Source organism: Neovison vison, chromosome 7, assembly GCF_020171115.1.
Source record: "Neovison vison isolate M4711 chromosome 7, ASM_NN_V1, whole genome shotgun sequence".
NCBI lineage: Eukaryota > Metazoa > Chordata > Mammalia > Carnivora > Mustelidae > Neogale > Neogale vison.
The window spans coordinates 188538433-188610521 of NC_058097.1; positions in this window are offsets into that span (position 1 = coordinate 188538433).

The following is a 72089-nucleotide window of genomic DNA, read 5'->3' on the forward strand; positions in this document are numbered from 1 at the left end:
CCCATGAATGTGCTCTGAGTGAGTCACACTCCCACACCTGTGGATGGGGATTGGGGGGGGTGTAGAATCCAGGCTCAGCCGCTCCCAGTTGTAAGCACTTGGACCCGTCCCTTCACTACTTTGTACTCTAGCTTCCCTGGTGACAAAGGACATGCCTTCTGATTTCCCTTTGAATGCCAAAATCCTTTGGTTCCATGAGGAGAGGGCTAGAAAGGGCCAGAAGCAAGTTGCCTTCCAGAAGGCAGACTCCCACATGTAAACAAAAACTGAAGGAGGGTTTCTAAGTTGCTAGCTGGGAGTTATGTTAAAAAGATATGCCATATAAAGACCATGTGATTGGTATCTACCTATTGATCTATCTATCCATCCATCCAGCTATAGAATGGAATATTACTCAGCCATGAAAAAGAATGCATTCTTGCCATCTGCAACATCATGGATGGACCTAGAGGGTCTAATGCTATTAGATCATATGGTATTTGTCAGAGAAAGACAAATACCATATGATTTCACTCATATGTAGAATTGAAGAAACAAAACTAACATACAAACAAACAAATCAACAGACCCTGAAATACAGAGAACAAACTGGTGGTTGTCAGAGGGGAGGTGGGTGGGGATGTGGGTGAAATAGATAAAGGGGATTAAGAGTACACTTGTCTTGATGAGGACTGAGAAAGGTATAGAATTGTTGAATCATACTGTACACCTGAAACTAATATAACACTATGTGACATATACTTCCAAAAGAGAGAGAGAGAGTGAGAGAGATGACTGAATGACTTCAGATGCCTTCACACCTTCTGTGAGGTTAGAGCTCTCCACTAGGAATGGATATTCCTGGCCAAAACCCAGATGGAAGTTCAGCATTCCCCAATAGCTGAACAGACATTCTCCAGGAAAGATGCCAGGGAGACAGTGTAACAGCAATTGCGTCCACACTTGACCTGGTCTTCAGCCGAAGCATCTTCTCTTCTTTTGTACTTGGGGCTCTACCCTCCAACCTCCAAGTCCCCCACCCTATTAAGAGTTTTGAATTGTTTACTAAGAATGAATAGGGACATAGCTGATCTCTAGATACTGAACTTGTATTGGGCAATTATAGTGAACTCTCTTACTTATTCTAGAAGATTGTAGCTTCTTTGGGAACTTCTAGAAACAGAAATGAAGGCAGTTTTGTTTCTTTCCAATTCTTACACAGTTTGCTTCTTTCTTCATTCCTGATTGTGTTGATTAGTGTCTTTGGGCCAGTGCTGAACAGAGTCAGTGAGAGAGGACATCCCTGTGTTGTTCCTGACTTAACAGAACTATGCCTAAAGCTTCATCATTGAGTAAAATATTTGCTGAATTTTTTATAGACACACGTTTTCAGAGTAGGAATGCTCCCCTTCCACCTACTTCATCATGAATTTCTGTTTTAATCATGAGTATGTGTTGAATTATATTGTGCTTTCTGTGTCTTTTGAGCTGATACCCTGATTTTTCTCCTGTAGACTGTTAGGGTGCTATATTATATAATACATGTTGTGATATTCAGCTAATCCTACATTCCTGGGTTAAACTTTCCTTGATCATGACGTACTTTAAAATATGAATTGCTGAATTCCATTAGCTAATATTTTATTTAGAATTTCCTCTCCAGGGGCGCCTGTGTGGCTGGTTAAGCCTCTGCCTTCAGATCAGCTCATGATCTCAGGGTCCTGGGATCAAGCCCCACATCGGGTTCTCTGCTCAGCAGGGAGTCTGCTTCCCCCTCTTTCTCTGCCTACTTGTGAGCTCTCTCTCTCTCTCTGTCTGTCAAATAAATAAATAAAATCTTAAAAAAATAAGAAAAAGAATTTCCTCTCCAATTTTGTAAGTGAGATTGGCCTGTAATTCCTTTTTTCTTGTACTGAGGCTACTTCAAGGCAGCACTCCAAAATTTTAGATATTTAGCCATCGCCTCAAAAAGCATCTAGTCTGGCTCAGGGAAGAGAATCTGCCCGCTTGGGAGGTGTGTCAGACTGCCTACATGGGACAATATGAGAGACCCCTGGGTGACACTCAGAATCCCACAGTTTGGGATTCTTGAAGGAATCCTGAACTTCTGGAAGAATTCTTGAAGAATCCATGATTCTTGAAGGCTTCTGGTTTTCAAGAGTCCCATTTAAGACCCAAGGAGCCCTGAGAGTGGATCATGAGCCGATTTCAGGATTAGCTGCCAACCCGAGGCAGGGGCTGTTTCTCCTACTTCACCAGTACCAGGACCATTCCCACTGGGGAGCTATCTCATCAGGTAGTGGTACGCTTGGTGGCCAACGGACTGTCTGTATGTTTACGTTCTTCACCATCACACGGAATAAGGTTGGGGGTGGTAGGCAATTGTCCAACTCTTTGAACAGATAAATGGATCTTCTTCTAGCCAAGTTGTTCTCCCATAAAATCAATAAGAAATATAATTTTATCCCTAGAAGGCTTACCTTGGCGTTCAGAATGCTGGCATAGTCCCAGCTTTGTCCCCAAGCAGCGGTTTGCCTACCCCCCATCCTCTTCTGAGGACCCCAAGAATGTTGAGGTGGTTAAAAGAGCCTTGGTGTTTGGAGTAGGAGACTGGGTTCCAATCCTAACTCCACTTGCTCTCTGTGACGCTGAGCCCCTGCCTTCGGTATAAAGCAGAAATAATTGCACGCTACCTTCTAGGTTTGTAATGCTGATTAAATATGATAATAAGTGACAAGGGTCTGGTACATAGTAAATGCTCAGTCAATTCTCTTGCTTTCCTGGAAGGCTGAGGATAATTCCATTACATAAAAGTAGACATAGAGGCAAAGCTGAGTCCTGCTGCCTCAGGCTGCCTCTCCAAGTGCAGACTTGGAGCCCCAGGGGACTCGGACCAGGCCCATGGGTGTCATGATCTGGGAGAAGATTCTGCCTGGGCTGTGGGCACAGCTCTGCAATAGGAGGACAGACACTGACTTACCAGTTAGCCAGTTCCACAAGGACCCTTGGAAAACTTGGCTTGACTTGTGGACTGTCAAGAGCCATGGTAGGAGCAGGCCTAGGTATCTGGGAGTGGGGAATCTGGTTGGATTTCCCATTAGGAACCACAAAACTTGTATGTACGGAGGGTGTGGCAGGGAGCATCTCTGACACCTTGGCGCAAGTTCAGAGGAGGGTTCCCTGCGATAGTTCCATCTGCTACCTTTGGTTTAGAGCATCCATTCTTGTGTCCAACCTTCCTTCCACTCCCTTCCTCTTCACCACCCATCCATCCCCTCTTCTGTGTATGCATTAACTTGTCCATCCATTCATTCCCTTGCCAAGTCTCCATCCAACCCCTTGCCCACACACCCAACCATCTACATATCAATCTATCCTTCCGTGTCCTCCAAACATTGCCCAACACCATCCATCCAACCTCCTACCTGTCTTTTTAGGCATCCTCCCATCCATTATCCACGGACCCCCTCAACCCCCATGGATCTCCCCATTTATCCTCTGCCCTCTCAACATTTTCATTCTCCGCCAGTTTCTCCATCTCCCCACCGCTTCCATCATGCTTCATAAATCCTCCCAGCCACTCCCCTACTCTTTTGTGCACTACCTACCTATATATTCGCCCAACAACCGTTTACTAAGAGCCTTCTGTGCTGGCGCAGAGTTTTGAGATGTTTGGTCTCTGACATCAAAGGGCTCACTCTTTTGTGAGGGAAACTGAGATCAATCAGTGGGATAACCCAATGATGTGCTAGGGAAGAAGCAAGCCCAGGATGCTATGGTGTCTGGGAAAAGGGCCTTTGACTTAGCCTGGGGGAGATCCAAGAAGAATCCCTGAGGATCTGGAGGTTGGCTTAGATGGATCACAATGATCCAGGTGCAACAGATGAGAAATGGCCATCCTGGCAGAAGGCTCCTTCTTTGCAAAGGAAGGTAGTGACCTTCTCTCTGGTCGATCATGGGGGATTGCACTTGCCAAGCTATGGGCAGCCCCCTCTGAGTTTTTCAGTGGGGATGGAGACAGATCTAGTCAGGGGCTGGCCAGAACAGGGCTGTTGGCCAGCATCTGAGATGAGGGCAGCTCTCTGGAAGAAAAATCCCAAGTCCAGGATTCCTTTAAGATCTACTTGCTGTTTGGTTTCCCCCAGAGCCATCCCACATTTGTTATTCTGTGCACTTTCTGTATATTTGCAAGTTCTGATTGAGCAAACACCGGCTGGGGCACAGTGAACCCAAATAATTGTGTGCCTGTCAACGGTACATGTTAATTGGAGAGTTGTAAGTCCACGGGACGGGTCACAAGGGAGAAGCCAATTACTCCGTGTACCTGTTTGAAAGGCTCCCGCTCCTGGATTCCTGACTGGCATTAGAACCCTCTGTATTGGTCCATGTTATTGATTTTCCTCCTGCCTCAGCTGATGGGCTCACTAATTGACAATTACCTTTTTCCCTGTGTTGGGAGAATTGACAACAAGAACCTGAAGTGTTCAAGTTTCATTTGAGCTGAGCTAAGCCTATACCTGTTTAACCTGTAACAAGTCCCAAAAGGCAACTCTAGGGGTCAGGGCCTCCAAGGAGGAACCAGGGATGTTGGGGGGGGGTTGCTGGTGAACCTGGTCCTAATGCAAGGAGACTCTGGCGTGGAGCCTGCTGGGGCCCTCGACAACAGGCGCTAATGGAGTGAGGGTGGACCGGGTTGGATTGGGTGGGTGGCACCCCTCCTCCCAGAATCAATTGCTGCTCCCTGAGTGGGGATGGGGGAATTGTCCCCACTGAGTATGTACAGTGTAGAGAAACTAAGGCAGGAGTCCTTGTTGGGAGTGGGGTCCTACTACCCCAGGTACGCTGGGTCTGGACAGAGTTTGGTCAAGAGTAAAGACTCGGGCATCAGAACTGTTGTGCCTCTTACTGTCTGACTCAACCTCTCTGAGCCTCAGTCTCCTCATCTGTTCAATGGAGCTAGAAACAGGACTTAACTTACACGGGGTGGTAGGTGGTAATAATTCAGTGAGGTAATGCATGTAGAGCGCTTAGCATGCAGTAAGTTCTTGATACATTGTAGTGTCTATTGCAGTCGTTATTTCCAGAACCCACTGGCTAGCAGACAGAGGTTCCTGACGTGTACCCTGCTCTTCAGGAACATGGACCATGTCTTATGGGTCACAGTGACCCCAGCCCTGGCCCTTCCTAATGTGGGAACTGTCGCCTCTCAAGCAGGTTCCCTCTGGTTCTGAGCAGGGCCAAGCGGCAGGAAGAGGGTCAGGGACTACTGCGGCTGCCCTTGAGCACCTGGGGACCACGTGTTCCTCTGGGAACACCCTGTCCCGCCACCAAGAGGAAATTGCTGTTTTAGCCTCTGCAGATGTCTGAGCAACTTCAGAGACTTTCTTAAACTTCTGCCTCTCTTAAGCTGCCCTGCCGGATCGCCTGCCCCAGGGTGACCCGAGGTGCCCACGTCTCACATTCTGCTCGGATGAGAGAAAACCTCTCAGTCCTGCCCAGAGGTCAGAGATCAGGATCAGGATCATGGGATCAGGAGCGGACCTGACTGCAAAGCCCCACCCCTCAGACCAGTGCGGAATCTTATAGAACCTTCCCTGGAGTTTTGCCCTGGGTCGCCACGTGGATCTTGCCAACATTAAGGCCACTCTTGCTCAACTCTTCATAGTGGAAGATTTTAAATTCTGATTCACAGAAGAGGCCCTGCCCTCCCCTCTCACACTGGTTCCTCTGCGGCTGCGCGGCCTCTTCCAGATCTGTGAGTTTCCTCGCATCACCGCGGCACGCACAGAAAACCCCCTGATCACAAGTCAGCCCGGTAGCCACGAGGAGCCACAGATTGGACTTGGTTTGGTGCACTGGTTTCCAATTATTTTTAAGCCGTTTATCCCTTTCTTCAAAAGACGTCAATGTGGAAGCCCAACTGATATACCAAGAGTTAAGTACCCCTAACGTGTAACAGGAGCCAAAAATTAATCCATATGTGCCTCTCCCCAGGCTCCTCCCGTGCCATGCCTCTTGCTTTCGAGACAGTCTTTCGAGGGCTGTGCTCTCTGCCTGCAGTCGCTGTAGCTGGTGAGAGACATAAGCATGGAAAAAGCCGGGAACCCGCTTGCTCTCCCCCCCACCCCTGTCCCAGAACCCTAGAAACCCCAGGATGCAAAGAGAAAGTTACCAGTTAGTGGTGAAAGGGTGGAAGCCCCAGCCCAGCGCTCACCAGCTGGGGGACCTGGGGCAGGTGTCTTGACCTCTCTGAGCCCCCGCTTATTCATCTGTAAATCAAGAAAAATGACCCTGTTCTACCACCTCTCCGTATTGCTGGGAGAACTGGACGGATCTGTGAATACAAAAACAGAGACCAAAGGGCTGTCCTGGGAATCTGAAAAACACCTTGAGGAGTTTTTGTCTTTTTGTCTTTTTTTTTTTTTTTAAGGTTACAAGTAGCAGAAGCAGACCCTCCATTAAGTGTTAAGGAAGACAAGCAGTAGGAAATCCAAACTGCTTATGTTTTACTTGGGGGAACTAAAAAAGACTAGTGCTTTCCCTCCCCGCTCCATGGAGCCGACCTTGCTCTGTGCTCTGTTCTGAACGTTTCTCGTTCTCTGGGCCTCATGATCTGAGTTTTCAAACTGCTCCCGTTCTGGTTTTGTCCATGAAACCCGGTTCAACAGAGGAGAGTTTTCAGCCACTGTTGCCAGGCTTTGGGCTAAGCTCCTTCTAAACGGCAGCTCGTTGTTTTTCCTCCAGTACCTCTGGAAGGCAGGCACAGTTGTCCCTTCTGTGGACCGCCCCCCCCCCCCAGCCCTGCCTCAGCTGGCCATAAGGAAAGAGACTTCATAAATTCATGCTCCCCCCAGGTCAAGGTGATGGGCACCAGTTGGCCCAGCTGTCTAGCAGACACCATCCATGCCGCCAACCCTGGCTCGTCGAGGTCTTGCTGGGTGCATGCTGGGGGATGGCACGGGGAAGGCAGAGAGGAGGAAGAGCGGACCCTTAATTCAAGCAGAGCACGGGCTGCAGGACGGAGCACAAGCCTAAGCATGAAGCCGAGTGGACACTGTCATTATAGAGAGGCGTGTGAAGGGCTGTGGGTGCCAGCGGTGTCGGAGGGGTGTCAGAGAAGGCCCACTAGAGCCCAGTCATGAGAAACGAGGGCTGCTTTGCTGTAGCTGAGCCCTGGCCCACGGACTCATGGGCCCCATGGTATGTTGCTGCTTGTGCTTCATGCTAGCCCAGCTAGACGGGAGGTTTCCAGTTGCTCTTTCTTCTTTCATCTGACCTTGGCCGGGGGTGTGGTCTTCCCCTTCTTCATGCCACCACTATTGCTCTAGATGCCCAGGGCTCTGCCTTCTGGTTGGGGGAAAATTCTAGTGGACTAGACTGTCCGACTCAGTTTCCCACCCATTCAGGTAGGTTGGAGGAGGGCTGGGCAGCATCCGGGCACCAGCATCTCACCAGATACATAATCAATGACCTCTGAGCCTGTCCCTGATGGTCCACACAGACGGGGACAGGAAAGGACACTTGATGCTCACTTGGCCTCCCTGAAGGTCCCTGATGCTGACGACAGCCTCCCTGTTCCTGGTCGTGCTCAGGGCGTCTCTATAACCCAGTCTCCTTGGTCCTGCCTCTCTCCCTCCTATTTATTCTCATTGCACCCTGCAAGGATGTATCCCAAGGCAGCAAAGAGCCAGGACTCAGGAGCCACAGGGCTCGGTTCGAGCCCCAGGTCTGAAAAGCTATTTGACATGGGGCAAGTGACTTAACCTCTGCCTCAGTCTCCTTGTCTATAAAGTGGGGCTAATAATAGAACTCACTGGGATCCTGGGAGGATCAGTGGCAAAGCCCCTCCCTTCTCTGAGACTCCCCCCTGGCCCAGGACAGGAGATGCAGTGTCACAGGTCCATTGCTCAGGGGAATGCTCAGTGTAGTTGGGAGTCATGGTGTGATTCGGGCAGACAGTGGTCACTGCAGAGTAGGGGCCCGGGACACAGATGAGGTAAATGGTCAGAGGAGAGAGCTGTCCTGTTAGAGAGTTTAAAACCTAAATTCTAGAATGGAGAAGAAACCAAGAGAAAAAAGTGGTAAAGTCCAGCATCTAAACCAGGATCAAGGTGAAAAACTGTAGAATTGGACAGGAAGTGATGGACCAAGAGGAAAAAGGCGCTCCGGGGGTATCAGAGCTGGCTGGGCAAAAGCATGAAGGCAGGGAAGCGTGGGAGGGCAGGTGCACGGAAGGGGTTGAGAGCAGGTCTATGAAGGGACATCCATGAAGTCACATATGTGGCTGAGTGTGGCAGACACCACGCTGGGGGCCCGCAGAGATGATCTCAGGCACTCCTTACACGAACCCCGTGGTCCTATCTTGATCTGGGTTTTCTAGACTTGAGGAAACCGGGCAAGCTCAGAGAGGAGAACTCCTGGCCCAAGATCACTTATTAAGTGGTGGTTCACCCATCTGTCTGCAGAGCTGGGAACCTTCCAGGACTCCGCGCTGCTACCCGGGCCATGGGAGAGGATTCACAGAGAATGATAGGGGGGTACAGTTTCACTGTTCCCAGGGAAGGCCAGCCACCCAGCATCTGGGGTGTCCGTAAAAACCTAGATTCTCAATCATGGGTTTTATACTCCTGGTTTTAGGCTCCGAGACTTCATCAGGGGCTACATTCTCTGTGGTGGTCCCATTCAGCTCCCCTTTGCCACCTGCCAGGAGGCAATTTTCCATGGGCCCATCTCCTCCCCTGCACAGCTCAATGTCAGCATGACCACATCGTCCTAGTGCTTCCAGCATAGTCTCTGACCATGTCTCAGACGTCCACCCGCTTGCTCTTACTCCACGGGCCCACAGTCTTTCAGAGCGGCAATTCTCAAGGCTGGGTGCCAGTGGAAACTACCTGGGAGCTTTCAAAGATCCTGAGCCCCTGGCCCTGGGGTGTGTAGCGCCCAGGGGTGAGGCATTTTCAAAGTTCCAGGAGGTGAAGAAGCACTGTTGGGGGCGGGCAGAGGTGGGGTGTGCTCCTTTCCACTCGTTTCACCATAATCCACCCTATGAAAGCCCACGAAACACAAATCAAAAGCTTCCTGCTGGCCAGAGAATGGGTCTGTGGAAAATGGGGCTGAACTTGCAGACTCTGTGTCCCTGGGCAGGTTCTGACTGTGTCCGGGGGGCCAGTCCAGCCATGGTGACTTTCAAGCCAGCCTCCGCCCATGGACTTCACTGCCATTTTGCCCACGAGAGCCAAACACATCCCCCCCGCAATTTTTATTGTCCATTTTATATTGTCGAACACGAGCCTTAGATGCTTGTGGTCATAATTTTGAAATATTAAATTACACTGAGCATTAAGGGCTATGTTTCCTGTTGGAAGACAGGTTAATTGCTGCTCTTCATCTTTAATTTTGAGATTTAAGCCGGTTTTCCATTTAGCTCTAATTGGTAGTGTTCCGACAGCCCTCCCTGACCCCAGAAGCCTTTGATATGGTTTAGAAATCCTTTTATGGAAGCCCCTTTTTCTTTTGCCCTGTACATTTAATAGATTTGTATTTCCTCCATCATCTTGCCTTCTGTGGAGATATTTCAAAATCACACCAGTGTCTGCAGGGAATAAATGCCTCCTCTCCGGCAAATGTTTTTTTTTACAGTGATCGGCAAAAGAGGATTAATTGCCCCCATTCACGCACACCTCTTACTCGCTGTGTTCCATTTTCATACGGAGGTGTTTAATCCTTTCTTCCGCAGCCCGGCTGGCTTTGTCGGTAAATGCTCATGCTCTTCAAGTGATGTTTCTGGAATAGACCTTAAGAGAGCATCTACTCCAATCACTCTATTTTACAGATAATAATATCACCATAATAATGCTTTATGCGTCAGGGGAGAGCACTCATTGTGAGGAGAGGGACGAGGGTGGTAATGAGCCCTTCGTCCCTGGAGGTGTTCAAACACAGTTTGGAAGCAGCTTGTCAGGCATATTTTAGAGGCAAATACAGCAGGTGAACTAAGAGGTTTCAGAGTCTTCTGACTTGGATTTAAATCCCTGCCACTTGCTGGTCCTGTGGCCTTGGGTGGCTTACAAGCCATTTTGAGCCTCTGTTTCCTACTCTATAAAATGGAGTTAATAATAACACTTGGCACCTAAAGTTACAGTAGAATGGCGTGAAATAATACCAGGTCCTTACTAAGTGCTTCCTAAGTGTGGGTGACTATTACTAAATATTATAGACGGCAGACAGGCATCAGAAGTTAGAGGAGCAGAGGGAATAGGGAGGAAATCATCACGGATACTTTTCCGTGATCCTCAGTCCCCAGAACTCTGTAGCCCACTAGAGTTTCCAAAGTGCTGTCACATCTATAACCTCAGTTTACCCTCAGAGTGGTCCTACATCCAAACTAAATAATAGTGTGGAGAAATAGAGGCTCAGAGAGGTAAAGTGACTTGCCTTAAGTCACACAGCATAAGGATAGAGGCACTAGAACCGAAATTCATACATACTCTTCTCTTTCTGCAGCTCCCAGGAGCTCAAGGCTGTTGTCTATTTGCTCCATTATCCTTCTGCATTATCAGGAGATATTATCTTAATATCTCAGGACTATTAATATCTTAATATCCCAAGACTTTCCTTAGCTAGGTGGGCATGCTTCCAGTCTGCCCGGATTCTCATTCTGAGGGTGATGCTTGCCAATTCAAATGCAAGGCTTGGAGCTGTTTCTTTTACTCCCAAGTATGTAGGGCAATCAAGCAGTCCAATAATAATAATACATAATGGTGGATACTCATAATGCACTTGTTTCATGTGGCAGTCTTAGAATTTTAATTTGATACAAGGAACATTATTACTTCATATTCATTAAATTGCATGTTAACCTCTTTTAAAAACCCGTTTTCCAGCAATAATAGAAGACAATTTTACATGAGGAAAGTCATTTGGGGAAGAAGATCTGTTCAATAGGTTTTCCGGAGCCCCGTCATGGCCTGGGCTGACCCCACTACCTTCTCCCATGTGGTTCCGGTCTCCGGTCTCCCATCCAAGTCATGGTTTGACAATATGAAGTACTGGAGGCCAATTATATGGGCGGGGGGCTCCTTAACCCATCTGTAGGAGGAGGCTTTCCACCAGCTCGGCTCATTGGCTGCTCCCAAGAGCGTCCCCCAGCAGAGACCCTGGGTCGTCAGCTTTTTGCATGAATGATACACTCTCAGGAGCCTTCAAGGATCATCACCACGAGAGTTATAATCAGAGGAAAGAAGGGTACAGCTCAGGGTTGGGGTAGGGGGGTAGAGGACATGTGGGGGAGATCCCGACTCTCCTTAAAGTCTTACACACTCGAACCATTGGGCTGGAGAAATTTGAACATGGATGAAACGGGGTTACCTTCAGGAGGTTCCCCTAAAGACACTGAAACCTGCTAGCTGCCTGCTACCCTGCACACGCACCTTCCATTCTAACTCCTCCCTCCAAACAAGACAGCTCTGCAGGTCTAATCCGGCTCTTACTCTCTCGTGCTGAGCTCCAGTTAAAGCCAGCTGTACCAGCTGACTTCAAGCAGTGCCCCAAGAGCTCCTCAGGGTGAGGGGTCCCACCCTGTCTACACACTGGGCTGCCCTCAGTTTTGTTTTTCAAATTGATTCCGCACAGACTTTCCTATGAAGGAGGAACTCTGAGTCCGTGTCTCCTGAGCCTGCCCTCCCCAGCCCCCTACCGGCCCATTTTGCAGATCTGGAAACCAAGATGCAGGGAAGGTAGGACAGAGTTTTATTCTGGGCGTGTGGCTGAGTTGGGATGAGAACGCCACCGCAGCTCTGTTAGAACAGCCGATCCCCACTGCATTTGCCCTTGGTGATAACACCAACACTGTACGAGCCTTCCGCTGATCTTGGGGGACCGATACTGTGGACTGTGTCTTTACAGCATCCCGGGAACTTGTTCTAGACAACATGCATCCTCTTGTGTCACCCTGGCAGCAATTTCATTTGGTAGCTATGGCTGTCCCCATTCTGTGGGTGAGGTCACTGGGCTCAGAGAAGCTTTAGCGAGGTCCGCCAGGGAGTACCTGAGCTGGGCTTGAACCCAGGCTACCGCTGAGCTCCCTGCCTCTGCCCTTCACCCATGTGCTTTACTGCCTGGAACCAGTCGCCTCGAGCCTCCATTTACTTCTGTGAAACTAAGGTACCGCATTCCTGTCCAGACTAATTTACACGCGAGGTTCAAGTCAAAGGGATATAAAAATTCTTGGCAGCGTCAAAAGTGCTATAAAAATACATGACTCTGTACTAATGCCATTATAAAATGTGGACGGATTATTTGGTTTGGGGCCTTTTTGTTAATGCAATAAAGAATCTGGCAGGAGAAGGGGGTCTTTGCTCAACAATGTATGACACATTATGGGTCGGAAACACGTTCATTCAAAAACTTTTATTTAGAAACTTTTCTGGGCTCAACATTGGATCAGGCACTAGGATTCAGAGAGGAATAAAACCATCCCAACCCTCAAGAGGATCAGGGTCCTTTGGAATTTGCCAAGGGATAAAGGAGCGATTGCATTCGGGTGAAGAATGAGCTGGAGCCCTCCATGGGCACCGAGGGGGCCTGACCACATGCTCTGGCCAAGAGGGCAGGCTCTGGTCTAGGTTGCCTTGAACTCTTTTCCTCGCTCTCCACTTATTAAATGTGTCCTTGGGCTGTGTTCTGGTCCTCTCTGTGCCTGAGTTATATATTCTGTAAAATGGGAATTATGAGAGACTATAATAGAGTCTTACCTCAAAGAATTGCTATAAATATTTCATGAGCCGGGGAACTCTTTGGAAGTCTGAGGCAGACTATAGACTCCTGGGAATATTGTTTCTCAAGGCAGCCAATAAAGTATATAGGATTAGAAAGTGTACTAATTACATTAAAAATAGCATCAAAATATTAAAAACACAACATTATAATTTAGCAATATACGTGCTTCCTTATTAAAGCATTCAATTATAAGATCCCATGGCAGGTCTAATAAGCACCATAATTTCGAAGCAGTGATAGGCATAAGTGGTATTTCAAGGCATCTGCTTCTATATGATGTGAGAGGAATTTATCTGTGATTTCTATAGGTGACATACAACTAAAAGAAATGCTCCATTTCAGCTGAGAGCAGTGAACTCAGAGATGTGATTTTTCCCTTCCAAGTTCTCTGACCACCTGAATTCTCTCCAAACGAGCCTCTGGACTCAGGTGGCTAAGTCCTGCCTGAGGGAGACCCTCTGATGAAGGGAAGGAGAGCCTGATGCAGAGAGATCCAGCAGGAGCAGCTGTGAGGGGCCAGGGGAAGGGGTTCAGGAAGGAGAGGTGCCCTCCTGGAGCATCTGGCTGGGTGGATTGCCTCAGCTGCCCTGCACACCGTCTTGGAACAGTCACGCCAGTTGACTAATAACATGCCAGGACAAAACTTGGACCATTTCGGATACTTGTGCACCTGCCATCTTTCACGTATTAATAACCATATGATGGTGGAAGGTGGGCTCTGCCAAAATTCGGCTCAGCCCCACCCTCCATCCTGTGTCACCTTGGAAGAGATCCTGGTTCACTGTATCTCCATTTCTTCATTTCTGCGATGGAAATAAGAGTCCTGGCCTCCTACGGCCATCGTAACAATTCAAAGACGCCCCGGCAAGGCATGTTTACATGGTAAAGCGCTCTGCAAACACCTGGTGCTCTCCTTGTTGTTGTTTGCTTCTCCTGCATAGTTAGCCCTGTAAATGCCATCAGGTCAGAATAAACCTGAATGAGCCAGCTGAGGCAGGACAGCCTCCAGGGAGCAAGACCCTTTGAGTCTGAATCCCAGTGCTGCTGCTTCCGGGCTGTGTAACTGTGGGTGGAACTCGACCCTTTCTGGGCCTCAGTTTCTTCCTCTGTAGAACTAGAAAAAGCATAGCATCGAACTCACAGCGTGGTTAGCAAGCCTGAAGGAATGTATGTAAAATACATTTTTTTTTGTATTTTACAAAATACAAAAAATAATAAAAAATACATTTTTTTTGTATTTTACATTTTTTTGTATTGTATGTAAGGAATGTATGTAAAATACATACATACTTAACGTGCGTCCACGTTAAGTACTCTGGCTCATGTTAAGTACTCATCTGTTAGCTCCCAGTACTTAGCGCCCAGTGAGTGAACCTAGCTGCCTCCCAGCACCCACACTTTGTTATTTCCCCAAATCCAATAAATGCTGTTAAGGGTCCAGGAAGACACTTAACAAGTTCAGTCATTTATTTTATGGAATAATTTATCCGCCAAAGCAATGATCGCAGATCAGAGAATCTGAGAAGGTTTTTTGGAGCCACGGGAAAACCAGGTATTCTGTGCCCATCTGTGCCACCTCTGTTACCCTATTTAATCCTCCCGGGGCCCTTCCAGAGAGTCACCATGATCTCCAATTTACAGATGAACAAATGGAGGTTGATGAACAAACCAGAGGAGAGGAGATTAGCCTGGGTTTGAACTGAGTGATGGAGCTAGAATTTGAACCCAGTTCTGTCCCGCCCCCGGAAGTCTCAGCAGCAAGGAGTATTTCCTGCTGAGCCAGAGGGGCGGGGCCTGCCCTTCTGAAGCCCTTCTCTTTGGTCCCCAGGCTGTGGTCCAATAGGGCTGACAGCATCTGGGATGTCTGCTCCGTGCAAAGGAGTAATACATGTTTATCTCTTGGGTACTGAGCTAGCCTTCCTGCTTGACACCTTAATTTATAATACATCATGGCCCTGCAGGAGGACTGTGCCCTTTCTCTGGAATTAGGGATGGCAGACAGGGCTGCAGGAGCCACGGCAGCCAGCATCCCCTTGGATCACTTGTCCAAAGGTCACATCCCTGGCACGAAAGCCTAATGCTTGTTTTTCTTCTACTCTTCTTCTGTGACAATCAGGTGTGAGAGAAATGGGTCCTAGACAAACGAGCGTGTTCCTGAGGTGTAGGATCCCAGGCAACTGCTCATTCATTCTTTGAAAGCACATACAGAGCACGTACCATGTTTGGGGCCCTAAAGATAAAAGGTTGTTGAGATGTGACTCCTAGACGCAAGAACTCCTTCTCTGGGAGAGACATGTGTGTACATGTCACCGTGGGCTGGGACAGAACTGGGGTGTGGCAGGGGGCCCTGGGAGCTGAAAGAAGGGATTGACCAGTCCTCCTTGGGGTGAGGGTTGGAAGGGCCCAGGGGAAATTTTCAAAGGATGTGCCATAGAAAAACATGTAGGTGTTCAGCAGGCAGAAAAGTGGTCCTCATTAACAGTGGAAGAAATGAAGCTCAGAGATGCCGAGAGATTTGACCAAGGTCACACAGCTTGGAGTGAGGGGTAGAGGCAGGCGGCCTGACTCTAGGCTGTGTTCTTGTTCCCACTGAACCTGACCAAAGGAGACCCACTGACAAAGGCCTGGAGGAGGGAAGCCATCTGACACACTCAGAGAAGGAGCTGGAGCACAGATGCTCACCAGGAAGTTGAAAGGGGATTGGAACCAGAGGACCAGGGCCTCAAATGTCAAATCCTAGAAAATGTCCTGTGTTGCTGTGGTAAATTATTGTAAAAATGGCCTCTAATGAACCACTTCCCCCTGCATCCATATCCTTTGCAGTGTGGATTTTTTTAAAGAGATGAAGTCTATTTCCCCATTCCTTGAATCTGGGTTCACCTGTGACTGCTTTGACTGATGAAACACGGCGGGAGTGATCTTGTGGGAGCCCCTGAGCCCTCAAGGGTGTGCAGCTTCCAATCACAGTCTTTGGCTGCCCCAAGACTCCCCTTGAGGAAGCTGGGGTTGGGCTCCATGAGAACGAGAGGCCACGTGGAGAGAGACATCCCTTTCCCAGCCAACTCAGTCGGAGCTCCTTGAGGTGCCAGACATGTCCAAGAGTCCGTCTTGGATCTTTGTCCCATTTGCCAGAGGAATGCACCGCCCAAGAAGGACTCCAGGTGACCTTTTGCAGAGCCCCTGCGTCCGGTCTAGACTGCAGAATCACGAGCAAATAGATGGCTGATATGCCCGAATTTAGCACCAGTACCTGAACTACCTGAACTCCTCCCAGCCCAGCTCCTTTGGAAACATCCCTCTATGCTGAGGTGAGCATAGGAAGACCAGACCAGCAACTAGGGACCCAGTACATCTCAACCACAGGGACAGCTGGGTTCTCCTTTGGAAGCTGGAACCAAACAGCCTCCCCTCGTTGGTCGATCCATTTGTTTTCGCTGCCATTTCTCCATCCATATTGATGGTGGAGGCAGCTGCCAAAATAAACTAGGGCAGGTCTCACAGCCAGAAAACACCAACTGCCTGGATGTCTTTGCTTGTCTGTTTGCTCCTTTCTGGGTAGCATCCCTTTCTTTTCATTCGTGTAGCTTCTTCCCTTGGGTACTGGAGGTTGCTGGGGAGAGGAGTCTTTCTCAAAGACAGGAGCTGAGCCCTTAATACACACCAGACACTTTCTGTATATTATTTTGATTATGTGGCTACTATTATTTATGGATTCCTCCTGTGTGCCTCAGATGTTTGCACACTGTCCCTTAATCCTCAGGACAATGTTGCAGGGCTGGTATTGTAACCCAATTTCACTCAAGGAGATTCTGAGAGCCAGAGGGGCTAAGTGACTAGCGAGAAGGTGGCAACACTGAAGTTGGGACCCACACTGTCCAGCTCCAGAACAGCAGGGGGGTTCCTTTCCAAGAGAGGAAAATTCTGGCAACCAAGAAACCAAAAAGATGGGAGTATCAGGTTGGACTGAGCACAGCTGAGCAGATAATGGATATGCAATAAACGGTCTGCATGTTGCAAATGATGACTCTCTTTTTACTGCATTGGTAACTAAAGGGTCCCAAAGTTTGCCCTGGGGTGTCCCGTGGGGACAGAAACTTCACAAAGTCCGGGTCCCTCCACTTTTCTCACCACCAGCCCCCACTCCCACAGAGCAGGAACTCCTGACTCTGCACTGCCCTTAGGTATTACCCATGATGGAAGGACCTGGAAGGAGTGTGTCCATAGCGCTTCCCAAACCCGAGCAGAAATCCCGCTTCCCAGGTTAGAGAGAGGAACTCAGAACTCTCTAAACAGCTGTGGTTTCGAGTACCATCTGTCATGGCAAGGGGCTGGGGTCCAGGCCCTCCACTGGGTGCCTTAGGCATGGCACTGCCTAAGGATGAAACAGGAGACAGACCATGTTTGGGCCATGAGAACCAGCAAAGGAAGAGGACACCTACAACATGATTTTTACATGAAAAAAAAAAAAAAACAGATGAAATAGATCCTAAGGGGGGACACCAGCACATTAACTTTTTTATACCTGCTTTGCAGCCCATTTTATTTTGTCACTAGGAATCATTATGAGGAAGGAGGGCCTTGAAAGCTATCAACTTCACCTAAGTGTCCCTTTCCAGACTTCTGTTTCCCCATCCACGTAACAAAATCATTGTTCCCATTTGTGTTCCCACACCTGACTGGATATCAGAGCCATCTGGGATATTAGCAGGAGGTCCCCAATTTGGAGCTGCTACCCTGGTGATTCTGAATGAGGAGGTGGGCCCGGAGATCCAGATCTTAACAAACATCCCATAGTGATTCTTCTAACAAGGGAATGTCTCTAAAACTTGGGTGAGGACATGGAGTACCACTCATCCTATTTGGCTCAAGACTGAGGTTTCCCAGGATGTGGGACTTTAAGTGCTAAAACCAGGAATGTTCCAGATAAACCGGGACAACTCGGTAATCTCAACCATACCATCGACTACTTGGAGCTTTCTGGCTTGAACTTGCTAGGAATCCGCAATGACCATCATCTGCCATTTCCCCTAAGAGTGGCTGAGGTTCAATGTCTCGGTTCTAAGGCATCTAGAAAGGAGAAATCATCTTAATTCTAGGCGGACTGAGGCCTCCTGACTCGTGCACTCCTGATAGTCACAGTGTGAAATCCTCAGGGTGAGATATCTTCAATTCCCACACATCACCTTCCACTGGGCTCTGTCTCCTGCGGGGATCTGCCTTAGAGTTTTCACTGATCGCTCCACACGCATGGGGTCCAGAGACAGGAAGTAGAATTTGCGGGCCCCCTTCATCTCTGTTTGGTTTTTAATTTTATCTTTTCAGAAAACGGGAGAGTATGCTTTCCTATTTAATTCTCACAACAACCCTGCTGGTAAGGTTTATTTTTTATCTTATAAGTAACAAATCTAAGACCCAGATACCTGCAGTAGGGAGTCACAAAGTAGGATGGGATCCACAGCTTCTTGGAACACAACAAACTTCCTACTTGCCAAGGCCCAGGAAGGGGCGATGGTTTTAAGGATGTGTTTGAAATAAGAGGAAGGTTTTAGAATCCAAGGATGAGAACTAGAAGCTGATGGGTTCCCACAGAACCACTTGATGTTCCTTGGTCCATCTATGGCAGCGTTATCCAGAAGAAATGCAATGCATGCCCCCTAGGTCATTTTACAGTTTCTATTGGCCAAATAAAAAAAAGTAAAAACGAACATGTGAAATTGATTTGATGATATTTTATTTAAACTGGTACATCTAAAATATGAGCATTTCGGCAAACAACCCATATGAAAATTGTTAATGAGATGTTTCACATTCTCTCTCTCTTTTTTTAATGGTTTCTGGAATCTGGCATTTATATCTCCCTCTTACAGCGCATCTCAACTTGCTACATTTCAAATGCTCAAAAGCCACATATGGTGAGTGGCTACCAAAACAAGACAGTTTTTGGTTTTTTTTTTTTTTATCTACTTGATCTACAATTCTGAAAAGGGTGTACTAAAAATCTTCCACTGAAACTGTCTATTTTAGGGGCAATTCTCCTTTTATCTCTAATACTTTTGCCGTTGTATTTAGCTGCAGCATTGTTGGCTACATACATGTTTATGACCATAGTATCTTCTCTGTAAAACAGGCCTTGCATCATATGCTGTCTCTTTGTATTCACGTGTGCTTTTAACCTCCAATTCTACTTTGCCGACTATTAACACTGTCCCACCCTCTTGCTTGCATATTGCTTTTCCTTGATCTTGCGCATGCCTAGTATCGTGTACCTTCCTTCCGACGCTTTTCTCTACTCAACTGAGTCAGCTAGGTTCAGTCTCAGCTTCTTTTTATGGGTCTGTTTCTCCCTTCACAAACTGGCGTTTCACCTTCAGCTCTTTTTCCTGCCTCAAGGTATTTGCTTATTTACGGGATCTGCCGTCTTACAGCTTTGGCTCCTCCGGACTTCCCAGGACCCAGGCAACCTCCCTGCTCTGCCTGTGCCTCATTTACATCATACACTGAACTCCCCACACCTGCCTGGAGCAAATGTTAAAGATACTGATGCTCTGGCGTGCTTCCTTGAAAATTCTCTTCTCAAGGGCAGAGCTTAAGAATCCAAATGTTAGCAATCACCCCACTGGATTCTTGTACCCAGTGATTGGGGGGACGTTGTGCCTGTCCCTGAGTCACTTCCCTTCCATCATATGGAACAGTCTCCCTGGCATCAAATCAGAGTGACAGAAGACCTGAGTAACACCGAGGAAAAAAGAAGGGTGATCCCACTGTGTTAGGCTGTTTTAATTAGTTCCACTGCTCACTGACTTAGAGCGAAGGTCACAGATGTGTTTTTCCTGATAAAATCCCTATATGTACAAATGTCATTTTACCCACAGCCTGCCCATCTCTGCTTAAGAGTTGTTTGTTTGTTTGTTTTTAATTGTAATATTGGCTTCTTTGCTTTTTGGGGTGGGAAGCAATAAGGCTGTGTTTGCTAAAGAAACGGAGGGAAGTGTTTCCAGTTCTCTTTAATTGAAATGATCTCATATGCAAACAACAAAAAAATTAAGGCTCGGATGCGCCTCTGCAGAATTGAGGGGTAATGACCCCAGCTTAAGATAGAAGGTGATGATCCGTTTCATTGTCTAGAGCCGTAAGCATCTGTCACGTGGGGAAGGTTCACTACAGAAGCTGCCAGAGCAGGGAGAGGGGCTCTCTTCCTCCCTCCTGCTTTCTGCCTATACTCCATTGCCTCTCACTTGTTAGGGACGGAAGAGGCCAAAGGTGGATGGCGAGGAGATGTTCAGATTGATCCTGAGGATGTCCCAGCACCAGTATGTTTGCCACTGCCTCGTTTGTTTGGATTTTATGAAATCCTTGAGACCCCAGGCCCTCCCCTCCTACTCCTGTGGGCATGGCCCCCTCAGCAGCTACTCATGTCTGGGGTTGCTGCTCGGAATGTAGAGAGCAGGGAGAGAGCAAAGGGAGACATGTGGGATGAAGGCGGCCACCTTCTCAAGGATTCGCTCCTATACGGACCCACTTGCCCACACGCATCCGCAATCCTTCTCTCAACTTTTGTAAATAAAGTTTTATTAGAACAACTAGTGCTCATTCATTCACACACTGCCTGTAGCTGCTCTCGTGCTAGTCAGGGTCATCTACATGTCAGGCTGTATTTTTTTGAGGGCCTGTATTTTAAGTTCTTATATACTTTGGAAAGCAGACAAAGAGTTCTGTAGGGGAAGATTTTTCTTCAGGCAGGATTTCTACCTCCAGCATGTGGACATGAGCTTAGCGGAGTGGTGGTGTCAGAGAGCATATGATTGACTCTTAAGGCCCCAAATCTTTACTACCTGGGCCTTCAAAGTTGGTCAACCTCTGGCTTAGACTAACCATCATGAAAGCCCGAGTTGTGGGGTGAAGAAAGAGGGCCATCTGATTAAGAACAGACTTCCACTAGCCACTAAACGGCGGAAAATGGCTGTCAGCACCAAGAACATCTGAAGCATAGGCTCTACGTGACCAAGCACCTGTGTTACTCACTCACCTCATCTTGGACTCCTCACATTTCTCACCAGGCTCCTCCATTCTGGCCCTCATTCTGCTGATCAAATATATCCCCTCGTTTCTTACCTCAAGGCCCTTGCACTTGCTTTTCCTCCTACCGGGAATACCCGTTCTTCAGATATCCATATGCTTGGATCTTTCCTGTTGTTCAGAGCTTTGCTTAAAAGATTCCACCCCAAAGAGTCCCTTCCCAACAGCTAAGCTTGTCCTCAGACTTCCTTCATTTATTTTTTTTCTCACACTTCTACTATCTAAAGGCTTTTGTTTGCTTTTTCTTGGCTTTGTCCCCCACTAAGAGACCAAGAAGTTTAAACTGGGAGAGTTCAAGGCTGAGTTTATATCTCTGCCCCTTTTATATCTCTGAATGGTAGGGAAAACAGAAGAAGAAAGTATGTCACCTCAGTAGAAGAGGGCCCAGCGTATAGCACACTTCATAAATTATTGAATGAATGAGTGAAAAAACACATCCTATGACAGGCTTTGGCATCAAGCTTCCTGCTTTAAAATCCCAGCCATTTACTTGGTAGCTTGGTAGTGACCTTGGACAAGTCACTTGACCTCTGAGTGCCTCAGTTTCCTCATCTGTAAAATGAGAGTCATACCCACATCTATCTCTTGGCTTTGTAGGGAGGGTCAAATGAAAACTCATTGAAAGATGCTGAATCCTTGTCGACTATTACATTTATGTTGTGGAAAGGATTAGCTAAGCTGATTTGTGGGCCTCAAATATAGTAATCGCTCAACTAATGTGAAACTGTGCCTTCTTAACCCTAACATCAGTTCTTCAGTGAGTTCCATTCTGGGCAAGATGCTGATTAGTGGTGTGACCCAGCATGAGTCAGTTAACCTCTCCTCACCTCCGCTCCTGCTCTGAAAGATGGAACCTGTTTTTAACAGAGCTGCTGCGACTGCCAGGTAAAGCTACTGTGCACCATGTTGTGGAAGACTCAGTTCCCAAGTGCTTGGTCAGGACACCCTGAGGAAGAGAGTGGGCCATATGCAGACAAGGGAGCAGACTCTAGAATCCAGCAGACAACCCATTAGCTGTGAGGTTTTAGCCAGCCTCCTCAGTACTCTGGGCCTCCATCTCCTCATCAATAAGAGGGAGGCAATGATAGTCATTTCAAAGTGTCATTGAGATGATTGGATGTTCACAAATATGGTTGCTGGCACAAAACTATATTCATTCCACGGTGGCCTCTGTTTTCCTGCCTTGCAGGGCCTTATATAAGCAAAATGTACTATATGAATGCAAATATGGATGGGAAATGTTTAGCCTTATCCATTGGGGCCATGTGGGAGAGCCACAGAGATTTAAAGCTCTGGTCTGGAGGGCATGTGAATTAAATCCATTTTTCTCATTGTCAGCCCAACCCCTTTTGGGTAACTCCTCTGTAACTGTGACTCCTCATCACAGTTAATTTGCTTTGCGACCTTGGATAAATCACTCACCCTCTCTGTGTCTTTTTTTTTCTTCTTTCTAGAAGGGATATCAAAATACTTTCCCATCGTGATGGGTAATTTTATGTGCCTACTTGGCTGGGCCAAAGTGTCCAGATGTTCGGTAAAACGATATTCTGGATGTTTCTGTGAGGGTTGTTTTCGGATGAAATTAACATTTCAGTCAGTGGACTTTGATGAAAGCAGATTGCTCCCCATAATGTGGAGGGCCTCATCTAATCAGTTGAAGGTCTGAACAAAACAAGGACTGACCTTCCCTGAACAAGAAGGAATTCTAGCAGATGATCTTCAGACTTGAATCATATTGTCAGCTCTTCCCTCTGTCTGTCCATCCTGCAGATTTTGGACTTGTCAACCTCCTTAATCAAATGAGCCAATTCCTTAAAATAAATCAATCTGCTCCTTATATCTGTATCGATACAACATGTATGTGTTATATAAATATATATGTTATATATAGATATATATGTTATATATGTGTTAAATAGATACAGATAGAAAGAGATAGATAACATATGTCATATATGTTATGCTCTAGATGTGTGTGATATATCACACACATGTACATGTATACATGGACATTCTATTAGTTCTGTTTCCTTAGAAAACCCTAACACACCCAGCCTACCCCCAGGGTCCCAGAAAATCCAGTTAGAAACTAGGTACTTCAGTACACTGACTGATCCAAGTGTCTAAGCAGAGCCATTTTGCCAGTGCCTGCATCTCAGGGTCTAGGGGCATCTGAAGGACATTAAGTTCTCTCCAGCCTCTGGCCAAGGGGTACCGCAGAGAAAGCTCAGTTGAGCTTTCTCCCAGGCATCCTGGAGCCTGGCAGGGTCTGCAGTGCCACCAAAAGACAGAAGCTGCAAGGGGCTGAGTGCTGATGCCCCTCCTAGTTCTTCTGGATTCCTCTTGCATTGATCTCCTAGGGCTGCCTCCACAAATAACACAGGCCGGATGCCCTCTAAACAACAGGACCCTATGCTTTGAAGGTTCTGGAAGTCCGAAGTCCAAAATGCAGGTGCAGTTAGGGTGGGTTCCTGCTGGAGCCTGAGGCAGAGTCCATCCCATGGTTCTCTCTCAGCTTCTGGTGTGTGCTGGTGACCCTTGACATTCCTTGGCTTGTAGACACTGCACTCCATCTGCCTGCAACCTCACGTGGCTTGTCCCCAGGTGTGTCTTTACTTCATTTCTTATGAGGACACCAGTGCTACTGGACGTAGAGCCCACCCTAAACCAGTACGACCTCATCTTAACTAACTACATCGGTGAAGACCCTGTGCCCCCAAAACAAGTCACATTCTGAGGTTCTGGGTTGACATCAGTTCAGAAGTGAGAGGACACATTCAATCCGATACACCTGTGTGGGGGAGTTTGGGGCAATGGAGCCCCAGGGCAAAAGGAGAGCAATCCCTCACCTTGTTAAAGAAGAAAACCACAGACCCAAAATGGCCTCACTTAGATTAAGACCCCAAGTCAGTAAACTGGGATTTCATACTTAAACTGACTGCAGCTTCAACCCCCTGCATTGTCACCTTTAAGCAGTTCCACATGGGAATTTCCTGATCGGCCCTAGGAAGTTTATTTTAGAACCCTTCTGTTCCCTCTAGGAGGACAACCTGGCCTCACACAGTGGATTCTTCGGAGCAATTTCCTTTTCTCTGCTTCTTCTCTACCTTTGAAAACCTTCCCTTTTCTGGAGCCTTTGATGCTCCCCTCTCCTCGCTAAATATGCCATTGCCTGATTCATGAATCAATTAATAAAGCCAATTAGATCTCTACAATTTACTCTGCTGAATTTTTGTTCTATAACAACCTTCAATGGCTCCATTTATCCTGCTCTACTCCAGCCTGGCCTGGGAACCCGTGTTAAAATGCAGCCCTTGCTGCCATGGGCCCAACGAGACTGAAAATCAGAGCATACGGCGTGTCTATGATACTCGCTTTTCTGATGTGTGTGAGATTTGGGGGGGAGGGAAAAATTACATCAGTAATCCAGCTCATTTGTGATATGATCATTCAAAAAAAGAGAAAAAAGCAACAATGGTGAGAGACCTGAGGTGGCCTTAGGTCTTAGATGTTTGAGATAGAATAACCCAGCATCAAGGCCCTCAGGGCAAACCCTCCCCATCTGCCCCCTGATCTTGGGCCTTCCACAAAGAGGCAGCGGGACAAATAGTATGTTTCCTGTGGCATGGAGAAAGTAGAAAATGGGGGCTGGAATATTAGATAACCTTTCATTCCTCCTCCAGAGAGAGACATTTAAGATTTCACACACACACACACACACCCGCCCCTCTGTCCCATTTAGCAGATAGTTTAGGCACCCAGCCCAGATTCTGTTACCTTTCACCCCGTTTTTTGAGGTAGGTGCTGGGCTTCCATGTGCGTTCTCTGCCGAGAGCCAGTGCTTTCATCTCTTTGTCCCTTCTTAGAGGACCGTCCTGTCCTCCAGCTCTGCCCATTTGCTGCAAAGGCAGGGATCCGAAGTGCCAGGGGCTGCACTTCACCAGTGACTAATGGGTTCAGCATATGAAAGCTCCAGCATCCTAACTAACGTCAGGGCACAATTTATACCCCAGGAGTCTCTGCGCTGCCAGCTGAAGCTGCCCCCCGCCCCCCACCACAAGACCAGGGCTGAGGTCACATCCTTGTCCACCTTCCTCAGCTTCCCTTCCTGTTGTCCCAGCTGTCTCGAGGCTTCCTCGGGAGAGCGCTCTCTTGACAAATCACTTGCATTCGAGTGCTTCTGGGGGCTCTCCAACACGCCCCATGTCTGGAATGTCACTTGGACCCCACACGCACGGCAGACCTTTTGTATGTATGACGCTGGCAGCCCCCTCGGTGGGGTGATCTGAAGGACCAGGGGCCCCGTAGCTCCTCCACATTGCCTCTACCTTGTCTGAAATCCCACCCTTTGAGATTCATTCCCTTGGAATGTGTCCCTCACTCCCCTTAAAATGGAGCTGCTTCAGGGATCAGCTTTATCGCTGGCATTAATACTGCTCCTTGGAGTGGGGCTCCCCAGTAAATCAGAGCCTTTGCCGCTGCAGCTGTGACCCGGGACCCAGTGGGCTCGTTCCTTCTGCTGGAGTCTGGCTTGGACAAAATGGTGAAGGCAGAGAGAAAACTGGGTCTTCGCCATGGCCGGCCTCACACTGCGGCACCCTGCTCCCCACCCCGGGCTGCTTCCCCCACCCTATCCTGAGTCCCAGTCCTGCCCCCCCCACCCCATCCCCATGTCATGAAGACTGATCCACTTAAGATCTGGAACAGTGGTGAGGATGATAATGACAACGAGGATAAGGCGTCAGTATTTTTAGGATGTTACTGTTCCAGAGGGTGTTTCACTTTAAATAGGATTTTTGGACCATCCAAAATGACCATGGGACCCGAGGGGAAGCATACATAAATGGTGGAGTTCAGGCTCTGCGGTCTCCAGATGAGAGTAGTTTGGAATCCTGCCCTGTACCTTTCCAATTCCAGCCGGGGCATACAGGGTTGTACTGCACAGCCCCTTTGCACAGATTAAGAAACGATGTCCCTGCTGGGTCAATGAATCAGAAAATGGAACTTCCTGGGAACAGACACAGCTCCAAAGGTACACAGCTTCGGGATGATTACAGGCTGCATTTTAGCCCTACATACTCCTACTAAGTACCTTTGTGCAGTGCACAAACTGCCCAGCCTTACAAGCCAGCCCTAAGAATCCTAACTAGTGTTAAAAAGAAAACCACAAGCACAAGATGGAGTCACATAGGCTAGACCAAGTCACCAAACCCAGGCTTAAGACCTAGCCTGACTTCCGTTTCAACCTCCCCCAGAAATGTAGTCTTTACCAGGCAGTCAGGAAATTTCTGGTCAGTGCCAGTGAGGTCATCTGTCATAAGGGCCCTCTCTATCCCCACCCCTCCCCCCAACCTCCTCCAAGGAAGATGAGGTCATCTGCATGATAAGATCCCTCTGCTCTTCCCCCTAATAGAAAGTGACCTTGCCTGAAACAATCCTTTCTTTTCTTGCTAGTAACTTTCTTGCCCTGCTGACATTCCTATAAAGACCATTCCTTTTGTACCTCCTTAGACCTCCCCTCTCCTTGCTAGGTGGGCTGCTGCCTGATTCATGAGTTTTCGTTCTTTGACCCAGTCATAGTAATGACCATCATTTAGTTCCTCTGTGCTGCCACGTTGCTCAGTATGTTTCTTGTACGAGTGTATTTACCACACCTACCTTGTGAGGGAGATAGCCATGTGCAGCATCTCCATTTTACGGATGGGGAAACCGAGGCTCAAAGAAGCTGTAAATCACCCAAAGTCACATAGAAAACAAATGAAAGGTCCAGGGCTTGAACTTCCATCATCAGGTGCCACAGGAAATGTTTCCCACTCTGGGTATTTCAGAAGCGAGAAGGGTGGCGGAGGACGATTTCACATTGGCAGCAAATCAAATGAGCAGAGAGGAGGAAGCATCTTGGCTGGGGGGCTGTGGAATGAGGCAGGGTGGGACAGTGAGTAAAGTTTTGGCCTGGAGGTCAAGAGGTCCAAATCAGACTTTCAAGTCTGCCTTATATCAGCTGTGTGTTCCTGGACAAGTCGCTCAACCCTTCTGGGCCTCACATCCTCATTTGGGAAAATAGGAGTGGTGGGAACAGGTATCCAAGGAAACTTTTAGGCTCTCTCAGCTTGGCACGCCTTCTGCCACCCCAAGAGCAGCAGAGGGGCGATGAGTGGGCAGTCCCGACCGCAGTGCACTGGATCCGAGGGAGCAGGGACCCTGCATCCTTCGCCCAGGCTGAAATCTGTGCTTCCGACCTTCCTTGTAGCCATTTCCATCCCGACTCTGATCTACAGCTGCCGCCCTGGAGAGATCTAGCAGAACCATTTATCAAACACACACAATTAAGGCCAGTGTCGGCCAAGATCTATTCTAGGAGCAGAGCCTGGAGAGCAAGGCGGGGAGAGAAGGGGAGGCCATTGGGGAGGGAATGAGCTTTCTGAGCTGTGTGGGTCAGGAGGGACTGGAGGAGCACCTCCCACACCGGGTGGTTCCGTGCGTCTTAGCGAACCAGAGCCTGTGTAAAACCCATTTTACAGGTTGGGTAAGTGCGGCGCAGAGAGATGGAGCAGTCTGACCAAGCTTCCACGGTGAGGGCAGAGCTGGCCTTTATACCTAGGTGGTCAAGGGCAAGGGACATCCTCCAAACCGTGCTGGTGTAAGAAGATGTTACAATAGAGAGCTGGACCGAGCCTTGGCCAGGCAGACCCCAAGACTGTAGCTTCTTGACAGCAGCTGCAATGAGGTCAGTTGCCGAGGAAATATTTAACAAAAGAAGATTTGGAGAGCTGCTTCCGTGATTCCTGGGCCCACAGCCAGATCAAAGGCACCAAAGAATGGAGCAGAGAGGGAGCAGTTCATGGAGATTTCTTCGGAGAGCTGATGGAACTGGTGAGGAAGGCACCAGGCTCTCATCCTGGCCCTTCCCCATGTCTCCTTCCTTCCCCCCACAGTGGCCCACCACCCCCTCCATCACTGGTGGGGAAGGCAGCCTTTCCAGCAGGGCCCCTCTGCCTCCTCCCCTCCTCGAAGGTCTAGTCCCCAGAGCAGATGTGCCCAGGGCTGGAGAGGAGACGCCCAGCAAGGGTTGTACATGCAAGCGTGTATCCAGTGTATCGTGGATGTTGTGATGCTGCCCAGATCTGGGCCCACCCTTCACCCAGCTACCAGTCAGTCCATCTCTGGGGACCACCTTCCTCCATCTCTGAAGACCGCCCCTGTTGGGAGAGAGCCGCCTCCTCCAAGCAGTCCCCCCTCCCTGTACTCAGTGACAGGTCCATACAGGGACAGGAAGGCCCAGCCCCTTCACTTCAATTCTGGACTTCTCTGGAGGGCCCTGAAGCTTCGGAACTCCCTAGAGATGTCCAGAGGCAGGGGGCAGGGGTCGGGGTTGCCTGTTGTGATGCACTGGGGCTCAACTCCTCTGTCTGCTTTGTCCTGCTTCCCTCACTCCTTTGCAGGGGCCGCTCCTGTGCACATGGTAAGGGAGAGGTGGGGGGGGTTGAGCCAGCATGCACACAGATGAGTATTAGCTGGGGAGAACACATGTGATTGTGTTTGAAGGTGTGTGAGTGAGCATTTGCATGAAGGCAACGTTTGAACACACTTGAGCGGGATTGCGCATATGTGCAGGTGAGTGTGCTCACGTACCTAAGAGTGTGCTCCCTGCAGCCCCGCAGAGCCCTGCAGGAGCTGACAGCTGGGGCTGTCCAGCCCCCCGGCTTCTCCCTCCCTCTTGCTGACCGGCCTATGTGATGGATGCCTGTGGGAAGTGACCTTGGAGCCCTGCAGGGGGCAGGGCTCCCCCCCCACCCCGGAACAGATTCTGCCTGTCTCTCTGCCCCTTTCTCTTTGGCTCATCCTTCCCTAGGCCTGACCAAGGAACGTCTCTCACCAGCGGAAAGGCCCCCATGGCAACCAAGGCTGAGTCTGGACAGAGCAAAGGAGGGACTCTGGACTCCTGTGGCCCAGTCTCCTGCTGGGACCAGACTGTGGGCCACCTGGCCTCTTGTCGCCCACCCCAAGGATGGAAGCACCAACTGCAGTTGCAGCCCAGCCACCCACAGAGGAACCCACCTGTCAGAACATCCCTCCTCCAAGCAACCCCAAACCCACCACCCTGTCCCCTCTACCCACCAGTCTTGGCTCCTCCCTCCTCTCCAGCTCCATCTCCAAAGGCTCCAAGGCAGTCCCTGCTCAGCTTCCTCTCCTGTCCTACATCCCACGCTGCTTCCCCTGAAGCTCCTGCCATCATTCCTCACACGAAGACATTAGATCCTACTGCCCCCTCCTGGGTCTCCCCTCTGGACATTGCACCTACAAAGTGCAGGGTTCAGATTTGAACCCGCAGTGCCGCAGAAGGGATCTCACCCTCCCCATTCAGCTAGGAAGTGTCCACTGTTTTCAGCCACATCATGTTGTTCCTGCTTACACTGACTTGAGGGGGTCAAATAAAAAAGACCAGATCATTTCCAGTGGAATTCTGCCAAGCAGGCCCCATCCACCCGTCCTGGGCTTGTTCCTGGGACCATTGATTTTTTGGATCTGAAAGTGCCTGATTTTACATTGATTACTGTTAGATTTCTTCTTGTTGATTTTGGCCCAGCATCCCGGCTGGGAAGAGCTTTGGATCATAAATCAGCTCTATCAGAGGAACTTGCACTTTCGAGGTTTGGATGAACACATCTTTTGTCTCTTCATCCAAGTCTCTGGCAAAATCACTAGACAGGTTAGAGCTGAGGCAGCGGGCACATTGCCAGTCCCCCCCTCCCGATCCATCCCCTTCTGCACAGACTCTCTGGGTGAGGACTCTTCAAACTGCCATGAACCTGCTCTGTATCCTCTGATCTGTCATCCCGTCATCCTAGGAAAGGGGAGCAATGTTTAATCAGGGGAAACCTGACTGATGAAGCCGGTCTGGCCCTTGGACCATGTCGCGTTCTTTTCCAGATGTTCTGTGCTTTCTGTCTAGTCAAGCAATCTAAACCTTTTTTTTTTTTTTTTTTTTTTTTGCTGTGATCAGAATCCACTCTTCCAGCTTCCCTGCTTTTTGGCAAACCAAGACAACTTTGCCTCCATGCGATGCTTCTGTTCTCCCTGACTCCTGGACGCCCTGCAGGTTCTTGGAAGTCTTTCCTATATAAAGTAACCATATCATTTTCAGTCAAAGGAGATAATTTTGAGAGTGTATTAGTTATCAAATGCTGTGTAACAAAGTACCCTAAAACTTAAAACAATAAATATTTAATAGCTCAAAGTTTCTGTATGTAAGGCATTTTGGTGTAGTTTAGCTGGGAGGTTCTGGACTAGGGTCTCCTCTGAAGTTTTATCCCAGATGTTGATCAGGCTGCTGTGATCTGAAAGCTTGCCTGGGCTGGAGGATGCATTTCCAAGATGGCTGACAAACATGGCAGGAGGCCTCCATTTCTTACCCCATGTGTCTCTGTACAACACTCAACTTCCCTTATGATGCGACAGCAGGCTTTCAACAGTGTGCCTGGTCCAAGGAAGGGCAAGGAGGAGGCCACGGTATCTTATGACATAGTCCTAAAGCGACATATTGCCACTTCCACCATATTTCATTCATTAGAAGCTAATCACTAAGTCCAGCCCACACTCAAAGAGAAGAGAATTAGACCCCATGTTTTGAAGGAAGAAGTATCCCCAAAAGCATTGACATATTTATAAATCACCATGTGAGTGAAGGGAGTTGTTATATAATTGCACCAGACTGATGAATTTGAACCAGGACTGGCCTGTGCAAAGCATATTTTGTCATCCAGTCTCTTCACAGTCTCTCAAATGTTTGGACCATGAGCTACAGTTAAAAGTTATGACTTTCAGGGTGCTTGGGTGGCTCAGTGGGTTAAGCCTCTGCCTTCAGTTCAGGTTGTCATCTCAGGGTCCTGGGATTAAGTCCTGCATTGGGCTCTCTGCTCAACAGGGAGCCTGTTTCCCCTTTTCTCTCTGCCTGCCTCTCTGCCTACTTGTGCTCTCTCTCTCTCTCTCTGTGTCAAATAAATAAACAGAATCTTTTAAAAAAAAGTTATGACTTTCCTCATATATACATATATAATTGAAACAAAAACTCACAGAATAGCATTTAACCTTACCATCTACATTTGCAGGGGAGGAAGAATTTTCCTCAACCCTCTTAGAGTCTCTGCCTGGGTTTGTATATTAAATTGACAAAGGTAGATTAACAGAAGAATAACTTGCAAAGTTATTTAATATAAATTTTGTGTGACATGGGAGCCTCCACAAGGAAATGAAGACCCAGAGGAATGGACCTGTGTATGTTTATGCAAGGTTTGATGAAGAGCAGACAGCAGTGGAGTGACATGACAGTGTGAGGTAAGGGTTGTAAACTGCAGGCATCTACCAACGCTTGCTTGTTGGTGTTCTTCTGGGTGATTCCCTGGTCTTCAGTCATAAGAAGGCTCCACTTACGAGGGCACCACTCACATGCAGGTCACGAGAGTTTCATGATCTGTTTCAGGAAAGAAGAGTGAGGAGGGAAGGGGCTCACACTTACCCTTCTGCACCTGCCACTCTCTCAAACTCCTTCAGCTTTAAATACTCAATATGCCAAGGGGCCATATTTTGGGGTAGTGTGTCTTGAACCCCATCACAGTGAAATCTAAAATATTCCATTCAATTTTATTCGAATTTACTCTGTTCCATTCTGTTCTTCAGATATTTGTTGTAGTCAAATAAATTTTTTCCAAAACCCGCTAATGTTAACAAGTCAGTCTGAAAAAATAGACAACTGTCTTAGAGTTTGCTTTCTGTGGGCACTGAAGCTATGACCTCTCTCCATCTACTTTGGAGATCCCCATGGGTCTGAACCAAGTTTCTTAACCTATTTTTCTTGTTTTTCTACCCCTCCTCCCTCGACGCACGCACACTCTTAATCTTTTGCTCTTTGGAGTCAGAGAATTGTGAAATGTCAGAGTATGAAAGATACTCTGTATGAAAGTATGAAAGATAGTATGATAGATATGAGAGAGAAAGAGAGTATGAGAGCTAACCCCCCGGGGCTTACGGAACACAAGTTATTGCCGATCTTAGTGCACAGGGCCCCCGACACACCTAGACCATCTGAGTGATGATCCCACAGCAGCTACCCTTGGTCAGACCAGGGTGGGCTTGGCTCACTGTGACAGAGGCCAGGCTGTCGTGGGTGTGGGTCGGGTTCCACCCAGATCCCTTTCTTGGGCCCATGCCCTGATCCATTAGAGGATCAGCCTCTAATGGTTCATAGTTATCCCCTTGCCTGAAGAATCACCTTTGACCCAGCAGAAACAACATCCATCTTCTTGACAATGCCCAAGAGAGACATTACTAATCAATCATGGGAATGTCCCATTAAGCTCAGTGTATATACTTCAGCATCCTTCCCAACACAGGTATCCAATTTTTTGTGAGACAAGGTCTATTTTGCAAACATTTTATTTGAAACTTTAAAAGTAAACTTTGAATCCCAGAGAGATGAAGTGGATTTTCCAAGGTCCCATGGCCAGCTGGTGACTAGAGGGAAGTTGGCAACAGACTCCTTGCCTAGGCCATTGCTTTCTCTACTGAGCCCGGGCTTTCTTAGATTTGTCCATTTATTCCCTGTCTTCTTAGACCTCATTCTCCTAACCAAGATCCAGCCATTTCTCACAATTTCACTTTTCATCCACCACCCCTGGACTCCCAGGGGTTAACAAGACCCCAGACTCTTTCCAGGGAAAATCCTACGGAATAGCTGATCCACACAGCACCAGAGCCCAGAGAAAGACCTTCGCTCAGGTGGTGATCCACATCAAGAAAAAGCCCTCTCATCCTGTGGTCCAGATGGAATCAAGGGCCTGGGGTCCCCTTGGCCACCCAAATGTTAGTGACATTTGGTTGGGCTGTGGGTCCTGGGTCTGGAAAGTTTATGGCAGATTTTTTTTCTCCTTCCTATTCTTGCTTACTTCTTTTAAAATATTGGGACTGGGATGGGGTGGGGTGTGGTAGGTGGGGTCAGATGATGGTTTCTGCGGGCTGGGAGAGCTGGCCCCCTGGCATCCAGCCAAGCCAAATATCACTGACAGCTTTCGTCACCCACAACTATACTGAGTGGCAAGACGGAGAAGAGGTTAAGACTTGGGCTCTGATATCAGGCAGACACGGGTCTAACTCCATCCCTCATATTAGCTGCTTGATCTTGAGCAAGGAAGTCTCAGTGTTTCCACCTGGGAAAGGGAGTTAATAAAGCATCTTTCTCAAGGATGACTGGGCAGTGCAAGCAAAGCCTTTAGCCCAGTGCGGGGCCCATGTCCCTGGGGCTTATGGAACACGAGTTATTGCCGATCTTGGTGCACAGAACCTCCGACTCACCCAGACCATCTGAGTGATGATCCCACAGCAGCTACCCTTGGCCAGACCAGGGTGGGCTTGGCTCACTGTGACAGAGGCCAGGCTGTCGTGGGTGTGGGTGGGGTTCCACCCAGATCCCTTTCTTGGGCCCATGCCCTATTCCTCATTTACTGTGAGGATCGGCCGCTAATGGTTCACAGTTATCCCCTTGCCTGGAGAATCACACTTGACCCAGCAGGAACCAGTGGCTGAGGAACACATGAATCCAAGAGGCCAGGCCCCTTGCCTCAAGGAGGGACCGTCGTGTCCCTTCTATGCCCTGTCACATCTAACGGCACCCTCCCACCCCTTCCCTTTTGTTTGCCCAGTGTTTCTTGAATCCTTTCAAACCTGCTCGTTTTGCTCCCTAATATGCATCCCTGACAGACGTTAGATTTACTTCCTTGTTCACTTATTGGCTATCCCCCAGGACAGGATTTGGGCTCCCAGATGACAGAGATTCAGGGTGTTGTGTGCACAGCTAGGCGTCTGGCACCTAGTGCACGACTGACTCACGGAAGGCCCTGGAAAAACATGGGCTGAATGACTGAAAGAATAAATTGGGCAGCTGCCCAGTGGATGTCTGTAGCCACAAGCCGCCTCTCCAGGAGCCTGTGTTATTTTCTTCCAGGGCAAGGCTGCCGAAAGTCAAGGGTTTGGTCCATGTCTTTACCCATCCTGACCTTGGCTTGAAGGCATTCGGCCATGGGGCTTTGTCCTTTGGCCCGGGCCTCCTTCCACACATCCATGCTCTGTCCAAGCCAGTGCGGAGGTGGCCCTATCGTGGTTCCTAGATCTCAGGCCAGGCCCGTAAGGAGGTAATAGGAGAGGAAGATGGATAAGCCTATCAGGCCTCTGGGGACCCAGACAGGGCTACGTCCTCACTTGTCACCTGTCCATGTGGCCCCGCTCCCCACTCCAGCCCCACTTCGGTCTCTTTCAGGAAATTGGTACTGGAGTCAGAATCTCAGGGGATTTGAGCTCCCGGGTGCCATGTGACCCGACCATTCCACCAGCCCGTGGTGCCCCACCCGTGGAGGCGGGAGCGGAGAGAGTGGGAGATGGGTGAATGTGGGCAGGTGTGACTCAGTCTAGGGCCCCCAGCAGAAACAGCAACTGTTTCTGTGACTCAGCAAAGAGCAGGGTGGGGGTGCTGAGGGCTGGTGTGGGCTGAGACTGGAGCTGAGTGACAGGAGTCTGGGGCGGGGTGGGGGGGACTCATGTCCCCCTCCATGCAAGCCAGCAGCCACATGGGCACTGCTTGGAGGAAAAACATCAAGGGACTACACATCCGATGAGCTCCACCCACAGCACCCTCCATTCTCCCTCCGTCCCTGCCCCCCACTCCCTTCCTGTTGCTGCTCCAAAATAGAACCCAGCCTCGTTCAAAGTCCTCCAGGACGACCCCATCCTCCTCCAGTCCTCCACCTGGGAGATGCCTCCCAATCCTTCTCCATCCATGTGGCGCCATTTGAATGACCAGAAAGCTCTGTCCCTTCCCTAGCCTGCCAGGCCTTTGCCTGGGCTGTGCCCATCACTTAGAAGGCCCTCTACCTCCCCCATCCTGTTGTAAAATGCAGGTTTTAGTATTATCCACAGACGGTAATGCTAGCAGGTCAGGACATAGTTCACTACTCACCGATCCCAAGAGGAGGGGCACCTGCATCGTGGGGAGTCTTACAGGGAAGCACCAGGCTGGGTCAGGAGACAGCAAGAGGAAAACATAGGCCAGAGCCTCTCTTGTGGTTTCTGCTGGAAGGAATGGGTGGGCAGATAAGCAGACTAGTCTGAATAATTTCAGTAAGCTCTGGGGCCTTAGGGCCAGTCCCTAGCTGTCTGGTACCCAGCCCTGGGGTGATCATGACAGGTGGATGGTGGCTCAGAGCGGGGGAACCCACAGAGGAATAAACAAGGTGGTTGTAGTAGGTCTCTGGTTGGTCCGTGCCTAAAGGGAGCACTCACAGGTAAGCTGTTTGTTCTCTCAAGAAACTGACCAACCCCCGGGGAGGGCAGTTTTTGCAGGTCACTGAGGCCCGGATGTCAGAGCACCAGAAACACACAGTTAATGCACATGCCCCTAACCCATTGGCCAGACTCTCCCGAGGGCCACACTACGGCCATGGTTGAGCCCCAGCATGAACAACTAGAGGGCTCTTGGCAGATGGAGGGTGGATGAGGGGCCACAATGGATGAGGCATGGAGCTGGGCACTGGTGGACGGAACAGTGAACCGGAAGGCAAGACCCCTCCTCTCAAGGAGTTTTGTCCAGGAGGCCTGGCGGACAGCCCACCCACCGTCGGACAAACAAGAGAGCCTCAGTTACTGGGAATGAAACACAGAGAGTACTAGATAACATCAGGGAGGGGCGGGAAGAGGGGACTCCATCGGAAAGGGTGGTCAGGGCAGCCTCTCTGAGGAGGTGGCCTGTGGGCGGAGACCTGAATCTGGAGAAGGAGCCAGCCATGCAGAGACTTCAGGACAGAAGATTCCAGCAGGTGAAGAAATGAACGAACGGATCCCTGACAGCCCAAAAACAACCTTCGGTCTGGATTCCCCACCCCTTCCCTGGCGGTGGTGGATTCTGAGGCTTGCAGGACACTAATACCAGCACCTCACATATCAAAAGTCTTCCTGTCATGTCTCCGTCATTAACAGAAATATTCCACAGGGTGACTTGGGCCCTGCGGGCAGGCACTTCCCAGCCTCGGGGCGAGACACCATTTTTAACCGTCTTCGCTCTTTGACTTTTCATCCCATTCATACCCAGTCGGCGGCCTTCTTGCCAGACTTGTCCCTGATGAGAATTGAAGTCATTGATTTATGACCCAGGTCGCCGGCACCCCTCGCAGAGGAGGGTAAAGGGCAGTCTTGCTCAGTTGCTGATGTGCTGTCTGGCCAGTGGACTCTGCGACCAGGCCCAGGCCCCAGCTGCCCCAGGCAGAGCCCCAGTCGCTGCCCAGCCCCTCCTGGCAAAATTCTTCAGCAAAGCCAGCCTTTAGGGAGGTACACTGGGGGGTCCCTTTGGGGTTCTTTGTAAAGCCCCCGTCTTTCCAGGGAGAACCAGGCTGTTCAGCCAAGCCACCGGGATCTACTCTTCGAGGCTGATGGTTGATGAGTAAGAATGAAAGGGGGGAGGCACCGTGATGACAGTCTGTGGGCAGGCGGGCAGGAAGTGAGTGGGTGTACGAGGTGCCTCTCCCATGCTGGGTGTCGGAGTAGACCTCTTGAGATGCTTGTTGCCTGGGCTCCCAGGGCTATTGCAGCAGCTGCCTGTCCTCCCTTAAGGCTGGGGGCCTGTCACACAGCATTAGTCTCAGTCATGGGGGATTTTGTCCCCACGATCCCCTGGGAAGGCCCCTGCTGCCACTCTGGGTCCTAGAGTGGGATTCACCAACAGGCTCTGGAGAATGGGTTGTGCAGAAAGATGGGGCATGCGGGGAGGTTGGGAAGGGTAGGAAAGAAACCTTCCCTGAGCGCCTCTTTCTACTTGGAGAAGTTAGTTACTTCTCCAAGGTAGTTCCAAGGTCCTAAGTGTTAGACTTGAACCCAAGTCTTTCCTGCTTCTGACCTCCATGGCATGGTGCTGTTGCCAACTTTTCATTCATTTGTCTGCTGGTCCAGTTTTCAAATATTTCTTAAATCCCCTAGAGAGTGGGAAAAACACAGATTTCAGAGCCCAGAGACTAGAGCCCAGACAACCCGGGGCCAGAGGCTGTTCCTGCACTGCCTAGGAAAGGGGCCTAAGGCAGATGGCTTTGCCTTGGTTTCCTTATTAGTAAAAAAGGATAATGGCACCCACACCTAATGCAGCTGCCCTCAGGATCAGCACGATCAGGTAACCCTGGCATACAAGGGCCTCACCCACGTCCGACCCTGGCTTAGGAATTGTAGACAGCCAGATTTGAAGGCCAAGACCTTGCCCTCAAAACACTCAAAGACCCTTGAGGGACAGACAGGTCACAGACATGTCACAGTTGCTCCTTCTAGTAGGCAAGATGGAGGGAGCGCGGAAGCATGGGGTCATGCCATGGATCATTATACTTGGGCGCAGTGAGGGGGGTTTCAGGGAAGATGGGCACCTGGGTGTCACCAGAGGGAGATGAGAAGACACATCATCCAGGTGGAGAGGACAGTATTGGCAAGGCTTGGAGACCAGAAGGCTGTTTGGGGAGAGCGGGGACAGAGTAGATCCATGTTGCTTGATCAAGGGGACCAAGAGAGGGACTGGCGGGGTCTGGGTGGGGAATTAAGCTGAGTGACTTGGGCTGTTACATGAATTTGAACTTCATTCTCTGGGTGCAAGGAAAGGCCATCACATAATCTAGCAGGGTCTTAGGGAGGTCATTCCCGGGGCCGTGTAGAAGATGAGTTAGCAGGGCTGAGACTGGGAGCACGGGGGAGCTCCGAGGTCCTGCAAACCCAGCCACGAGGTGAAGAGCAGACAGAGGAGGATAAAAATAAAGCCAATTCATCGAGCACATACTGTGTTTCAGTCACATGCCGAGCGAGTTTTCATTCACCTCTCACTAATGCTTTGAGTCGGGTGCTTTCATGGCCACTTTTCCAGGAGAGGAAATGGTGGTTAAGCAACTTGCCCAAGATCCCATAACCGGTGAGGCATAGACCGGGATTCTGCTTCCGGTCCAACAGAATCCAAAGCCCTGATACATCCCAGACCCTGATGACATCCCAGACCCTGATGACATCCCAGACCCTGATGTCCATGGGGAGAGACAGACGCCAGAGGGCGGAGCGATAGACGGGGCGGCAGTTCAGCCGTCTAACAGTTCCCGGATCTCAGCATCCCTGCTCTGGGCGTCATCTCCGCCCGCCTCTTTCTCCCCTTACTCTGTGTCCGGGGAGGCTGACCACACAGGCAGCAGCCACAGCTCCCGGTCCTCACCCGCTGGCTTCTGGCTGAAAGGGCTCCTGCCCTCAGTGGGGCAGGAGAGCAGAGGGGAGGAGGAGAGGGAGTGACTCCCCATCAGGCAGGCGCTGTCCCCCCACTGACACCACAGATCCTTCAGGCAGCCCTCCTTCCCCTCCCTTCCCCCATACTGCGCTGTGCCTGTGCGCCTTCTGGCAGCTGCTTTCCCTCCTGCCCTTTCAAGCGTGGGGGTGGAAACAGCCACCCCAGTTTTCCATAAGGGTCGGTTTGTGAGTCTGGCTTCAGGAGCAAGGGCAGCAGGCAGCAGCTTATAGTGTTGGTGCCCGGCGTCACAGTGGCGGCGGAGCAAGCCCGGGGCGGGCAAAGAGGATGAAGCTTGGGGGACCAAGCTCAGGGAGAGGTTGACATTTATCCCCAGAGGGTGGGAGCCAGTCAGACAGCAGGGGCTGAATGGGGTGGGATCCTCTCTTTCTCACACTCCTGGCTGGAAATGGTTAGCACCGTGTCCACCCCCTTTGTCAGAGGGACGGGGTTCTGTGCAGGGAGGTCTGTCCTTGGGGAGACGGCGCTGGTCCCCCTGCAGGGGCATGTGGGGCTACCTTTAGGGTTATCAGCCAACTCTTGGTCTGGGAACGGAGTGACCTTCTTTTTTTGAAAAGCCTGTTCATCCCCAGGGCCCTGGCTGGTTGAGGCCCCTGGAGCCAAGCCCCTGGCGGTGGGGAGGCTTTCCAGGAACCAGGGCCCCTTCTGGACCCTACCCCCTCCACCCCACAAGGCCCTGGCCTGTGTCAAGCTCCGGAAAAAAGCTGCAAAACTCCATCTCTGAACAAAGGTCAGTCCTTTCAGAGCCAGACGACTTGAGAGCTAGGAAGGGCCTTCCAGAACCCCAGTCCCACTGCCCAGATCAGGACGTAGTTTGCTCAAGGCCTTCAGGACTGGCCTGGCCCAGCCTAGTACTCCTAGCCATCGCCCACCTCCCTGCGGCTCTCACCTACCAGACTCCACACCCCAAGACCAGGAATAATTGTTTCTCATGAGTCAGCATCCATGTGCCCGCAACAGGTCCTGATCCAGATTTCTACCCCACCTTTGTCCCCCTCCTCCACAGTGGAAGCAGCTGGCTGCCCCATGGCGGGGGCTGCCTGGGCGCAAGACAACCGTTTTTCACAGGGCAGAAATTAGATCTGCTTCTCAGGGAGAAGTGTTGTGAGCTGAAATGCCAGCCAGCTGGGTGTGGCGGGGCCTCTTTGCGCTCCATGGGAGCCAGCCACAGGCAGGGAGGGACAGGGAGGGACAGGGAGGGACAGGGAGGGAGGGCCCCCACCTGGCAGGGCCCTAGGAAGGGGCCAAGGAGTATGTGTGGGTGTAGAACAGGAGCATCAAGAGGTCAAGGGCTCGCCCAGGGTCATGCAGTGAAACCAACACCCCATACTGAGACCAGGACCCCGCCCCCCCACCCCACAGCCTCCTAGCCCGGCACGGGCTTATTTCTTCACTCTACACTTGAACCCTAGAGGGCAAAGGGATTGCAGTGGCCAGAAGGGGCCTCTCCCTATTTGTACATTCAGCTTGGGGGTCTTCCAGCTGTGACAGATTGGATTATGACTCAGCAAATACTTAACACACTCCTGTCCCACTGGGCACCGAGTGACCCCCTCCCTGTGGAAGCTGGGCTTGGCCCCGTGCTGGCTTTGACCAGGAACATTAGCAGACATGGCAGAGCAGAGGTGTGAAGCATGCTAGTGTGGATGGAGCTGCTCCCTTGCACTCTGAGGGTGCCTGTGAGAGGAGGATCCCGGGGTGGGGGGAGACTGCTGCCCTCCAGCGGGGTTCACAGAATGGACTCATTGTGGAGCGACTCGCACCCAAACCTGCAGTCTGAGACAGAGCGCCCCGCTGAGCCCACCACCCTAGCTCAGGAGAATGGTGGTCAGCCTACAGGCCCACGAGTGTGAGAGTTCCTGCTTGCTGGAGTGTGGGAATGGTTTGTTTCACAGCATTATCATGAAACTAGCTGACTGATACACAGGCCCAGAGCTGGAGCCAGAGAAAGAGCCAAGAGCTGGGACTTGGACGATCTAGACTCCCCACGTTCCTTCCCTGCCACAGCCCCACGAGAGGAGTCGATAGAGAGAAGATGCTGTGTTTATTCGGAGTTGACTCGAAGAGGCCACACAAATACAGGGAGGGCCCGGCCCCTCTGCCAATACTTCCTACACCTCTGTGTGGAAACTGAGGCTCCTCAGGGAGACCTCCCCAAGGCTTCAGAGCTGGAAACCAGCAGAGCAGAGACCAGAACTGGTCTCCCAGCGCCAGTCTCCAATCTACCAGGCAGTCCAACCCTGAGCAGTTGAGCAGCGGGACCCATGAGGACTGGGACCGGGGGCCTGGCCGGCCACAGGCGAGAGGCAAAGCAAAGTCACCACCTGCCCTGGGTACCGTGCTGTCGGGGCTCAGAGTGTCTTCCGCTGCTCGAGAACATGAGGACAGGTTCAAACCCTGCTTGCCCGTGGGTAACTTTCTTAACCTCTCTGTGCCTCAGTTTACTCATCTGTAAACAGGGGATGACTGGAATACTTACCTCGGGGGGCCTCGTGAGGAGTAAACGAACTACTGTTTGCGCAGGGTCCACATCCCACCAATGCCCCAGGAATGTTAAGTAAACGCCAAGTACATCCACCCAGCTCAGCCTTTTAAGACCTGGCTGAAAACAGCTCATTTTTACTTAAGGAGCACTCACTCTCCCAAATGTTTCCGGTGTACTTTATCTGAGTCAATCCTCACAGTAGTCTTTGAAGAGACATAGGGGCCATGCTTGTCACTCCCATTTTACAGATGGAGAAACTGAGGCTCAGCACGCCTACATCATGATCACACTCTAGTGCTCCAGCCAGGGGGAAGGCAGAGGTGCAGGAATCTCCTGTCTCAGCCCTGCTTGTTCTGACCCGCTGTATGGTTTGGGCCAAAGCACTCATCTCTCTGCTTCCTCAACCACGAAGCAGGAAAGGGGTCACTACCTCACAGGGTTGTCGTCAAGATTAAAAGGCATGGGCGGCATGCCTAGTGTGGCTGCTGACCCAGGACAGGGCTCGGGAAGTGGGAGAAATTATTTAAAAATGGGAGAAGGGGCTGGGCAGATGTCCTAACCCTAGGACAGCTCCCACCCAGCCAGGACCCCAATAGCCTCTCTCAGTGCTGCTGCAAGAATTTTGGGGGGAAAAAACCCCTCTCCCTTCCCACCTCTGCTCAGAGCTTCAGGGACCCGACACAAGGGTGAGGATGGAGGAGGGTGTCTTCTGGGAGTCAGCCATCCCTGGGGTCCCACTCCTGCTCCGCGTACAAGCTCTCCCTCCTCGGGCAATCCCTCCCGTCTCCAGGCTTAGTTTTCTCATCTGTGCAAGGGGGCAGCAACCTCCACGCTGCGGTGTGGTGAGGAGGGGATGAGCACACTTAGCTAGGTTTTAGGAAGTCCTTGCCAGGTACTAGTCACTCCTGTGCGCATGTCTCATTCCTCTACGGAATAGTTACTGTCATTAACCGCACTTTATAGACACAGAAATGGAGGCTCATTAGGTCAGGGAAACTGAGTCAGGTCCCACAGCACCTGAGGGATCAGTGAGAGCTGTCGTCCATTAGGGCTACAGAGCTCCCTGGATTTAAAGTCTGGGAACCATGGTTGTGTCCTGACTTCCTGGCCTGAGCTCAGAGGTCTCTGGCTGTTTGTGAAACAGGCCTAAACAGGCACGCGGTTCTGGACGGGCTGACACGATTCCCTGCCCAGGCCCAATGCAAGGTCATCCCAGGCCCCGGGCCCCACACAGAGCAGCCAAGTCTTCGCGCCTCAGCTTTCTTCCTGGCTTGGTGGTAACTATGACCTCCCCACGGTCCGATCCTTTGCTTCAGTGCACACCGTGGTGTTGCCTCAGTGTGCGGCCCCTCGGGCCCAGGACAAATGGCTCCCTTCACTCCGCGCCACTGCAGGAAGCCCCTTGGCCCCAAGCAGCTCCCTGTCCATGGTCCCGTGGCTCCAGGGGAAGGCTGGCCCAGACTAAAGTCACTGATCCTGGCCCGAAGGACCCCTGGGACCAGCTGGTCCCCTTCCCGCTTGTCAAAGACCAGGAAGTAGAAATGCAGACACTGGCAGGGCTCCATCCAGATACGCCAGAGCTTAGAGCGGGGTCGGGGGCAACCTTGAACTCAGCGATGGAAGAGTGGCAGGGCAAACAGCTGTGTTAATGGCTTGCCTTTCACCCAATCGTCCATCCAGCCCTGCAAGGTGGGTGCTACTGTTCCCACGTTCCAGAGGTGGGAACGGAGGCACAGAAAGGTTAAGTGGTTTATCTAAGAACACATAGGTAGTGACGGTCTAGGGATTTAAACAAGATCCCTCCCGACTCCGGAACCAGTGCTCTTCTCTCTCTGTCGCATCCTGTCAACTGCATATGGAGTGCATGGGGCCAGGACTGCCCACCGAATTGACTGGGTCTTCTCGCCACTGCCACCGCCCGGAAAACCTGGGGAAGATCGTCTGCAGAACCCATCAATCTGGGCTTCTTCTCCATGGGCCATCCCTTACCCTATCTTTTCCCGGAAAGGTTCACAGCCATTTCAAGCTGCCAGTGACACAGAGGAAAAGGAGCCCTCCCCTCCCCAGTCTCCTCCCTGTCTCCCCCCTCCTTCCTTCTTCTTCTTGTCCTGTGGTCGCACTGGTCCCTCACTATCCACCCCTCCAGACACTTCCTCTCCCAATCCCCACCTGTCAGAATCCTGCCCACTTGCAGGGAGACGGAAGTTCAAATCCCTCGGCACCTTATCTGAGCTATGTGACCTTGAGCAAGTCACTTTTGCTTCCTGAGCCTCAGGTTCCCTTGCAGGGATATTGGAAGACTGCACATCAACAGTCCGACAATGCCTTACCTGGTATCAGTGGCAAGGGGTGGAGGTGATGACTCACAAGGCCAAGGGCAGCTTGGGGCCTGGGCAGGGCAGACCCAGGAGGGTGTGGCTTAGATGCCAGAGAGACCAGTCGTGACCAAACTGAGTGAGACCAAACAGTAAGGCATTCCAGCCAGCAGGCAGCAGCTGGTGCCCCAGAAGAAGTGGCCAAGTGTGCCGCTGGGTGGATAGGGCCCAGGGAGGCAGCGGGTATCACACTGGGCCTGGTCACCAGGCTGAGGTTTAGGGGACAGATTCACAACAGGTCTCCGAGCACATGTGTCCCTACCTTACAGATGTGGAAAGCAAGGCACTGACAAGGTAAATAACTTTCCCAGGATCACCCAGCCAGAAAGTGGCAAATCCAGAATTAGAACACAAGCAGTCTGTTAATCAAGCACTCTCCACGCCAGCCCACCATGGGTTGTAAATGAAGTCATAGCAGGCCATTATGTGCTCTGTCCTGAACTTCAGATGAGCCAGGATGTAGACACATTCCCAAGGGAAGCAGGAAAACCAGGCTGATGGCCAGCCAGCCCCCTTCTACCCCAGGCCGCCAAATTCTTCCTCCCTCTGACCCACCCTGGAGCACGAGAAAGAGGACAGGCTCCAAAGACAATTTCCAACAATTAAAAACTAAAGAGAGGAAACAATTAAATGAACAGGAGGGGCCCTGGGCCCTTGAACTTGCGGGGGTGGGTTGGCAGCAGGCCCTAGTCACCCCCACGCTCAAGCTTCCTTATTAAGTTTAGACTCATGGAGCCGGGGGACCCCGGGCAGCCTGTAAAGGAATTCGGGACCAAATCAGCACCATCAGCCAGGAATGTGCTGCTGGGGGTCCCAGAGCTCCGCCCAGGTCCATGACTCTGGACGCAGTGACCTTTTCTGGCCAGTGAGAATGGTCTTGCCGTGAAAGGGGAGGGAGAGGCCACCCCAGTCCCCCCAGAGGCTTCCTTGGCTGGCTGGCTGGATTCTTTCCCCTCCTCTTGGCACAGCAGGCCAAGCCTTCCTCATGTCCCATGTCCTCATGTCCTCATGTCCATTGGCTGGGCTCACCAGCTCACTCGGCCTTCAACCCTGGAGACCACCCATGCCTCTTCCCCCAAGAAGGCCCCCAAGCCCCTTCCTCTGAATTATCCACAGGGGGCCCTGCTCTCCAGGCTCCCTTCTCTGGAAAAACAACCCTCCTCTCTCTAAAGCGGGGCCTGAAGACTTGGGAAGAAAATCTCAAGGAGGGGCTGGCTGCTTCCTCCCTACCGTGTAGGGCACCCAGCCCTCTCTGCATGACATTCTACACCATGGGAATACTGGCCCCAGAGGTACGAGGCAAGGTGTGTGGTCCTTTAGGACAGTGATTGTCCTGGGAGTTCAAGGTGACCCAGGGGAGGATGGAGAGTCTGAGGGGCCAAATGGAGGAGAAGAACCCGGGGCGGGGGGTGGAGGATGTGCGGATGTTCCAGGGGCTGCTGGCCACACTTACACAGCCTGCAGCCCGGCTTCTGGCCCAGGGTCAAAGGCTTTTTTTTTCTCTGGGTGGGGGCAGGGAAGAGGGTAGACCATCCCCTGCCTCCAGCATGCCCTGTGGCCCCCTCGGTCCCTGAAAGCAAGCGGTCTCACTTGCTGGTGTTGCTTCCCCACTTGCACAGCAGGGCTGCCAGCTGGACCAAGTCTCCTTCCATATAGAGTACAACCCCTTGTGAAGGCAGACCCAGGGACACCCAAAGAGGACTTGGCTTCAGAGCTGGGCTCTAGTCCCTGTGACCTAGAACAAGGGGCTGGGCCCTCTGGACCTCAGTTTGTCCATCTGTAAAAGGGGGTGAGACTCGAGTTGAAATGGTGGAGGGGAACATGGTCTCTGCCAGCACTAAGAACCAAAGCTAAACATTGGCCGGGAGCCCACACTGTAAGCACATTATTTCATTTCATTGTCACCCACGTGGATGGCAGGGGGCTGGGATCTTCCCCTCCCAAGGGATGGGGAAGCCGAGGCCGGGAGCAGAGCCAAGATTTCAGGTGGGGAGTCAAACCCCGTCCTTGCACTTTCCCTTCTCCCGCTGGTTCAGGCTTTTGGGGCTCAGGCTGCGCAGGTCAGTTGGAAAGAGGGTTGAGCCAATACGGTTCCCACTTACCCACCCCCAGGAGCTGGCAGTTACCCTGTGGCCTAGCCAGAGGGTCTGTCACCACCCACCCCCACCCCCATCTCAGGGAAGACTCTTTGGGTGGAGGAGGGAGGGAACACCATCTCCACCCTTGGCCTCCGCCTCCCATAACCCCTCAATCCCCCATCCCAAAGGAAGGCCTGTCTGCTCCCCTCCGCTTTCCTTTCGGCCCCTCCCTTCCATCCCTCCCACAGAGGATTTATGGTTTTAATAATGCAGACTTTCTCCACCAGTCTCCCTTGCTGTTTAGTCCCCTCTAAAGATCCTTAAAATTAAAACACTAATCAGGAATTTATTTTCTCATCAATCCTGCCCTTCGGGTTATGAGGCCCGGGTGTTTTCACAGCCCACTGGCTGGCCGCGGGGAGGGCTCCTCCAGAGTAGGCTAGCCGGCACCGGGACGGTGAGAACCGGCAGAGGCAGAGACAGGCCATCAGGACAAGGTCAGAGAGAAAGGGAGAAGGGGCGTCCTGTGGAGACTTCGGACGGTGCCCTGGCCCAGCCGAGGGCCCCACGTGGTGGAGATGAGAGGGAGAGAGGGAGAGAGAAAGGGATGGACAGAGAGAGCTGCAGGCAAGAGGAGGCTGGTGGTTAGAACCCTGAAGGTCGGAGCAAGGAGGGAGAGTTCTGGAAGGGGAGACAATAGGAGATAAAGGGAAGCAAAGCAGACTGGGGGCGGGCAGGGGATAGAAGACAGAAAGCAGACCAGCTGGGAGCCGGAGCAACCCACCCTCCTCAGGGGAATCTGCCCTTCCACTGTTTCTCACCCATGGGCAGTGGGCAAGACCACAAGGTCCGTGAGGGTGAGGCCCCAGGTTTATCCCCTGTGATCTCTGCAGATGTGAACTGGTACCAGGATCCTTCTGGCTCTGAGACCCTGCAAAGTCCTTCGTGAAGCCCCTGGGAGGCCTTCCCCTCCCCCTTCACTCTCCCCTGGAGACGCAGAAAAACTTGCTGCTTCCCAGCCCCAGGCCTGACCCCCCTTTCATTATAGCAGCTCCGAGAAGGAAAGCATCCCCTCTCCCAGCCTGCTCACCACCCAGAGGGGCCGTTTGCAAAGGTGTTTCTATTGGTCCTTTACTGTTCCCTGTATAGGAAGCCTTTGAGATCAATCAGGTCACTAAGCCCAAACAAGGAATCTACTGCCTGCTTTCTCTCTGACTGGCTGGGTGATGGTGGGCAAGTCACTGGGCCTCTCTAAGCCTCAGGCTTCTTCATCAATAAGGGGTTTGGATGATCTGTACAACCTCTTCGTGCTCTAATGCACAATAGTCTTTGATGTCACCATTCTAGAAGCCCCAAAACTCTGTAAAGAAATGGGAAATGTGTACTTTGTTCACTTACTCTTTTCACAACAAGAATTGGGGCCTGCTAATGTGCTATGCCAGGCATTGGAGAAATCACCCTGAAGAGCCCTGGACCTGACCTTGGTTCGTGGTGAAGTCATCACCTCCTGCAGCCTCAATCTGTTCATCTGTAAAATGGGCACTCATCCTGCTGCAAACATTACTGTTCTGGGAAAGGCCTTTGTCAACCAATGGCAGACATCAAAAAGAGCCATCCAGCATGAGAAGGGCATGGTAACTTCCTCAGAAACTCGTTCTGCCAGCTCGCAGTTCTCCCGGGCCCTGGATGGCCATTCCCTCTGACTCAGGCTGCGCAGATGCCAGGGGCAGACCCCATAGACTGTCGGATCTGGGAAAGCAGGAAGAATGGGGAGCTTACGGTAGAGTCAGTGACCTGAGCTGGAGTCTCCGCCACGGCTCCTGCAAGGTCAGTGCCTTGGGTCAGTTACTGTTCTTTCCCGGGTCTCAGACACACCTTCCATGGAGCATAAACCGTCTTGCCTCCCCTGGGGCGAGATGTGAGAACTGAATGCAGTGAAGTGCAGGTGGAAGGGCCAGCACACAGCAGGTGTTCTGAGGACGCTGTTCAGGGCAGGGTTTAAGCCAAAAGAACACCAAGGGCAAGAGTCCCAGGTGTCCTGGTACTGGCTCAAGGAGCAGGGGACTGTGGCACAGCCCACCTTGGGGAGGCAGTGGGGGCTCTGGGCTCTGAGCCAAATGAGGCCTTTCCTGGGGCCAGCATTAGCATTTTCCAAGATGATTCAGCAAAACCAGGGGGCTTAGCTAGGCCTCCCCTTTCTGCTGAGAAGCTTGTTCATGCCACAGCCCAGCTTGTCTGCCTGATAGGAAATCAATGTGTTTATGATCCAAGGCCTCTTGCACAAAAAGAGGAGGGAATAATTGCTCTTCTGAGATCTGAATAGCGGCGTGCCCAATCTACTGATTTAACTCACTGGGCACCCGCCCAAGCCAGAACCTTTCCTCTCTTCCAGTCAAAGCATTCAAGAACAGTAGAGCCCAGGACAATGACCCAAGGACTTTTCCTACTCCCATCCTGAGGAATAAATGAGCCCTCTGGGGATCCCTCTCCCTGGGAACCAGTGTCTATCAAATGACACAACCTGAGAAAAGGAGTTTTGTGGTGTCCTCAAGAGGTTTGGAGTCGTGAAGTAATAGAGACGGGTCTGTAACTTAAACTCCTGCAAGAAGTAATACATGGTTTATGGGAAAAGGTAGACTTTGTCGGGAGGGATAAAGTAATTATACTGTGTGATGTCTTATTTGTGTCATAACCCCATGTCCAGGATGGCACAGGGTACTGCTGCCCGGTGTAATAGGGACTTGGAGGTAGAGCTAATATTGTAGAAGCTAATAGAATTCATAACGAGGCTTGTGATCAAATGCCTTGGGTGAGGGAATCGAAACACCTTCAGGATGTTATGCATGTGGAGGAGAATTGGCCTGAAGATTGAGATTTGGTTAATAATAGGTGGATTATAGGGGGTGCGTGGGTGACCCAGTTGGTGGAGCTTCCAACTCTTGGTTTCAGGTCAGGTCATGATCTCGGGGTTGTGGGATCGAGCCCAGCGTTGGGCTCCACAGTGAGTGTGGAGTCTGCTTGGGATTCTTTCTCTCCCTCTGCCCCTGCTCGCTCACTCTCTCTCTCTCGGAAAACAAAAAAAAACACCAATAGATGGATTACAGTTAGTCACTCAACAAACATACCATTAAGTGGCCATAGATCAGGGAGGCAAAATAAAATCACAAAACTATGAAAAAATCTGTGCCAGTATTATAGGATAATTCAGTTTGTTTAAATCTGTCCCCATGCCCTCACCGGGTATCACCGATGTTTGATGTCTGAGCATTTTAATTGCTGTCAAACTATGGTAGTTTTGTCATAAAAAGACCTGGCCTGTGGGACAAAAGGGCAGGCTCCTCTGTGAGCTGTTCTGCCAGTGCCCCTGCGTGGGTCTACATGGACCGAAGGCCGGGCAGTAAACACGTGGGGGCAATCAAGTCACTCTGTAGCCGGGTGATGGTGGGGGTTCAGAGCAGCCCCGTCTAACCTGTGAGCCTTGCTAATGGGGAACAGTGAGATCAATGATTCCCACCTGGTCTTGGTGAGCCCCCTGAAGGACTCTGCCCAGGAAACTGGTTATGTAGCAGGGAAATGCTTACCTGACCAGCAAATAAGAAAATACCTAAACCAAGACTCGCCCCCCGGTGGGAGGGGTTCTGTGCCAATGGCCTTAGAGAGAGAGGCTGGTAGGAGCCTTCACTTGGCCACACCATGACCCCAGCTGGGAAACATAGCCTGGCTTCCACACTGTCACGCTGTGCATCCTTTTCCCGTAACAAACTGTGGATTCGTTGTCATCTGGGGTCCTGTGAATCTTCTTTGGCAATCGAATCCAACTTGGCTGGCAGGATGAAAATTTAAACATCTATTTTCTGTATTATGTAAATGGAGCAACTGAAACCCTGAGAAGGAAAATGACTTATCCACAGTCATGTAGCAGGTGTGTGATGGAGCTCAGACTGGCCTCAAAAACTCAGCTCTCAGTCCAGAGACTTTAGTCTGCTTTTTCCTCCAACACTTGATCTTTGGAGGGAAGCACCTACCTCCCAGGAGGCCTAGAAGCATCCAAGAGGAGTACCAATCCCTAGCACAGCCATCGCGGTAAGAGGAGAATTACTCCAGGATGAGGGAGCTTGGAAACCAGGAAACAGATGGCAAAAACTGAGACTCAGTGGGAGGAGGCACTTGAGGAAGAGGTTCGGGCCTGAGTCTTAAAGGGAAAGTGTATCAGTCAGTATAGGATAACTGCTGTAACAAACATCTCCAAATCCCAGTCACGGATTCCTGAAAATTTTGTTTATCATTCATGTCATCAGCCCAAAGCAGGTCGGGAGAAGAACATGAGCCCTGCTCCATGCAACTCAGGGGGCTGGGATCCCTCCCTCTCATAGCTCTGCTCTCCTCAAGGTCCTTGAAGTCCTCTTCCTCCAGAAGAGAGTCCGGGAAGGAGAGGATGCTGATGTCATCTTAAGAGGCCAGCCCAGGGGGGGGTTGCCTCTTTTATGAGGTGTTCTGCATGCAGGGGGAAAGGAGTCAGGACAGAGGGGCTGACCTTCTTCCTGGTTGATGGGTGGTGGAGAAGGGGCCTGAGCCAGCCTATGGCTTCACTCTTTGGAGTTCCCAGAGGCTCTCCCGACATCCTGATGGAAACAGAGTCCTTCTTCCCCATAAAGTGAGACAAATCCCAGATAGGCAACCAACCCCGAGATGGCCAGGCCCCCTTGGCCTCTCTGAACCCACAACCCGAGTTCATCTAATAATGCTCTCGGAGGAACGTTTCAGGGGTCATATAGCTCACCTGTCATCTGTCATAACCTTGGAATAAGTCACAGTAGGATATGAACTGTGATCTATTCTTCCCCGGATGGGCTGTCGTATTCATGAAAAAGACCCCATCAGAAGCTGACTTCAGTAGCTTAAGAACTGCAAGGAGTGGTCATTTCTGCATTCCCTGAGAGATAGCCTGTGCTGAAATTTTCCACCGGGGCTGGACGTAGGAATCAGTAGGGTACAGCTGGACTGAAGCAGATGCCAGCCCAGCATCAGGCTGGGGAAAATCTCCCAGACACAAGACCCTGGGACCCAGAGGCTGAGGCATGGGAGGAGCACAGGCCTTGGGGTGAGGTCATCTGGCCTCTACCCCATGTTACGGAGCTGGGTGACTTTGGGCAAGTCAGCGTGCCTCACTGGGTTTTGTTTTCTCATTTGTAAAATGGATCTAATCATATCCGCTTTCTCACAGATGCTGTGAGGTTGAATGAGATATTGCCTGGCACCCAGGAGGCTTGCCATAACCGAGATTTCGCCAAGCCCCTCTCATCCCTCTGAACACTTTGTGATAAGGGGAGCCCAGAGCCCTTCTAGGTAAGCCCTTAAATCATTAGGATGAGTCCTATCGGGGCCACACTCCTTTCTCTGGAGCTGAGGATGTTATCTGGCTACACGAGAGTGTGTACCTGAAACTTCTCCGCCTGGTTCTAGAGGCTGATCCCTAGTGAGTTCCTCCATTTCTGAACTAATTCTACCCCCAGCTTGGGAGAGCCTGGGCTTGTAAAATGCATTTATTAGTTGAAATGATCTAAATCTAATCTAATTCTCCCGTGGAAATGAAGTAATGATGTTCCTCACTAAAGACCTGATGCTCAACATTTTATAAAATGACCACAAACATCTTTGTTAATCACATTTAAACAGCATACCTGTGCTCTGAGCAGGAGCAAGCTTTCAGAAGTGCTTCTAAATCAATTAAACAGGGTGACATAGTAAGTACTCACATAAAATACCGTTTAATATGAAACAGAGTCGTAGTGAAAGGTACAAGAGGTCCTCGTCAAAGTTCTTGTTAATTTTCGCCTCGTTTTCTCTGCAATGAATAATAACACCTAACATTTATTGGGTGCTTACAAAGTGCCAGACGCCGTTTCAAGCTCTTTACAGATACCGTGTCACTAACTGCATCCCAAAGACCAAAAAGAAGCCTGGGGCCCAGAGATGTTAAGGGCCCTTCCTGCAGACACATGGGTAGGAAGAGACGGAGTCAAGCTTTGAGCCCAAGTGATAAGATTCTAGAACCAAGGCTCTTGGGCAAGTCAGGAATTGAAGGAAACATATGCAAAGGCTCATCTTTCTGATCACCTTTTCTGGCCAGTTTTGGCAGAAGGCTTGAGGAGGTATTTGGAGATGGGCACTCCTATTGGTTGGCTTTGAGAGATATCAGCCAATCATATCTGTTTAGTGCCTTTCCGTTTCGCATTCTGCTCAGTTCTGCAACATCTTATCAGCTCCACCCTGGGTACCAAGTGTAGTGCTAAGCACTGGAGACATCAAGACATTTGAGAACCAGCTCCTTACCTCTAGGAGAAGCAAACGAATAAGTGGCCCATTCCAAACCAGGAGAAAAAGCACACCTCATATATCACAAGTTAGACATGGCACAAGGAAGAAACAGTCCATTTGCAGAAGTCTGAGAGGGGAAAAAAAAAGTGATTATTGGGAAGGATTTTGGAAACTAAAGAGGAGCCTTCCAGGCACATAAGTGGAAAATGCATTCTAGACAAAGGCATCCATGGAGACACAAGGCTTGGGTGGAACGAGCATGCCATTTGGTGTGGCTGAAATAAGAAGCTTATATTGTAGGAATGCAGAGGAAGAATATGGAGCTGTGTGCTGAATCCTGATGAGCTTTGAGGGCCATTCTTAGAAGCCTGGATACTTCGCTCCAGAAGAGGGAAATTGTACTAATTGGGACTCTTATAGTTTCAAATGATAGAAATCCGATTTAAATGGCCTTTGACTTGAAAAGTTCTGACTCAGGTAACTGAGACCAACCATGTTTATGCATTCAGGCATGGCTGGATCCAGGTGCTCAAATGATGTCATCTGGATTCATCTCTGTCCATCTCCTAGTTTTGGTTCCTCTGGCTTAACCCTCAAGGCATTCTGCCCAGTTGACGACAAAGATGAGCTCCAGCAGATCCAGCATGATCTCTTGCCAGCTAGGCAACCTCAGGGGGAGAAAAGAGTCCTGGGGTAGATGCTGGTTGGCTTTAACTATCTGCCTGAAAGGCCTGTGCTGTCACTGAGGAAGGAACCCCAGCTATAAAGAGGCCGTGGAGCCCTGTTCCAGCCCTGACATTTAACTAAGTGGCCTAACATGACTCCCTCTACTCTCTGGGTCTTATTCTCCTCATCCCAGAGGCGTAGACTTGAGAATCGCTGAGGCCTCCTGAAGGTCTTACCTTTCAATCCTGCATATAGCCTGCCCGCTCTAAGTGCCGTTGGGAGACTCACCACTGCCCATGCAGGTGATGGGCTGACCTGGAGCGCCCCCACCCACGCCCTGCCACTGTGCCTCCTTGCTTTCTTTTCCTTCATGACCTGGAAGATGATTCGAGGCTGGACTGCTGGGCAGGGGTCAAGCAGGCAGAGCCACTCCTTCCCCAGGGGCCCGGAGACCGGCAGCACCATGTGTTGCCCCCTGTGCCGCCCACTGCCAGCTCAGGGACCTGCAGAGGAGATCTTGCTCAAGTGCAAGGAGATTTAATAATCACCGGAAAATGACTCCACCAGAAAGCATCATTGCTTAATCCTTAAATTAAATTTTATGTGAATTTTTCTCCCCTTGAATTTTCATAGTACTTAATTCCAGTGCTAATCTGGGACCCTGGCTCGAATTTGTGATCCGGGTCACCATCGTATTTTATCAGGCGGCAGTGAGGCCCTTCACTTGCACTTCATGGCCATGGCTGTGGACAGCCATTCAGGCACCTCCTGGGGCCTCCTGGGGGCCGCTCCCGCCTCACCGCTGCCCTCACTAGGACACCTGTCTTCTTTGCACTCTAATCTTTCTTGTCCTGGATTTGGCCTCCAGTCAGGCCGAACCTGATCGTTATCTGGTCCTTCCCAGTGCACATGACGTATAAGCATGCCTGTCCTCGTTTTTGCCTTTGTTCTCTGGGTGAGGGAGGGGGAGGGGCTCTCAGGGGCAGAACAATGGAGAATGATGGCATCACACAGATGCTGCCGTTGGAGGGTGAAGAGATGTCTGTCCCTGTTCTTGTTCTCACTGTCCCTCTTCCAGGGGACAGGGACAAGATGCCTTGCTAGTTTCAGAGTGCAACCTGGCAACTCGGTCAGAGCCACAGGAACCAAGCTCTCTTTCTTATTTTCCCTTTCCTTCCTCCCTCCCTTCCTTCTTCCCTTCTTCCTTCCTTCCTTCCTTCCTTCCTTCCTTCCACCCATCCTTCTATCCTTCCTTCTGTCCATCCTTGCTCCCTCCCTCCTTATTTTCCCTCCCTTACTCTTGCTTTCTCTTTTCCCTTTCCTTTCCTCGCATTCACTCAAATATTTATTGAGCACCTAGCTCTTGCTGGGCTTTGTGCAGGGTACTGAGGATATGGTGAGCAAGACAGATGAGACCTCTGCCCCACCCTCCCCCACCCCAGGGCTGAAAAGCAGCAGAAACAGACAACAGACACGAGAAACAGCGCTGGGTTGCTATGAAGGCACACACAGAGCACATGTCACCCCGAGCTGGGGACATCTGAGCTCTGACCTAAATGACAAGAAGATGCCCAGGCAGGAAGAGGCATGCCAGGCAGAGGGGAAGCAAGTGCATGGCCCCAGAGGCAGGAAAGGACGTGGCCTGTGTGAGGAACAGAGGGAGGCCAGCGCTGCTGAGGCAGAGTCAGCAAGGAGAAGACGGCCTACGGGTGAGGTCGGAGAGACAGTGGCCAGGTGAGGGTGGGGTGGTTACCTCTAAAAGGACAGGCCAGAGTTCTGGAATGAGGCCAGGAGTGTGGGAGGCAGAGGGAACAGGCTGTGTAAAGAGGCCCGGTGTCCGGGGACAGTGCGGGGAGAGTCCAATAGTTCATTCTGGTCTGTGGTGGCCCCACAAGGAAAGCTGCTTTCTGGGCTTTGAGGACAGGAAGGGGTGCAGGTAGAGAGGGAGAGGGAGAAGAGGGGAATGTTGGGCAGGGCAGGAAATGGGGGCTGGACAACGGGCCTGAGCTACTGAGAACCAAGGAAATTGCCCCAGGAGCTGCCCCACTTGGCCCTGACCCTGAGGACGCCCTCTGGGCTCATTTGACAAAGGCACAGTGGCCTAGATGAGAAAGGTATGCACTCTGCTGCCCAGAACCCCCCACTCACAGCACGGGACCCCCAGATCCCACGTGGGGCCTGCTGTGGCCACTTTACTGGCTGAGCAGCCTTAGACATGCTAGTTCACTCTGTTGTCCCTCAGTTTCTCTACCTGAACAAGCAAGGAGATCTATCTACGAAAACAGAACATTGGATTTAGGAGCTGAAAGGCTCATCCCGGCACACACTAGATGCTCTGTAAATGGTACTATTAATAGGCAGATGACTACGGCAAATATGGCACCTCAGGGCAGGAATCCGAAGCCTTCGATGCTCCGTGGGGGAGTGCACAGACTGGCGAAGGAGGAGGACATCATTAACCCTGACGTGGGGACCCTGGAGCGGGATCGGGGTCAAGAAAGGCTTCTGGTGGGCAGTGATGCAGGGGCGGGGTTCCTTGAAGGCTGAGCAGAATTTCATCTGGGGAAGGGGAATGGCCTGCGGCCTGAGGAAGGGGCGGAGTGGGGTGTTTGGGGGGAGAGTGAAGGGTCCAACAGGATGGTGGCTGCCAGGGAGGGCCGGGCAGAGGGTCAGCAGGGTGAGGCCGAAAGGTAGGCCGGGCCACGGAGTGCGGGCCCTGAATGTCATCCCAAGGAGGCTGGCTGCATCCCTAGACTAGGAAAAATGTTCTTTCTTCTCAAAGCTGGGAAGTGAGTGACATAATGAGATCAGATCTGAGTTCTCAAAGCTCTTTCTGGCAGCCACGTTGTGGGGCGGGAGCCATGTGGGCGAGGCTGCAGCCGCTTTCAGATGCCACAGGGGAAAAGCCCCAGAAAACCAGTGTGTAGGCCTTGCTCAGGGCTGCAGAGGATTCCCTGGGAGACAGCACCCTGGGACTTAGTCCTGGCTTGTGATCCATTTTTCGGGGGGGGACCTTGGGCAAGTCACTTTCCCTCTCTGGACCTCACTGTCCTCATCACTGGCTTACATCCCTACCAGGCTGTACAGCATGATGGGGGTCTCAAACGGAGGTGCCTACAGGGAACAAGCAGCGAATGCAAGTACGAGAAGGAGCCCAGGCACATGGGAGAGGTGGGAATGGTGGGAAAGCGGAAAAAAAAAAAACTTGCTTTGTTCAGAGAGGGGGCTGCTGCTCTGCCCCAGTCCCCTGTTGCCATGGGAGCAGGGCGCGTATGTGGTGGGGTTGCTATCTTCAGATATTTTTACAAGGAAGGTAAAAATCCAATTTTTTAAATAAGAAATCTTCTGGCTTTTAAATATTGGCTCAATTCTCTAAAAAAAAAAAAAAAAAAAATCACTATTTGGGTCATCCCGTCTTGTCTACAGGCCAGAACCTACTTAACCTCCCCTGCCCATTTGAGAGCCTTGGGGCCGCATTTCTGGAAAGGGGAGACAGAACAGATAAAGAGGAGGGAAATGACGGAAATGACAGAAGGACAGAAGGGGTCCTGACAGAAGGACAGAAGGGGTCCTGAGGGGAGGACCCCCAGGTCCCCAAGACTCAGGACCCCAGGCGCCTCCTTGCAGCAAACTAATCCCGCCTGCTCTCAGGGGCGAGCCTCTTCGGAGCCCACTCGGGACCCAGGAGTCTGTTTTCATTAGAAGCAGAGAGAGCTGAACTGGCCCCGGAGGCATGTGAACCAGCTTCCCTGTCCGGGAGGCTTTTAAATCTATCTTGTAAACTTGCTTTCAGACCTGACAGGAGGCAGCCTTGTCTGGAGATAGGTTGGTGAGCAGAAGTCTGCGGTCACAGGCCCATCAATCAGGACTGGGAGGGGTGGGGGGGAGGGAAGGGCTCCCAGGGGGCGGGGATTGGCAGTCCTCGGGCAGCGTCAAGGGCAGAGACCTGAGTCCAGAAGTCCTGTCCCGGCTGCTGCTGGCTGTGTCACTTGGAGAGAGTCACCGAACCCTCTGAGCCTTGGCTTCTTGGCTGCCATGTGCCACCCGCTTGGCAGGATTCATGGCACCGCTCCAGGGAGCTGGGTACTGCTGTCATTTCCATTTTCTACAAGAGCAAACCAGGGTTCTGAAACGGGCCCAGGGTCCATACACCTAGTGAAGTCAGAGGAGGGGCTTGAACCCAGGTGGTATGCCTGCAGAGCCCACACCCTCCAGTGACCTGGGCAATCTCCTACACTACACTGGTAGATCAGACAAGCAATGAGAAGAGTGTCTTGACCAAGAGCCGCTGGGTGGTCTTGGAAAGCCCTTTCCCCTCTCTGGGCTTTAAAATGGGGTTGGCTACTTGACGTCGGGACGCTCTAAGCTCTGATGCCCATTTATTTGATGAGGACTCACTTAGCACCTGTTCAGTGTCAAGGTCTTGGTGAGAGAGCAGAGAACAGGACAGACAAAGTCCTGAGCTCTCAGAGTTTACATCCTGATAGCGGGATGGGGTGGGGGAAGAAATGGAAAGATAGGGACCCAAGACAAGGGATCCGTCCCAGAGTGCGAGTTTGGAGGCAAACAGAACAAAGCTGGGGAGAGGGTGATGTGGGTGAGCATGGGAATCTGCCAAGGAAGCTTGTCCATAGCCCTCGCATAGACGGTGAAAACAGCCACATAAACACCTACCTGACAGTCCTTCTAGGAAGGAGCAGAGACCTCCAGGACAGAGCACACTCCATGTTTCCAGGGACAGAGAGAAGTCTGGTAGCCCTTCCTGCCTTCCTCTGCCTTCTCCTCTAGAGGACAAGGGGCAGGCAGCCAGAGGGAGGGAGTGGGTGAGATGGTGTTGACCTTGAGAACCCATAAACCTGGAGGCCTGGCCCTTTAATAATCCCGGGTGGGCGCTCAACGCAACTGCAATTTGGAGATCCCAGCTTGCTTAGTACAAGTGGAAAATTACCTTAGCTTCTATTCTCTATTGCTTTTTGATCCCGATTTCATCATTCGGATGTACAGCAGTGCATTTTCAACGGGTACAATTTAATTAGGCTCAATTTGTATTAGACTAAATTTTATTAAAGACTCATTTGGAAAGAGCTTCATGTCCAAGGTTCACTGGGCTCCACCACTCACTCAAAAATGTACTTGGAATCGAGCCTGCCATCGCCCCTGGATTCCTGAGTGCTGTCCTCTGCCTCCAGCACACCGACCTGGTCTGTCATTCAATTTCCATCTCATTTAATAGAATGTCTTCGGACATCTCCGGGTCTTGGAGCCTCTGACAGGTGTCTCCTGTAATTACACAGGGACTCTTCAAATGCTCCTTCAGTTGGTCACGGGGAACATTACAGGAGTGAGGTCTGAAGCCCGGGGCTTAGGACAGGAATAAAAAGCTACAGACCCTGTAGACACACACCCTGTAGCCTTAGAAAGGGATGGGGTGGGAGAAGAGTCATAATTCTGCTTTCATCCTTAGGAATAATCCTGTGGGGCGGGCAGTGAGGGATCGTCAAGCCTGTTAGGAGATGAAGACAGCAAGGCTCAGTCCTCATTCTCGGTTAGAGAATTAAGTGGCAACAACACAACTTGAACTCAGGATTCTGGACTGGTTCTGCGTCACCATATCTTTTATTCCCTTGTGGGTAAGGTGAAAGGATATTTTCCAGGGCAGAGATGGAGTCAGGGAAGGGATTGGGTCGGGCCAGGGACTCTGGAAGGATACCTTGGGAGAGACTCTTTGCAGATACCAGACCTGGAGGTGCAAGAGCTTCTGAGTCCCTGAACCTGAAGGGGCAGAGGGAGGGTGTATTAATCAGAATTTTCAGAAAGAACTAATAAGATGGATATATACATATACAGTTGACCCTTGAATAATACGGGTTTGACTTGTACAGGTCCACTTCTATGGAGAATTTTGACAGTAAAGTACCAATGTTTCTTTTTCTCATGATTTTCTTTCTCTTATCAAGTTTACTTTATTGTAAGGATACATTGTTTAATACTAGAACATACAAAATATGAGATGATCGACTGTTTATGTTATCAGTAGGCTTCTGGTCGACAGTAGGCTATTTGTAGTTAAGTTTGGGGAGAATAAAAAGTTCTATGTGGATTTTCAGCTGTGTGGGGGGCTGACTGTAGAAAGAGATTCTTTATAAGGATTTGTCTCATGAGATTATGGAGGCTGAGATGTCCTAAGTCTGTAAGTAGCAATCTACAGACCCAGGAGAGTCAGTAATGTAAAATCTACTTCAAAAGCCAGCAGGTTTGAGACCCAGGAAAAGACAATGTTCTAGATCAAGTCTGAAGGCAGGAAAAAGACCAATGTCCTGGCTCAAAGCAGCCAGGCAGGAGGAGTGCCCTCTCCCTCAACCTTTTTGCTCCATTCAAACCTTCAGCAGATTAGACAAGGCCCACCACATTAAGGAGAGTAATCTGCTTTACTCAGTCTACCCTTTCAAATGTTAGTCTCATTCACAAATATCCTCACAGACTCAAAATGTTTGTCTAAATGTCTGGGTACCCCATGACCCAGTCAAACTGACATAAAATTAATCATCACAGAGGGAGAGAGGGGGAGGTAGAGAGAGAGACATTGCTAACTATAGACCAAAGTTGCGGGGGGGCGGGGAGAATAATGGAAGCTCATATCTCATTTCATCCTCAGAGCCACCCTATCAAAGAGGGATTGCTATTTACATTTTAGAGATGAGAAAATTGAGCCTCTGGTAAGTGATTTACCCTGGGACACACAGCTGGTGATTCGATGCTTCCTGGTCTCTGAGTGATATTTGCATTTATAAGGAAAAGGTGAGGATGTTGCCTGTAGGCCTGTCTCCTAGGTTCTAACTCTTATTTTCTGTTGCCTCGTCTGCTCTTGTAGTGCAATCAGAATCTGACCGAAATGCCGAATTGCCTGTCTTTAGCTATTGCAAATATTGAGGGAAGGTGACATCACCTTTAGTTCCATGGTCAATGGAGTCTTAAAGGTTTCCATAATCCTCTGCTTCGAAGGTGCTGAGAGCCCTGGAGCTCTCAGGAGTCACAGGATCGCTGCTCTGCCCCTGAGTCGTTGTGTGGACTTGGATATATCTCTTTCCCTCTGTGGGCCTCATCCATAGGACAACAAGGAAAGACTGGGGGATGTCTAAAACCTACCAGAGCCTCCTGAGAGGTTTCATGGCTCCAATCTTGGTCTGTCCCTCACTAGAGTCCCTACACCCTCTAGGATTCCCAAGTCCTGTAGGGGCTGCTCTGGCGAGGCCTCCAACCAAGGAGCTCCACACTCTACACTCCACACACTCCTTATTGGAGGAAATTGACACTGGGGATCCTGCTCCACCCCAGGGCCACATGCATGTCTGTGGAAGAAGACAGGAAGACATTGGTTCAGATGTGAGGAGACACACACATACCCTTGGTCCCATTTCCTACAACATCAGCAGCCTGGGGACTGTGTACTGCCATGGGCAGCATGTATCTAAGGACAAAGGTTTCTCCTTTCTTGACTATGTTCTGCAATGTATTACTGTGTAAGGAAAACCTCACTCTTCCTGGGTGTTTCACCTTTACCTTCACAATACTATCATACAACTTCCAACATCAAATGATGGGGGCTGGGTCCCCACACCAAGCAATTCTATGACACCAGCTGGGTATCCTACAATTTAACTCAATTCAGATACTCTCTATCTGAACTATATCTGGAGATAACATCAGATGCCACAAGTAAGGGGCTCAGTCCCATAAGGCTGTGCACCCCCAAGTCAGATGCCAATCATAAGTGCTAGGTCCTCAGGTTACACACAACTTCTTGTGAGTACAAAGCAAGAAGTTCCCATGACCTCCTCCCCCTTGGATTTGATTATTTGCTAACAGCTCACAGAACTCAAAGAAATGCTTACTTATGTTTAAAGGTTGATTATATAATAAAGGACATGAATGAACTGTCAGATGAAGACGTACATAGGGCAAGGTCTGGAAGTGTACCAAGTACCGGGGCTCTATCCCTTTAGAGTTGGGGCACATCATCCCCTGGTATGAAGATGTGTTCATCAGCTTGGAAGATCTCTGAACACATACCATTGGGATTTTTACAGAGGCTTCATGACATGGGCAAAATCAATTATTAATTTCATTTCCAGGCCTTCTCCCCTCTCTAAAGAATGAAGGGTGAGGCTGAAGATCTGAAATTTCTAATGATGTCTTGGTCCTTCTAGTGACCAACCAGTCCCCACCCAGGAGTCAGCCAGGGTCACCTCATTAGAAGAAAAGACACTTTTAATACCAAGGAAATTCAAAGGGACTTAAGAGCCCTGTGTTAGAAACCAGAGTCCAAGACCAAATAGTAGAACAAAAGGTGTTCCTAACACTCTTATCACTTAGAAAAGTACAAGAGCTTTAGGAGATCTGTGTCAGTAACTGTGCCAGTCTCTGTGTCAAAAATTAAATATTAGAGCAAAAGATCTAAATGTCCCTATTTATAAGGGTTTCAGAAGCCCTGTGTCAGGCAGGTATTGGGGCCAGGGACCATAGATGTATTTCCTCTTATTTCACAATTCTTGAGTGACCTACCCCAAGTCAATGTGTCAAGGGCTATGGGTTGAGGAAGAGAAGTCAAGTGGATCACCTGTGATCCAAGAGAGAAATTGATGGGCCAACAGGCCTTGATGGAAACCAGGGGAAAAGAGCTATACTGAGAACAGGCTCTCAGGATCAAACCCCTGTGCTGCTTCTAATTCACCGTGTGACATTGAGCAATTCACTCCCCTTCAGGTATTTCATCAATAAAATAGGGAAAGGAAGAGGTCAAGATGACCTTTAAGATGTCTACAAGTTTGCCTTCTTACCATAGGACCTTTGTACATGCTATTGTCCTCAGTCAGGAAACGTCATGTTCTACCTGGCCAGTTCCTACTCCCACTTCCAATCTCAATGTAAATGCCATCTCCACCAGAAAGCCTTCTCAGAACCCCCAAACTAAATTAGTTTCTCTTAAAATATCCTCCTCTGTTCCCTAAATTTCTCCTTGTACTCTTCACTCATTTGTAGTTAAAACAACATGAGTCAGTATTTGTGTATCTCCACTTCTGGACCGTTAGCTTAATAGGAACAGGGACCACATCTGACCTGTTCACTTCTGTGTGCCTAATACCTAGCATAGGCTAGGGAACATAGTAGATGTTCAGTAAATGTTTTGCTGACTGATGGATAGGATGCTTGAATGCTTTAATGGTATGAGACCTTGGGAATAATGAAGAAAAAGATAAATAATGCAGAAACCACCCATCTTCTCTGAGCATTATAAACATCTGGCCATCCTGCAGACCACATAGCCCGAGCATCCGATCCCACTACTGAAAAAGGGAAAACAAGTGGGATCATTTTGTATGGGACACACACTCTCCTCAACCTTTCCTGCCTCCCTTGCATCTGCTTCCTGCCATGGGGGTAGCTGGAGAAAGGGCTCACACTGAGGAGGACTCCTGTTGTGATTTCCTCACGTGAACCCCTCCCCCATGCCCTGCCACCCCTCCATGGTTGCTCTGGAAACCCTGCGGTATCACTGATGGGAGATGAGGATTTGGGGTATGCTCTCAGCCCTGAGAATGGACTTGCAGACTTAAAATCTCTGAGTTGTTCCTACGTAAATACTCTTAGTGCAGAGAGCAGAAGAAAAGACAATCCATCCAAGCTGTCAGGAAATCCACATAAGCAGCCTCATTCCTGAAGAGGGCCTTTTTTTTCCCCCTCAAGATCTCCCCTTTCTGTGGCACACACACTGCGGGGAGCTGTCAGCTCTACAGAGAGACTGGAAGTATTAAGAATAAAAATTGACTTTCAGAGAACAAAATCAGACCTGACAACTCAAGTCATTCAAACCAGCCGTGGTTAGCAGATTGCAAATGTGTTTGTCCAAAGGGGACAGAGGGGAGGGTATGGGGGAAACTGTCTCAGGGAGGAGTTTTGGGAATGTGCTCCTCTCTTTTAGACTTGAGGTCTCCAGCAGGGCCCACCCCACCTTGTCAACTGCTTCTCTTTCACCTCCCTTCTTGGTCTGCGAGGGTGCCAGTAAGTTGCAGATGTGCCATTAAATGCTGTGGATCATCATTATTAGCAGATTCCATATCTGTGAATTCACTACTCCCTAGGACTTCACTCCAAAATCAATACCATCATTCATAGACTGATGCAGAATGGTGAAAAGCTTGAGTCCTTCCACACATGGATTCTCAGCTGAGAATGCTCTCCCTTCTTGCTCCAGCTCCCAGGCTGTGAACATGTCCTTTCATGGTCTACTTTCTGCCCTGTTTTGTTTTGTTTTGTTTTGTTTCTATCTTTCTATGCATTTGTTTGGTAATTTTGTCCTTTACTGTCTCATGTTCCCAAGTGCAAGAAGGCTGTGGTGCACCTTATGAAGAAAACGCATGTGTTAGCTAAGTTTCATCAAGATGTGGATACTAGTTCTGTTGGTTGTGAGTTCAGTTTTAGTGAATCATCAATACATATGAAGAAACACACAAAAAACAAGGTGATGTATTGATTGGATGACAAAAGTATTGTAACTGGAGGCCCACAGGAAACTAACCCTGTATTTTCCCTAGGAGCAATAGTTTAGTACTCTTAATTCAGTGTCACAATGACTTTATAGAGAATAAGTGCTTCAAACAATGAAAAACAATTGTATCTGATTCACTAAGTTGAATAGTTTCTGTATCTGAATCTTCCCTATGCTGCCCCTCACCAATATACCACATGCTGGAGGGCAGAGATGGGACCTAACTCATCTCTACATTGCCAGCACTCCTAGGGGTATGGTAGGTCCTTCATTACTGAACTGCTAAATGTATGTCCTACTATGAAAGACACTGAGGACATTCACTCATACCTCTAATATTTATTAAGAGTGCCTACTATAGGGCGCCTGGGTGGCTCAGTGGGTTAAGCCTCTGCCTTCAGCTCAGGTCATGATCTCAGAGTCCTGGAATCGAGTCCCACATCGGGCTCTCTGCTTAGCAGGGAGCCTGCTTCCCCCTCTCTCTACCTACTTGTGATCTTTCTCTCTGTGTGTCAAATAAATAAATAAAATCTTTTTTAAAAAAAAAAAGAGTGCCTACCATATGCCAAGTACTATTCTAGATGCTGGAGATACAGCAGTACAAAAACAAATAAAAATCCCTACCCTCATGGAGCTTTTGCTCTACTAGGGAAGACAATCAACATATGCAGTGCATTAGTCAGAGTTCTCTAGAGAAATAGAACAGAAAGAATATGTATATATATTATTATATATTTATATATATGTGTGTGTGTGTGTAACATATTTTTTATATATATATATATATATATATATATACATATAGTATTGGATCATGCATTTATGGAGACTGAGAAGTTCCACAGTTTCCAGTCTGCATCTGATCCTCAACACCCAGGAAAGCTGGAGGTGTAGAAGCCAGTCTGGGTCTGAAGTCCTGAGAATCAGGAGCTCCAAGGACAAGAAAAGATCCATGTCCCAGCTCATCAGTCAGAAACAGAGTGAATTTAACTTGTGTCTGCCTTTTTGTTCTGTCTGAAGCCTCAGTGATTTGGAAAATGCCCACCCACAATAGGAAATATCAGCTTTACCCAATCCACCAATTCAAATGCTAATGTCTTCTGAGTACACCCTCACAGACATTCCCAGAAATAACGTTTAACCAGATCTCCATGCATTCTGTGGCCCAGTCAAGTTGACATGTAAAATTCACCATTGCACAAAGTAAATAAATAATATGTATAGTGTGTTAGATAGTAGTAAAGGCTAAAGGTAAACAGTGAAATAGGAAAAGGGGCTAGAAATCATCAGGGGTGGGAGAGATGACCTTTAAGTCATCTTAAATAGGGATCTATCTTAGGGATCCCCATCTTAGATAAGGAAATCAGGAAAGCCTCATGGAGAAGGTCACTTTTGAGAAAAGAAAATGTGGGAGCTAAACATGTGATTGCCTAGAAGAAAGATGATTCAGGCAAAGGAACAGCACATATGATGATTCTGAGGCAAGAACGTGCCTGGGTGCTTGTGGAGCAGTAGGAGGCCATGTAGCTGGAGTAGAACAAACTGGAGGAGAACAGTAGGAAGTGGGGTCCAGGAGGTGATAGAAAACCCATGCAGCCATGTAGAATGGACTTTTCTCTGAGTTCGGGTTTATTCCAGGAATGCAAGGTTGGTTTAATCTTTATAACCCAATCTTTATAATTTATAGCATCAATTGAACAAAAGAAATCTCCTTAATCATCTCAATCGATGTACTCTTGGAATAAAATTAATTTGGTTGTGATATATTACTCAATTTATGTCCCAATGGATTTTATACAATGTTCTTATCAGGTTTGGGTATAAAAGTTATGATGGCACCGTAAAACAAGCTGAAAAAATGCTTTCTTTTTTCTATTCCCCAGAAGAGTTTATTTCTTCCTTAAATGTTTGGAAGAATTTGCTAGTGGAGCCATATGAGCCTATAATTTTCCTTATGGTAGAAAAATTTTAAAGTATAGATTCAACCTTTAATAGATACGGTGCTATTCAGATTTTGTTTCTTTTCAGTTAGTTGTGTTTTTCATGGAATTGTACATTTGTTTAAGATCGTTGCATTTGTTGACATTACATTGATCATAATATCCTCTTATTTTTTTAGTCTGTAAGATGTGCAGTGATATCCTTTTTTCATTTCAGACACTAGTAATATGTACTTTCTCTCTTATTCAGTGTTGCTAGGGGGTTATCAATTTTAATATTCTTTTCAAAGAACTAACTTTTGTAGGTCATTTTTATAGGTACTGGGAATAAAAGTTGGACATATCAATGTCACTGGTCCCATGGTTTTTACATATTAGAAGAGGAAAAGAGTCAATAAACAAAACAACATAATTTTTCAAAACATGATTTCAGCAAGCAGAAGTTTTCAGTAAGTTGCAGTAAACAGTGAGAAGAAAGTAGAGTGATTGCTTACTTGAAGAGGGAGACAACTGAGAAGAGACACTTGAGCAGGCCAGAAAGAGTCAACCATGCAGAATCTGGGAAAAGAGATTTCTAGGCAGAAAGAACTTAATGTACAAAGGCTTGAGATGGGGGTAGTATTCAGTTGTGTGTTCAAAAGCTAAAGAGAACACTGCATGGGCAAAACACCATGTGGAAGGGAGAAGGAATAGCAGGTAGGGAGGGTGGAACAAGGTCCTGCAGCTCTGGTAGTCCACATAGAGTTTGGACTTTGTTATAAATACAGTGGCAAGTGCATTAATCAGCCATTGTTGCAATAATGCTTCATTGCAAGCAACTCCCAAAATTTCAGCAGATCTTGACATTTTCCTGACAGTGGAGTTGATGATGGGTTAGACAGGGAGTGACTACAATTGCATTTTTCCTTACTCACTTCATTCCAGCCACACTGGCCTTCCTGCTGCCCTGCAAACATTCCAAGCATGCTGTGACTCCAGCGTCTTTGCAACTGTTAGTCCCTCTACTGAAACACGATTCCCTTAGACACTGGCTTGGACAATTTCTTCAATTCAGACTCCATTTAACTGTTAGCTCCTTGGTGAGACTATCTCTGGCCTTGCTGTTGAGAACAATAGTACCCTCCCCCAGCATCCTGATCTATTTTTTTCCATAACTGCTATGACAACTAACAGATGTTGATTTATCAATTCCTCCCTCTCTTCCTCATCACAATGGAAGTGCCTTGCATCCAGGGACTTTTTGTATATTCTGCTCACTGCTGTATTGCTTGCATCTTGAATACTGCTTGGCACATGGAGACATCCTAGAAATAATGCATAAACAGCTATCTGTGCATTCTATGGCCCAGTCCAGTTGACATGTAAAATCTACCATACTGTGCACTCAGTTAGTCTTTGGCACATACTAGGTACTCAGTAAGTCTTTGTTGAATTAATAAATGAATTCCCATAGGCGCTCCTGATAAGGCGGACATGTGGCAACTTCTAGAGATCATTCACCCTTGGTCTGATCTTCAGACCACAAAGTCTGGCCCAGCTATCATTAAGAAGGCCCATTTCTCCCCAGGAAACTGACAGGAAACAGGCAAGGAGTTTTTTAATGCCTGGGATTGTAGTAAGGCCTGCTTGCCTGTTAGGAGTCATTAGAAAGCCCACCTGGGGAAATTCTGGAAAATTGGTTTACATGGTTCTGATAAGTATCTATCCATAGGCTTGTGATCCCTTACCTTCTCTCCCTACAGCAGCAAAAACAGAGTGGGAACTCTGGAGACTGGGCTTGTATCACTCCCGAGCTCTAGGACCCTGGAGCAGGGTCCAGGGTGAGAGTGAGGGTTTCTGTGGCCTCTGTTGTCCCCAAGATTAGGATCCTGGAACAGAAACTGATATCTGTGAGGAGATCTGCCTTGAAGGAAGAGAAAGAGACTCTCCAGATGTGAGTAGGCAATGATGTGCAGACCCAGGCACGGGTCGTTTTTCAAAAGAATAAATACCTTTGATTGAAATGGGAAACCAATTGATTGGACACACTGGCTTTTCACAAGACCATGTCTCCCATGAAGGGAGATTGTAGGGAAAACTACAGCTTGTATAAGTCAAGGGGCAGAGGTGGAAACAGCTACACTGTATACAGTAGGAGGAATGCTCTGGTGTACTCGGGGGATGAGGCCCAGGGAGGGATACAGGACCAGGAACATTGTTATGTTCCCAGAGGGACCCATGATGTGCTGGAGGACTCTGTAATGGACACAGGCAGGAGAGGGTCTTGAAGAGTTCACACACTGCTTTGTGTTTGCCCCAGATGCTCTAACCTACCTGGGTGCACTGACGAGGAACATTCAGAATACCAACAGCTAGAGGGCAAGAACAGGGGTTCAGCTATAATCTGTACCCCAGGAGAGGAACAAAAGTTGAGAATATGTAAATGGGATGATTGCACACCACTAAGAAAATCACTCACCACCCGATGGCACCAGCCCAGATAATGTCACTGGGTATTCAGGCATGCCTGCCTCTCAACCAAGCACTGCATGGGGACATTGGGTTGAAAGGTTATGAGTCGCAGTGAAGTCTGCTCCCCAGGTCTGCATTCTGGCTCTTTTCACTGATTAATCCGCCCACAGGTTTTCTTTTCCTAATTGGTCAACCCAGAAAAGGTGCCTTTTTCCCCTAATTTGCACAAAGGTGCCATAGAGCTAACAGCACTCCAGGGTTCTGGACCCTGTCTCCCCTCCCATGTGACAAGCCTCATCTCCCAGTCCCACCCCTCACGTCCCACTCACCTTGCTCCAGCCAAACAGGTGCCTTTGTTGCCCTGCCTATGTGCCCAGCCTGAGACTTCCCTGACTTCCCTGACCACATCCCTGGTCACTCTCACTTCCTCTAAAATGAGTGTGATTAGACTAGCTGATCTCCAAGATCTCTTCCAGATTCACCATCATAGGATTTTAAAACAAGTATAGTTGAGGTATAGGGAACAAATAATAAAACTCACTAATTTTAAGCATCCAATTTGATGAGTTTAACAAATATTGTCATGTAACTACTATCACCTAAGTCAAGATCATTTTCATTACCTCCAAACTTCCCCTCCTCCTCCTTTACAATCTCCTCCTCAACTCCAATCCATGGCAACCACTGATCTATCTCTATAGTTTTGCTTTTTTCTGAATATCATATAAATAAAAGCATACTGTCTATACCCTTTTGTGACCAACTGTTTTCATTTAGCATAAATAACACTTTTGAGATTCATCTATGTTATTGTATGTATCAGCGATTTGTTCCTTTTCAGTGCTGAGTAGTATCCCATTTCATGGATATACCACCATTTATTTATCCATGGACCTCTTCATGAATGTTTGGGGCTAATGCAAACAAAGCTGCTATTAACATTTGCATATAATAATTTGCATGAAAGTATGTTTTCATTTCTCTTGGGTGCAGAAGGGCAAACTGTTCATTTAATTACAAACTGCTAAATATTCCAAGATTGCTGCACCACTTTTCATTCTTACCAGCAGTGAATGACTATTCCATTTGTTATACATCCTTGCCAACACTGTGTGTGGTCATTTTTTTTCACTTTTTTTAAAAATTAAACTCAATTTTGTGATAATTGTAGATTCACATGCAGTTTTAAGAAATAATACAATGGTCCCATGTGCCCTCTGCTTCATTTCTCCCAGTGTAACATCTTATACAACTACAGCACAATTTCATGGCCTGGATGGCAGCAATAATACAGTCAAGATGCAGGATATTTCTGTCACCACCACTACCCCTCATGGTGCCCTTTTACAGCCATACCTACCTCCCTCCCATCCCCACTCCTTCCTTAACCTTTGTTTCCCAATTCCATAATTTTATTATTTTTAGAATGTTATATAAATGGAATCATAGAAAACATATTATTTGTTACTTTTTGGTCCCCATTAATTTTCTGGAGAGTCATCTCAGATTGTTGCATATACCAATAGTTTGTTCTTTTTTGTTACTGAGTAGTATTGTGGGAGGTACCACAGTTTGTTTAATCATTTGTCTATTAAATGACACTTAAGTTGTTTCCTAGGATAAGCCCACTTTTCGTGATTTATCATCTTTTTAATGTATTGCCAGATTCGACACGATAGTTATTTTTCAAAGTTTTTTATATATTATATATTTATATTTATCTATGTACATATTATATATTTATATATTACATAAATAAAATAGGTTATTTATTTTATTAATTTTAAATTTTCATTTATTCATTTGACAAAGGGAGAGACAGCAAGAGTGGGAAACAAGTGGGGGACTGGGAGAGGGAGAAGCAGGCCTCCCACTGAGCAGGGAGTCTGACTTGGGGCTCAACCCCAGGACCCCGGGATCACAACCATAGCTGAAGGCAGACACTCAACAACCAAGCCACCCAGGCACCCCAATAGAGTTATTTTTGCATCTAATTTAATGAGACATACCAGTCTGTAGTTCTCATTTTCTGTAATGTCTTCATCTGATTTTGGTACCAGGGTGATGCTGGCTTCATAAAAAGAATAGGAAGTCTGGGGTACCCAGGTGCCTCAGTAGACTAAGTGTCTGACTCTTAATTTCAGCTCAGGTCATGATCTCAGGGACTTGGGATTGAGCCCTGCATAGGGCTCGCCAGTCAGTGGGAAGTTGGTTGGAAATTCTCTCTCCTTCTGCCCCTCTCCCCACTTGCTCTCTTGCCCTTTCTCTCTCTTTCTCCCTAAAATAAATAAATAAATAAATAAATAAATCTTATTTATTTATTTATTTATTTATTTATTTATTTATTTTTTTAAAGAATGAGAAGTCTTCCCTTCTATTCAATTTTCTGGAAAAGTTTGTGCAGAATTGTATTATGCCTTCATTAAATGTTTCGTAGAATTCATTAGTGAATACTAGGCCTGGAGATTTCTTCATAAGAAAGTCATGAACTATAAACTCAATTTTTTTAGTACCTACAGGGCTATTTGGGGTATTTGGCTATTTGTTCTCAAATGAGCTTTAGTAACTTACTTCTTTCAAGGAATTTGTCCATTTCGTCTAGGTTGCCAAATAGTGCTCATAATATCCCCCTTATTATCCTCTTAATGTATATGAGGATTGTAGTGATGTCCCCTTTTTCACTTCTAGTAGTAGCTAATTTAGTCCTCTCTCTTCTCCTTTTTGTCTTTATCAGTCTGGCTAAAAGTTTGTCACTTTATTAATCTTTCAATTTCAATGATTTGCTCTGCTGTTTTCTTCAATTTCTGCTCTTCTCCTTACTATCTTCTAACATCTGCCTATTTATGTTTAGTTTGCCCTTTTTTCCTAGTTCCTTAACTTGGAAGCTTAGATCCCTGGTTTGAGACCTTTCTTGTTTTGTGACATAAATATTTATTGCTTAAATTTCACTCAAAGCATTGCTTTAGGTACATCCCATAAATATTGACATTTAAAGCGTTTTCATTTTCATTCCATTTTTTAAAAAGATTTTATTTATTTGTTTGACAGAGAGAGAGATCACAAGTAGGCAGAGAGGCAGGCAGAGAGAGAGGGAGAAACAGCCTCCCCTCTGAGCAGAAAGCCCGATGTGGGGCTCAACCCCAGAACCCTGAGATCATGACCTGAGCCGAAGGCAGAGGCTTAACCCACTGAGCAACCTAAGAGTCCCCATTTTCATTCAATTTTAAGTAACTTTAAATTTTGCTTGTGATTTTTTTTTTTTGATCTGTGGATTTGATCTGTGTTCTTTTTAAAGTTCCAAACAAATGGGATGCCTGGGTGGCTCAGTCAGTTAAGCGTCTGTCTTTGGCTCAGGTCATGATGCCAGGGTGCTGGGATTGAGTTCGGCATGGCAGGGAGCCTGCTTTTCCCTCTGCCTGCTCTGCCTGCTGCTCCCCCTACTTGCGCTCTCTCTCTGACAAATAAATAAAATCTTAAAAAATAATTAAAAAAATAAAGTTTCAAACAATTGAAGATTTTTCTTAAACATTTCTGTCATTGAATTCTAATTTATATCTGTTATAGGTGTGGTCAGGGAAATACTTTTGTATGATTTAATCCTCTTCATTTTATTGGAACATGTTTTATGGTTGAGTTGGTGAACATTCCATGGTCACTCGAAAGGAGTCTGTATCATGCTATTGTTGAGTGGCGTACTCTGTGAATGTCAACTAAGTCAACTTTTACTAGTGTTTTTCAGGTCTTCCATATCCTTACTAACTTTGTGTTTACTTGCTCTATAAATTACTTAGAAATATAAAAATCTTTAGCTATAAGTATAGATTTTATTTTTCCCCCTTTCAATTCTATCAGTTTTGACTTCAGGTATTTTGAGCTCTCTTATTTCATGCATATATAAGATTACTATGTCTTCTTTGAATTGGCCTGTTACTATTCCTCAGTCAGAAATCTATTTTGCCTAGTATTGATAAATTTGTTCCAACTTTCTCGTCTTACTGGTATAGCATATCTCTTTTCATTCTTTTACTTTGAGTTTATCTGAGTCTTTATTCAAAATTATCTTCTTGTAGGCAGCATATAACTGAGTCTTGATTTTCTAGCCAGAATGATCATCTCTCCATTTAACTGGGGCATTAATCCATTTACAGTTAATGTAATCACTAATGTGTTTTGATTTAAATCAACCATCCTGTTATTTGTTTTCTATTTCCACTCACCTTCCCTCTCCTTCTGGGACTCTAACTATACAAAAGATTAGACCACTTGATGTACCCACTCTCCCTTCCTCTCTCTCTCTTTTAAATCTTTGCTATATTTTGGATAGCTTGTATTGCTTTGTTTTCAAGTTCACTAGTCTTTTCTTCTTCAATTTCAAATCTGTTCTTAATCCTACCCACTGTATTTTTCGATTCATATCCATATTTTTCATCTTCAGAGGCTTCCTTTGGGTCTTTTTGTATTTTTCATTCTCTCCCTATCATATTCATATTTTCTTCTACCTTCTTGAATATATGGACCATATTTGTAATACATGTTTCAACACCATTACCTCCTGTTTCATTGTCTCTATTGTTTTCAGATCTGTTTCAATTGATTAATTTTCTTCTTGGGCTATGGATCATATTGAAAGTTGAGGCATGTGGTTAAATTGTTTAAGATCAGTTTGATCTTTCTGAGCCTTGCTTTTCAAGCTTTTTGGGGGCTCATCCAAAGTAACATTTAGTCTAAGGCTAACTTAGCTCTATTATTAAGGATTTCTGAGAACTCTATCTGATACCCCTGTTCAATATCTAACCACCCTGCATAGTGGAAACATAAACTATCCCAGCCTTCTATGAGCTCTGGGAATTTCTCTGCCTACTGGTTTCCCAAGTGTATTTGTCCCAGTCCTTAGAGTTTTGCTCTAGGCATTCTCAAACAAGTATTCAGCCAAATATGTGAGAACATAAGTCTTCGGATAGCTGGAGCTCTCTCTCTCTCCCCCCCATCTTCACCATGTTCAGCAAGTTCTCATTGCTTCAACCTCCACAAACTTCAATCTC